Source organism: Elaeis guineensis, chromosome 8 (genome assembly GCF_000442705.2).
Source record: "Elaeis guineensis isolate ETL-2024a chromosome 8, EG11, whole genome shotgun sequence".
Classification (NCBI taxonomy): domain Eukaryota; kingdom Viridiplantae; phylum Streptophyta; class Magnoliopsida; order Arecales; family Arecaceae; genus Elaeis; species Elaeis guineensis.
Genome location: NC_026000.2, coordinates 137,166,216 through 137,231,246, shown reverse-complemented (window position 1 = coordinate 137,231,246; position 65,031 = coordinate 137,166,216). Strand labels below are relative to the sequence as shown.

The following is a 65,031-nucleotide window of genomic DNA, read 5'->3' as shown; positions in this document are numbered from 1 at the left end:
AGTACAGTCAGTGCCCTGGAGACAGCCTGGAGAAGTGCAGTGAACTGAGTAGTAGCTTGCTCACTTGATCCTCTGATCTCCTTCCTCAGTAACTCATAACCGCCCTCAAGAGCTCCTCTGAGTCTGCCGGCCTCTGCAGTGAGATCAGTGACCTCAATCGTAGACTCCTGAGGCTGAGGGTGTGCCAAATCGAAGACCTGCCCCTGTAACTCGAGAACTCTGCCAGTCAATCTCAGAACAGTGTCCTCAAGCTGCTGAATCCTCATGGACTGATCTGCCATCATCTGATATACTGTGGAGATGTGGGGAGTCAAAGTCTGATCAGTAGAAGTAGCCCCTGGTACAAATGAAGTACTGCTCATCTGACTCGACATCAAAGAGACCATACGCTGTGCAATCCGCTCAATCTGATAATCGGACAGTGTGAACTCTGGCGGAGGTGCTCTGCTCTCTGGCTGATGCACAGGTGTGGGTATCCTGGTAAACTCAGAAGGGCCAGCCTCTGGATCCGGAAAGAACTGTATATCTGGTGAAGCTGCCCTGAAGTCATGAACAGGAGATGATGGACCTTCTTCTTCTTCAGCTCTGACTTCTGCTGTATCCTCAGCTCTTTCTTCTGCTCTTTCTTCTGTTCTGTTCTTTCCTCAGCTCCCCTGATCCAACCACCACCACTTTTTGTGAACCCCATTCGATGCAAGGTGTGTAGGTTGAAGGTATCAACATGAGACAGTTTGGTGGGAGCCTCCCCCTCACAACTAACTCCAAACCTCCTGAAAACTCTAGTCAGGGCCATACCATAAGGCAAATGTGCCTTAGATCTGTTCAGAGTCTCTCTCATGGCCTCTATCATAAGTGCTGGGAGGTTTAGGGGGGTTTCTGTGATAATGTGAAACATAATGCATATGTCCCTGCCTGACAGAAGATCGTGCCTACCACTCCTAGGGAAGAAAAGTTTTGTGACCATTTGATGTAAGATTCTCATTTCTATAGGTAAAATCTTGGCCTCTAGTTTATTCAAATTCCCTTGGTAGGTTCCTCCAAGTATAACACTTATACCTTCTTCTTTCACGGGGAGTTCCATGTATGCATAACCTTCACTAGGTAAGTGTAAAATCTCCCCTAAAATGACAGGATCCAGACAGATATCAATCCCTTTCACAGTTGAAGTTACTGACCCATTTCCATAAATAAGATTCTGATAAAACTCCCTAACAAGGTCAACAAAGGTGACTTCTTTGAGTGAACAGTAAAAGCTCCATCCCTGATTTTTGATCTTACTTGCTAAAGAAAATCCCTCACTTTCAAAGAACCGGAAGTCAATGTTTTTCCCGGTTTCTACTTTTCTATCTAAGAGAGGGTTCTTACTGGGGGTTTGAGAAGACTGTGAAGGACCTTGAACTGAAGCTGGAACGGGAGCAAGGAGGACTGTGCCGCTTGCCTTTTCCTTCTGACACTTTCTTCAAGTTCCCGGACTGACTTTCTCCTTTGGGGAAGTTTCATTTTTGGTGTCATAACCTCTTCAATACCAGGCGAGGAGACTTGAGGAGCAAGTGAGAGAGTGAAGGAAGGATACAAGAGAGTGATTTGAGGTTTTGGAGGAGAGAATGAGTGGATTTGAGAGGGACGGTGGAGTGCTAGGGCACGCTCCAACCGTGAAGAACAAGGGAAGAGGTCATAAAGAACCTTTCCCCGAGTGGCGATTTGCGGTGGAGAGAAGGCGGGAGGAGTTCCACTAGCTCAAGCCTTGAAAATGGAGCAAATGAGAGAAGGGAGAATGGATTTCGGAAGGAGGAAGACGAGTGTGAGGGTCGGCTCACGAACAGCAATTCAAAATATAAACCCTTCAGCCCGTTGGAAGTTGCTGGGAATTACAAGTTTGCCATTGAGTCGACTCATGAGTCGACTCATGAAGTTCAGAAAATCAGGGAAAAAATATGAATAAATTCCAGAAAAATTTGAAATTTGGAGAGAAGGAGTTTAGCTCTAAGATGAGTTTTTAGAATGAAAAACTTGAGCTTTTGGGACCAAGAAAGGTATTGGAAATTGAGCTCTTAGGAAATTTTGATAATAAATCATTGGAAATTGAAAAATTAATTCAGGCAAATGGATCAAGAATTCCTAGATTTCTCCTAATTTCACAGAATCTATCCTCACTAAGGGTCTTTGTAAAGATATCAGCTAATTAATTTTCGATGCAAACATATTCAAGAATTATATTTTTGTTTTGAACATGTTCTCTTATAAAGTGATGTCTTATTTCAATATGTTTGGATCTTGAGTGTTGAATAGGATTTTTAGATAGATTTATGGCACTTGTGTTGTCACATCTTATAGGTATTTCATTAAGTTTAATTCCAAAGTCTTCGAGTTGTTGCTTAATCCACAAGATTTGAGCACAACAACTTCCGGCTGCAATGTATTCGGCCTCAGTCGTAGACAGTGCTACCGAATTTTGTTTCTTGCTAACCATGAGATTAGGTTAACTCCAAGAAATTGACAAGTTCCACTTGTGCTTTTTCTATCTAATTTACATCCAGCAAAGTCAGCATCAGAATATCCTAATAGATCAATTTGTGAGTCCTTAGAGTACCATAACCCTAAAGTTTGAGTACCATTTAAGTATCTAAGGATTCTTTTAACAGAATTCAAATGAGATTCTTTAGGATTAGATTGATATCTAGCACATAAACAAACACTAAACATGATATCAGGCCTACTTGCAGTTAGATACAATAATGATCCAATCATGCCTCTATAGTATTTTAAGTCTACACATTTACCTTCATCGTCCTTATCAAGCTTACATGAGGGACTCATTGGTGTGCCAATGGGTTTGGAGTTCTCCATTCCAAATCTTTTGAGTAGTTCCTTGGTGTACTTGCTTTGGGTGATGGAGATTTCCTCTTTTGATTGTTTGATCTGGAGTCCGAGGAAGAAGGTGAGTTCTCCCATCATGCTCATCTCGAACTCCCCTGCATAAGCTTAGCAAAGTCTTGACAAAGGGATTCATTAGTAGATCCAAAAATTATGTCATCAACATAAATTTGTATAACTAACATATCATTTTGATTTCTTTTGATAAAGAGGGTTGTATCTACATTACTCTTGAAAAACTATTATTTAGTAAAAATTTGCTTAGTCTATCATACCATGCTCTAGGTGCTTGTTTTAATCCATATAAAGCCTTATTTAATTTAAAAACATGATTAGGAAGGGCATGATTTTCAAATCCAGGGGGTTGTTCTACATAAACTTCTTCAGCAATAAATCCATTTAAAAATGCACTTTTAACATCCATTTGAAACAATTTGAATTTCATAAAGCAAGCATATGCAAGTAGAAGTCTAATGGCTTCTAATCTAGCTACTGGTGCAAAGGTTTCATCAAAATCAATCCCTTCTTCTTGATTATATCCTTTAGCAACCAATCTTGCTTTATTTCTAATTACATTACCATGCTCATCTAATTTGTTTCTAAAGACCCATTTTGTGCCAATTATTGAACAGTTTTTTAGGTCTTGAAACCAAAGTCCAAACATTATTTCTTTCAAATTGATTAAGTTCCTCTTGCATTGCATTAATCCAATTATGATCTTTTTCAGCTTTTTCAATAGTTTTAGGTTCAAAATGAGATACAAAAGCACAATGATTAAACACATCTCTAAGTGAAGAGCGAGTTTTTACACCATGCAAAGGATCACCAATAATTAACTCCTTAGGGTGGTTGTGAACATACCTCCATTCCTTGGGTAGGTCATTTGTACCTTGAGGTTGTTCTTGAATTTCCTCACCTATCTCATCTTGTTTGTCTTCTTGTTCCTTGTCCTCTGGAGTGGCTGAATCTTTCAGAGTGATCTCCTTCATACCTTCTATTAATGGATCTGCATCATCAACACTCTCATTCTTCCTTGAAGGAAGATCGTTAGATTCATCAAAGACAACATGAATGGACTCCTCAACTACTAAAGTTCTTTTATTAAAAACTCTAAAAGCTTTACTAGTAGAGGAGTAACCCAGAAAGATTGCTTCATCTGATTTTGCATCAAATTTACCAAGTCTTTCCTTACCATTATTTAATACAAAACATCGGCAACCAAAAACATGAAAATATGCAATATTTGGTTTTCTTCCTTTCCAAAGTTCATAGGGGGTTCTCTTTAAAAATTGTCTGATCAAAGCACGATTTAAAATGTAACATGCTGTGTTAATAGCTTCCGCCCAAAAATATCTTGGAAGGTTGCTTTCACAAAGCATGGTACGGGCCATTTCTTCTAAGGTTCTGTTTTTCCTTTCAACTACCCCATTTTGTTGGGGTGTTCTAGGAGCAGAGAAGTTATGGCCGATTTCATTCTCATCACAAAATTTTTCAAAGTCTTGATTTTCAAATTCAGTTCCATGGTCACTTCTAATATTTTGAATTGAAGATCCTTTTTCATTAGTGACTTTTCGATGAAATTTAGTGAAAATATGAAAAGTTTCATCTTTGTGTGCCAAAAAGAAAACCCAAGTAAAACGTGAATAATCATCTATTATTACAAAACCATATCGTTTTTCTCCTAGACTTGTGGTTCTAGTTGGTCCAAATAAATCCATATGCAAAAGCTCTAATGGTCTAGAAGTTGAAACAATGTTTTTGGATTTAAATGAAACTCTAGTTTGCTTACCTAGTTGACATGCATCACAAATCCTATCTTTTTCAAAATTCAGTTTAAGCAAGCCATGAACTAATTCTTTCTTAATTAATTTTGAAAGAGAATGCATGCTAATGTGAGCAAGTCTACGATGCCAAAGCCAACTAGTCTCATTAACTTTAGCATTTAAGGATACTAGGCATTGCATGTCTAATTTGGCTAAATCATTTAGATCTACCATATAAACATTGCCATGTCTATGTCCTATAAATTTGATGCCATCATTAATAGGACTAGTCACAATGCAAACAGATGATTCAAAAACTACTTTATACCCTTTATCACAAAATTGACTAATGCTAAGTAAGTTATGCTTTAAACCTTTAACTAACAAAACATTTTCAATATATTTGGAGGGAGTGATACCAATGTTACCTATCCCGATGATCTTTCCTTTGCCATTATCTCCAAAGGTGACCATCCCTCCATCCTTAGCATCAAGCGTGATGAATTGTGATTCATCACCAGTCATGTGTCTCGAGCATCCACTGTCCAGATACCATTTCCTGTTTTCTCCATGGGATGCTAGACACACCTGCAAACAAATGTCAAGTTTTTGTTTTAGGTACCCAAGCTTTCTTGGATCCTTTTTGGTTAGTCAAGATGGTTCCTTTTGGAACCCATATTTTCTTTACAGTTATGTTTGCACAAGTGTAAGATTTATGTCCTATTCTACCACATTTAAAACAAGTAGTATTGGTAGGCTTGTTACTTGAATAATTTACATAAATATTTTTCAGAAATTTTTGTTTCTTTAAGGGGTTATAGCCAAGTCCGGCCTTATCATATACGGCCTTTTGATTTTCAAGAATCATATTTAGTTTGTTTGAACTTAAGGTGAATTTATCTACTATAGGTTTCAGCTTATTAATATCATTCTTTAGGCTTTGGTTCTCTTGAAGCAAAGTGGATTTTTCAATTGAAAGATTTTCTGCTTGTTTTACTAAAGACTGATTTTTCAGTTTTAGTTCTTTGTTTTTCATTCCTAGTTTCTTCAATTCATCAATTAAATCATTGAAGGCTTCATGCAATTCTTCAAAAGTAAATTCACTAGGGGTTTCAGAAATTACCTCATTATCGTGTGCCATAAGGCACAGGTTGGCTTGTTCTGTTGAGGTCTCCTCATCGGAGCTTGAGTCGTCGCTCGCACTCCATGTGGCCATCATTGCCTTCTTTTTGAACTTTTTGGGACCTTTCTTCAATTGTGGACATTCGGATTTGAAATGCCCCGGCTTCTTGCACTCATAGCATATAAGGGGTTGATCTTTTTCTTTCTCTTTGCTTTGTTCTCCTTTTGTGAAAGGTCTCTTTCTCATCCCCTGTTTCCTCTTTCTTAGGAACTTCTTGAATCTTCGGGTGATGAGTGCCATTTCTTCATCCTGTTCTTCATCTTCTGTGTCGTCAGTTTCTTCATCAGGAGAGACTGTGGATTTGAGGGCAATGGTTCTCTTCTTTTTGACTTCATCCTCTTGATGTTGCTTCATGCTAAGCTCGTGAGTCATCAAGGATCCAAGAAGCTCTTCTAGAGGTAGAGTGTTCAAGTCCTTTGCTTCTTGGATAGCAGTCACCTTGGCTTCCCAGGTTCTTGGCAATGACCTGAGAATCTTCCTTACAAGCTCACTGTTAGTATAAGATTTGCCAAGACTCTTCAAACCATTAATTATATCAGTAAAGCGAGTAAACATAGCAGTTATGGACTCATCATGCTCCATTTTAAATAACTCATATTTATGTACAAGCATGTTAATTTTAGACTCCTTTACTTGATTTGTTCCCTCATGGGTTACTTCTAACCTATCCCATATTTCTTTAGCAGATGCACAGGTAGAAATGCGATTAAATTCATTTGCATCAAGTGAACAATAAAGAACATTCATAGCTTTAGCATTTAACTGTGCCAATTTCTTATCAACCTCATCCCATTCTCTTTCGGGTTTGGTTGACTCCTCACCATCTATTATCTTGGTGGGTGTGTGTGGACCGTTCACTATGATACTCCACATATCATAGTCTAGTGCTTGTATGAAAATCTTCATCCGAGCTTTCCAATAGGTGTAATTAGACCCATTGAAAAGTGGAGGTCGGTTGGTAGATTGCCCCTCGGCTAGAGAAGTGCCGACGTGGGTTGCCATAGATCTTTGGCTCTTTGATTGTTAGATCAAAGAAGGGCTAGAGCACCGGGCTCTGATACCACTTGTTGCCCAGCTATGCAACCCAAGAGGGGGGGGTGAATTGGGTTTTAAAAATTTTAGGCTTAACTAAATACTTGTAAAAAAAGATATATCAAAAGCTTGATGAATGAGGAGAGAGACTTTAGTTTGAGATTAATTACTTAAAACAAGAATGCAAGGATATAATGGAGAATTAAAGAGAAACAATAAAGCATGCCACAAACACAATGATTTATAGTGGTTCGGTGCCAACCTTGCACCTACATCCACTCCCCAAGCTCCTACTTGGGAATTCTAATCCACTATACTTTGTATTCAACCCGAATACAACCGTCGGAAACTCCGACACTAGCTATCCCAAGCTAGTCCACTTATTTCTCGGGTACAAGCCGATCCAATACACTCCGATTTCAGGTTCGGATCAACCTTTCCTTGTTTTGGAAACCCTCCAAAACAAAAATAATTACTCAAAAGATAAAATCAGTTTAGAGCACAAATAAGTACAAGAATAGCTCCTTAAGTGAGCGAATATAACAATAAATACGCTTTACTCAAATGAAGAAGCCCCTCTTGGATTTCCTCAAAGTGGATGAGAGATGAAGTAAATGCTTGAGGAGTTGGTGAGCTTGATTGATGGCTTCTTGAAGGCTTTAAATGAGCTCTTGAATGAGGTTGAGAAGTTGGCTTGAGAAATCCTCTCTTGAATGCACTTGAATGCCCTCTTGAACGCTCTTTCTTTTGTCTTTTCAAATCTCTTGAATGCCTCTTGGATATTTGATGTCTCTCCCTTTTTGTTTTCCACCTTTTGAAACCTTTTATAGCCTTAAGAGACAAGGAAAAACAAACTAGGCAGAAAAAGAGCCGTTATAGCACAAAAAGCAGCATTAAAAAGCAACCAAATCTGACCAAAAACTAGCCGTTACAGGCAAATCCCGTCATATGAGTCGACTCATGAGTCGACTCATGCCTCAGGAGTCGACTCATGAGTCGACCTCTGTTGCAAAGTCCAGAGATTTGGTTTCTGGATTTTCTTGGCCCAAAACAGCAGAAGTCGACTCATGCCTTGTGGGTCGACTCATGAGTCGACTCACAGGTCGTGCCAAGCCAGAAAACCAGCGTGCCATGGCTAATCTTTGCGTGCCAATCAGCTCATAGTTTCATGAGTTGACTCATGAGTCGACTCATGAACTTCAAACCTTCATAACTCCAAAAATATAAGTCCAAAAATCATGAAACTTTCACCAATAGATTACATATCATTTGTTCTACACGATGATGCTATCAAATCAGAGTTTTGATGAAATTATGATTTTGCCCCTGTAGAGCATAAGGTCTTTTTCACATAAAAATTATTTGTATCCCTTCCAACTGTTTTGTAGTCATCAAAATCAATCTAGGAGCAACACTGTCGATTCCGAGCTCCTTCACTACTCTCAAGCCAGCGATGAGCGCTTCATACTCGGCTTGATTATTGGAGGCTTTGAAGTCGAATCGGAGGGCGTACTCAATAACCACTCCCTCCGAGTTGGTGAGCAGGAATCCAGCCCCGCTCTCTCGAGCATTGGAAGCTCCGTCGATGTGCAACACCCAGGTAGACCCGGGGTCAGGTTCGGAGATTGCGGCCTCATTGGAGCTCCCACTTTTCGATCCTTGGTCGGTTGTCGGGCACTTCGCAATAAAGTCAGCCAAGACCTAGGCTTTTAAGGCAGGTCGCGGTCGATACTGAATGTTGAACTCACTCAGCCTCACCGCCCATTTTACCAATCGTCCCGATGTATCGGGGTGACGCAAAATCGCCCTCAGGGGCTGGTCGGTGAGGACCACGATAGCGTGCGTTTGAAAATACGGACGGAGTCATTGTGCAGACACGATCAAGGCGAATATCATTTTCTCCATCTTTGAGTACCGAGCTTTAGCTTCGTGGAGCACTTTGCTGGTGTAGTATATGGGTTGGTGAATTCGGCTCTCGTTCTTCAGGACGAGCACCGAGCTAACTGCCTCTGGGGAGGTTGCCAAGTACAGGTACAGTATTTCTCCAACTTTCGACTTTACAAGCAGTGGCGGGGAGGCCAGATATCTTTTCAGATCCTCGAAGGCCTGCCGGCACTCATCCGGCCAAGAGAAGTCCTTCACCTGCCTCAAGATTTTGAAGAACAGGAGGTATCTCTCAGCCGACCGAGAGATGAATCAACTGAGCACGATGATCCTTCCGTTAAGCTGCTATACCTCCTTTTTGGTGTTCGGATGCCGCATGTCGATGATCGCCTTTATCTTCTCAAGATTAGCCTTAATTCTTCGTTGAGAAACAAGAAACTCGAGAAACTTCTCCGAAGTCACTCCGAAGGCACACTTAGTCGGATTCAACCTCATCCGATATCGTCGAAGAGTGTGAAAAGTTTCTTCAAGATCTTGGACATGATCTGAAATCTGCGCGCTCTTCACCAACATGTCGTCCACGTACACCTCCATGTTGCATTCAATTTGGTCTTTGAAGACCTTATTGACGAGTCGCTGGTAGGTGGCTTCAGTATTTTTCAGTCCGAAGGGCATTACTCTGTAGCAGTAAAGGCCCTTAGCGGTCACGAAGGCTGTGTGCTCCTCGTCTTCGGGTGCTATCCGGATCTGATTGTATCTGGCAAAGGCGTCCATGAAGCTGAGCAGTCGATGGTCGGATGTCGCATCTACCAGCTGGTCGATTTTCGAGAGTGGGAAGCTGTCCTTCGGGCAGGCACGGTTTAGGTCGGTATAGTCGATGCAGATCCTCCACCTCCCGTTGGCATTTTTCACCATGATAACATTGGCGAGCCAATCGGGGTACGTGGTTTCTCTGATGAAGCCCGCCTCGAGTAGCTTATCCACTTCTTCGTCGATGGCCTTCTGTCTTTCAGGAGCAAAAGACCGTTTCTTCTGCCTCACCGGCCTCATTCCAGGGTCGATGTTGAGTCGGTGAGTCATCGTCTTCGGGAGAATGTCGGACATATCCGCTGCCGACCAAGCGAATACGTCGGCATTGGCCCTCAACAGCTCTATTAGCTACCGTTGCTCAGGATCGGATAATTGGGATCCGACCCAGACCACTCGTTCAGGATTCTCCGCTATCAGGACGGAAACCAGCTGTTCGGCCGGTTCGCCCCGTTCTTCCTCTCCCCGCTGGTCCAACTTGTCGGCCGTCTGGGAGTCCTTCGCTTCCTTACTTCGAGCAGAGATTTGGAAGCATCGTCGAGCGAGCTGTTGATCCCCGCGCATCTCTCCGACTCTATTTTTGATCGGAAACCGAACCAGTAGGTGGTAGGTCGAGACTATTGCTCTGAGGGCGTTTAGTCTGGGTCTTCCAAGTATGACGTTGTAGGCCGAAGGCACTTGGACGATCGCAAAGGTCAGGTCGACGGTGCTTTATCGCGGTCCGATTTCAGCTGTTATGGGAAGAGTAATTTCTCCTTCCACTGTGACAGCTTCCCCGGTGAAACCCATCAGGGGCGTGGAGACTCTCTCGAGCCGGTCAGCCGACAGTCGCATTCGGAAGAAAGTCGAGTAGAATAAAATATTTGTCGAACTTCCATTATCAACAAGGATCCTTCTTACATCATAATTTACTATTATTGCTGAGACAACAACAGCGTTGTCATGAGGAGTTTGGATTCTCCGAGCATCTTCATCTATAAAAGTGATTACATCATCTTGGCGCAGCTTCTTCGTTGACTCCCCTCCAGCGGTCATCCCCCTGTCCAGTCGTTTGGAGATCATGTTGATGACTCCGACTGTGGGCTGATTGTTCGCTGCCTCCTCAGTCGGTTGGGGTCGTCGGTCGGGGACGGGTCGAGTTGGCGGGTTCCTTCGAAATTTTTTGAGATACCCTCGACGTATGAGGGCCTTGATTTCATCCTTAAGTTGGATGTACTGCTCGATGTTGTGGCCGTGGCCCCAATGAAATCAGCAGTACTTTCACCGGTCGAGGTCCTTTGCCTTCAAAGATGGAGGCCGTCGCAGATATTCTTCCCCTTCGATCTCCATCAAAATCTGTGCACGAGGAGCAGAGAGAGGGGTATAGGAGTCATACCTACGACGCATCAGCCTCGGACTCCGCCATCGGGGCGATCTCGGGCTCCGTCGCTGGGGTGAGACCTGTTTGTCGGTCGGGGGCTTGCTAGGCTTGGCAGAAGCCCGACCTTTTCTTTGCTTCTCCTTCGAACCCTTGGTCTCAGTCAGGCATCGGTCGGAAGCTCCTTCGTCTGCACGCATGTATTTGTACGCGCGCTCCAGCAGTTCGGCATATGTTCGGAGGAGGATTTTATCTAAGGAGTATGTAAATCGGGACCCCCTTAGCCCCCTCTTCATGGCTGAAATAGCCATGTTTTCGTTGAGGTCCCGAACCTCAAGCGTGGTCGCATTGAATCGCATCACGAAGTGTCGGAGCGTCTCATTTTCTCCCTGCTTGAGGGAGAAAAGACTGTCCAAGATTCGTGACGGCTTTTGGCTGGTGCTGAAATGGGCCACGAAAGCATGCTCGAGCTGCCCGAAGGAGTGGATGCTTTCTGAGCGGAGGTCGGAGTACTAGGCCCTGGTGGCTTTGCGAAGTGTGGTGGGAAAGCCGATGCAAAGGAGGACATTGGTTGCCCCTTGGATCATCATGAGAGCCTTGTAGCTCTTCAGATGGTCAACTGGATCGGTGGAGCCGTCGTAGGGCTCCACATGAGGCATCTTGAACCGACTAGGAATCGGCTCATCGAGGATGAGTCAGGAGAGAGGTTGGGCGGTCTGGAAGTCGATGTCATTCGAAGACTTCTGTCCGTCCACCTGGAGCTAGGCAAGCCGACGGTCGATTTCTTCGAACCTACGTTCGTAGTCGTCGGTCCATCGGTGCTGGGAGACCCCAGGGGTCGAGTCTCCCGACGAATCTGAAAGGGAGGCGGACAGTGTTCGCGGCCGCTTCTCCTTCCTTGCTGGTTCCAGCTGGGAAAGAGAGGGTCGTCGAGATCGGTGGGTATCATGCCGTGGCCGCCTCTCCCCCTCTCGGTGGGAGTGCTGTGACGGCTGCTCCTGAGGAGGAGACGGAGACCGATGCGGGCATCGGCGGCTGCTCCTGGACGGCATCGGGTGCACCGCCGGTTGTCCCGCCGGCGAGTGCGGTAATCGGGTTGGTTGTTGTTGAAAGCTCTTGACTGCATCCATCATCACAGTCATCTGCCGCACGATCACCACGATCTGCGCCTCCGTGGTCATCACAAGATGCGGAGAGCTGGGTTCCACCATGGAGGGTGGAGGAGAGGCCTCTTCCCGATGGAAAGAGTACCTTACCGATCCGGTGGCCCTCGATTGCTGAGCCCTGGTTCTTGTCATCTCGAAAGGATTTTTCAAGCTCTGTGGAGGTCGTGATCCCCCCTACCTGGTGCGCCAAACCTGTTGCGGCCAATCCCCTCGTCGCCTGGTCGTCGGGAACAAGCACCTGCAAGAAAAGTCCACACTGACCGGAGATGCCTCCGGTGGGGATCCTCCGATGGTCAAGTCAGAGAGGAGACTAGGCAACAGTAGAAAAGAATCAGGGAGACTCAGCGGGAGAGAGAGAGAGAGTCCAGGGGTTTCGAAAGAACCTCCTCAGCACTGTTGTCTTCTCCGTTTTATAGTAGAGTGCGGCGTGGTGCCGCCATTAATGGCGCAGACAACTAGGGGAGTTATCAAATCGCCGGAGGCTGTCAGAGTCACCGCGGACTATCAAGTCATCGTGGACTGTCAAATCGCTGGGATTAATCTATGTCCTTGGCAGGACAATGCCTCAGGGCGGTCATGCCGCATGCCCTTATCAGGACAGTAGTCCACAACGGTCGTACGGCGTTTGGGGGAGCCGACCGACCATACGTCGGCATTTGGTTGCGGGACGTCGGGTAAAGACCCGGAGACACCGTCGGCTGGTCTGGCGCATTGCGGGAGTCGGACGTCGGCCACCACCCCCGTCCGACAGTGAGTCGGTAGAGTCGGGCTCCGTCGTTCGGCTAGTCGGAAGCAGAATGGATCTGCCCGACCGACATATCTTCGGTCGGACAGTATCGGCAGTCGTCGGTCGGTGCGATCGGTAGAGTCGGACGTCGGTCGAGCAGGCCCGAGGATGAGTCAGCATAAAAAGGATCGGTCGATATGTCCCAACAGAACCCATGTCTTCGACATGCAAAATAAGATGGAGCTATATGCAAGCCAATGCCAAGCACTTTGACTTTTTATTTTTTAATTAAGATGAAGCATTATATTTATAAGTTTAGATGCAATCAATGTTGATGCAAAGGATTGAAAGTTTCTGTGGAGTTACTAGTGAAATGCAAGCAAGTTACCTACAAAGTGTTGTGCATCCAAATTTTTCAAAAATTTTCACCATAACCGTTGGCAGATAACCCCAGATTTGTTACTACACTTTGATGCAATTATGTAATGAACAATTGTCTACTCTATGTCTATTCAATAATTCCATTATGTAATATACTCTGTCTTTTGGTTTTATTGATTACAGTTGATACATATACCTTTATTTTGACAGACTCTATACTTCTTGCAATTCAATAAATACCAATTCCATTAATAAAGTTTTGGGTGGCTTTTGCTTCCCCTGGTATCAAGAAAAAAAAAATCTTGTTAACATACCACTGTTCTTCGATAAAAATATTACGTAATCTATTCCACAAATATACTATATATGTGCTATTTATTAAATGTTTAATGTGAGAAAATATGGTTTTGTTTATTTGAGAATTATGAATACTTGATGTATTATAGTTTGCATCTTTCTTTCTTTCTCTTTTGTATTTTGAGAATGAGCTGAAGAGTGGGATGCCAACTGGCAAAATTTGATAGCCAATATACATCTTGAAATTGTATGCAGTTATTGTTATCGTGTTCCATGCACCATAGATGAGATAAATCTTAAAATTTATCAACTTTGAAGCAAAAACCTTCAAGAAAACAAATCAAACGAGGAAAGAACATGGGCTTCCTTCATAGAAAAATCAAATTGCCCATCAACAACCACAACAAAGAGGGACAACACCAAAATTACCTAAAACTCTCGGTCCAACATAACCAATATCCAAGTGAAATTCAAAGAAATACCTCAGAGCCCTCTTGAAGCCATACCAGAATCGATCCAATCTACGGCAAAACATTGCCAATAGTGCCATTCAGATTAGAGACGAGATAGCCCAAATCCATGGGCCCAAATCCACAGGCTTTGAGAGGGAAGACCGAAGTAGAGGGATTGGAGTGGAGCAATTTTGATAAAGGTGTTTGTGAAATGGTTAAGAGAGAGGAAATTTAATTATATATGTCATTCAGAATGGTGGCGTCATGATGTTGGAGGCTAACATGGTAAAGGATTACATCAAGCAAATGGAGTAACTTGAGGGATTAAACTAATTTTTTCTTTTAATAGAGGGCATCAAAGTGGAACTTGGACAAAATCAAGGGGACAAAAGTATAGTCATCTCTTATAAATTGGCAAATGACAAGTAAAAGGTTCAGATGTGGCATCTTGCAAAGCATCATTGTCACACAATCATCCTCTATATGTATGTAAAAAATGAAAACCTCAATTATCTAATTTCATATAACCTATATCATCATAAAATTCTAATATTACATACAAACCAAAAACATCACTTTTTGGATAAATCCTTTTACATATACAATTGTGGGAGAAGATCAAAAATAACATTAACAAGTAAAACTCACAAGCTCAATATGTATGAGACAGTACCAACTGTAAGACCAAAATATAACTTGCAAATCTAATATATAATATGACGTTAACATCAGAATCTCTTGCCACAAAATTACCACCCTTTAGCTTTCTAACTTGATTGAGTTTGGAATACTAGGGTGGCTACTATAAAGATCAGAGATATCAACCAAAGGAGAACGTAAAATAACCGGAAGAGACATGTTAGGTGACAGAGTCGGTAGTGGAGCATCAAATTTTAGAACATTAATGGCTTGTCTTATTGATGGCCTTAGCTCATAATCTAGGTGAGTGCACCATAGCCCAACAATCAGCAAGCACTCCATTTGTAGCTCATCAAACTGCATCTTTAAATTTTCATCTGTAGCATTTAGGTGTATTCCTTTTCCATAAAGCTTCCGAACCCAATTTACTAAATCCATTTCACCATGCTTTATTGCAATCGGCTTTCTACCACAAACAATTTCTAATATTACTACTCCAAAGCTATAGACATCGGACTCTTTACAAGCTTTACCTGTAAAATTTTTCATTGATCAGTACAAAAAATAAATTTATATAAATATGAATGCTCATTTTTAATTAAAAAAAAATATAAATATGTCATCACTTTACAATTAAGAAACATTAATCCTTTCTAGATTCCAAACATATAGATACGAGTCTTTCCAAATAAATTCAAGCAAGAATATTTGTTAATTCTGTAACTAATTAATTAGCCATGAAAATTGGATTAATTGTTATGGATATACGGTGATTTAAGATATTTATTTCAAACAAACATATCATAAATATCCAAAGAAACCGGCAAATCTTATACAAAACTAGTTATTGTCTACGTACAAAAGCACAACACTGCTAAAAATTTTAGATGTAGAATAAATTTTGAATGTATTTGATTTATCCTTTGTCTCAATGGTAGATAATTATAATAAATTTATAGATCAACAGTCCCACATACCTCCAACCTGCAGTCCTCGAAAATAGAACAAATTCCCTTTGCAAGCATATGACTTGGATAAAAGTAATTATGATGCCCAACCAACGTACTCGTCCAGCTTCCAATCCATCGCACGAGTGAGTGGGGAACACCACGCACTATGAGTGGAGGACAGCTTCGCACCGTCTAACGTCGACTGAAAAGATTAATTAGTGCGATGGCCGTATCCCCTGCTCATATTCATGCCAAGTTCATCGTGCTGCATGGCTGGTGTAGTTCGCACTTTTTTAAAGCTTTTCTTTTGACCAAGGGAATATATTCACCGTACTCTAAATCACATCATTAATGACGTTGGATAGGAAGCTGGACGAGTACGTCAGTTGGGCAACTTAGCATTATTTATTTATTATTATTATTGGTCATCTCTGATGACCATAGTCAATTATTCTTTTTTTTTATTTATTTGAGGAAAGGCAATAGTCAATGTTAGAAAAGTGGTTCTTTTATTGGTGCTGCCTACAAAATGCTACGATAAGGTCGACGTGTTGCAAGACCTGAATTTTTGGTCCGAGACAGGCTCGGAGCCTGCTCTTCATTGATCTAAGCCTGGGTTGTTTGTATATAGCAAGTACAGAAGTGGCTTAACTTTGATGCATGCATGGTAGACAATGTGATCGTCCAACAGATTATTTGCTGCACATTTTGCTCTCAATGAAGCGGTTGTGCGATGCAAAACAAACCTCCTTCATATGATCCCGTCAAACTTTTATCTCTCTCTACGGGAGGGGAAAAAAAAAAAAAAAAGGGTAAACGATAACCCTAGAAATCTAGCTAAACTAAAATTAAACAATTAAATTAGATTTCTATATATAGTTTTTAAATTCAAATAATATACCTTTATGAAATGCATCATAAAAAATTATATATATTACCTGTCAAGGCATATTCAGGTGCCATGTATCCCCGGGTGCCTGCCAACACTGTCGTTGCAGACTCGCTGTCATGATCCACAAGTTTTGCCAATCCAAAATCGCCGAGTTTAGCGTTGAATTCTGCATCCAGCATCACGTTGCTTGGCTTCACATCTCTGTGGACTACGCACTGCTCCCATTCCTCATGAAGATAGAGCAATGCCGAGGCCAATCCCAAAGCAATCTTATACCTCTCTGGCCATGCAAGCAAATTCTCCTTATGGTATAGATGGTAATCCAGACTTTTGTTGGGCATGTACTCGTAGACAAGCAGCAGGTCATTCTTTTCATGACAATAGCCAACCAGCTGCACAAGATTGCGATGCCTTAGCCGACTTATGATGGTGACTTCTGATATGTATTCTTTGGCCCCTTGCTTGGAGCCTCTAGATATCCTTTTGACGGCCACTTCAAGATTCGAGCCATGCAATACTCCCTTGTAGACCCCCCCGAATCCTCCCTCCCCAAGCTTCCCCTCCTCCGTAAAATTTTTGGTTGCACTCACAAGCACACTGTAAGGAAATCTCCTTGGCCCGCCACTTCTCTGAAATGCATCATCGATTAATGAATCGATAGCCATCTCCACTTGTTCCGTCGCCGTGCTGCCCTTTTTACATCGACGATATCTGAAAGCATATACAAAACCAAACCCACATGCTACGAACCCAGCGCCAATGGCAGACGCCAAGGATTTATTAAAACTCGAATGACTCAAGTTGGTTTGACCCAAATCCGTGGAAGAGAAACTCCACGATGTAATGCGATGGGACTCGGTGTCTATACCTGTTGCAGCTGAGAAGCCAATGACGCCTTTATCAGGAAGGACTTCCCTCAGGTCAACAACATGAGAGACGCTCCAATACCTGGTAGCATCCGAGGTATTACGAAGAGAGACACTCAAATTTTTAGTACTAGCATTGTAGCAAACGCATGCATTAAAGAACTGCTGTCTGAAGCTGGCTTGCAAGTCCACATGCGCAACGGAGAAGATGGTGTGGACGTCAATTCCCACATGATTGTTGCTTGAATCATTGAACTCAACGTTTTTATGGCTATCAAACTCGATAGCCACAAGCGTACTATTTCTGGTTTTGTTGGCACCGAAAGTACTAAACAGACCAAGAGTCCCACCGGATGAATTCTTCGGGATCTCAGAAGGATACGGCGAGAGGAAGAAGGCGAGCCCATCGGCACTTGCACCAGTGCTGCTGAAGTTGCCCATCCTGAATAAGAAACACGTAGAGAAGTCGATGACTGAGGCGTCATCATAGAAGGCCACTGGCTCAGGATATGTTACTCTGCCTACACTCCATTGAAGGGAGGAAGTGGAAGAGTCACCTTGGTTCTTGGTGAGCTGGATTTCTTCGCCATCGAAGAAGGCATCGGCCTGGTAACATAGGTTTGGCTTGTTAAGAGAATTACCAGATAAGTTGAAGGAGAGTGAGCTTGCAAGGGGGATTAGGATGGACGAGAAGTGCAAGAGGAGCACCAAGATTTGGAGAGTGGGAAGAAGGATTCTAGAATCGGAGAGAGCCATGGTGGGAGGAGCATTCGTTCCAAGGCGGTTTGGAGCTTTATGAAGCTACCGATGGTGGTGCGGACCACCATGAGGGCATAAAGTGGTCCACGACATCTCTACTTTGCAGAAAGAGGATTAAGTTCGGAAAGCATCATCGGCGAGACTTCGACGATCTAACCAAGAAGACCACGAAAAGTCATCAAGTCTTTCCGCTGTTAATCCCAATTAGGGAGACTTTAATTTATCTGATTTACCAAAAAAAATAGAAAAAGAAAGAAGTTTCAAGGAAAAACTTATTTGGATATAACGAGAGAAAATAAATTACCTAGTGGTCCTTCCGTTAAACAGACGGTAGTTTCTTTAGTCCCCGGTCTTTAGCGGATGTACATATTTATTCACCAATACATACATGATTAAAAATAATTTTGTATACATAGATATAAATGTGTGCAGAGACAATATAAGTATATAACTATATGCAGAGAGAATTAATATAACTATACGTAAGGACTTGTATAAGTATATCATAAAACTATTAGTGTATATATATCCTATATAATTAGTATCTATATGCAGGACTAAAAACTAAATGATAATGGACAAAGGACTGCATATTAAAGTCTGATCGAAGAAAGGACCGGGCATTAATGAATAAAAATCATATAGAGTAGGGACTAGAGAAAAAAATTATGGGACAGACTTTCTATTTTGTCATATTTCTCTTAGTTCCGATCTTAAAAAAAAAATAAATAAATAAAAGTTAAAGACTCCTGCTAACGGAATTGTTAGTCTTATAATTGAAAATAAAAAAATATAGTATTCTCTTTCTTCTTCGCTGGCATAATATATTTTTTAGTAATATATATTATATGGTCAATTAATACATACTCATCGATTTTTTGATACATACTGTAAATTTCTTTGATGCATACTTAGCGGTGATCCAATACGCACCTTTAGATAATTCAATACATATTTTTCAAAATATGGAGTGCATCAATACATTGTACATGGCCAAATGATACACACTTAGTAAGTTAATCATCTAACAATCCAAGATATCTCCACATAAAGTGATCCACAATTTCAGAATATTATATTCATTAATATATATTGTATGTTATGATAATGTATACTCATCAACTTTCTAATATATATTATAAGTTTTTTTTGATATATATATATCTAGATATGATTCAATATATATTTTCAGATAAATTGATATAGAATTTCTAGAATATATTTTTTACCTAGAGATATATATTGAAATATTGCTAGATATATATTAAAAAACTTATAGTATAGTTAAAAAGTTGATGAGTGTATATCATCTGATCATATAGCATGTAATTTGTGAGCATAATATTTTAAAAATTATGTATCGATCAATTTATTTGGAGGTGTGTATCAGATTGTTAAATGATTAATTTACTAAGTGTGTATTATCTGACCATATTCTGTATATTGATGAACTTCATATTTTGAAATTATGTATCAATTTATTTGAAGGTATGTAGTAACTTCTTGATGATTAATTTATTTAGTATGCATCATATGAGTATGTAGTACACATCGATAAAAAATGTGCTAAATTTTATCAAAAAAAAAGCATGTACTGAAAACAAGAAAAAAAAGATAATGCCATATTTTTTTAATCATAAAATTAATAATTCTATTATCTTTTACTTTTATATTCATTCTTTAAGTTTGCTTTTTAAAAAAATGGGGCAAACTATAAAACCAACCCCATAATTTTTTCTCTTGTCACTGTCCCATATTATTTTTGTTCAGTATTAAGTTCCATAAGAGAAAGTAAATGGATAATTGTTCCATCTATTGATAGCCCAAAATTTACCAAACTCGGCTTACTTTACCCTGCACATCATTTTGTTAACCCTATTTTCTAGGGCGGTGGCCAATCAAGTTAGCATTCTACCTAAATAATTATATTTATAATATAAAAAAGCTTGGCTATAGAGCCGCACATGAGCCAAGTAGTTTAAGAGCAGGTCAGGCTCGACTTTTTTTGGCTACCAATGATATTTGATAATTTGAGAAGAATATTTTGATAATCTAATAGTTTGATAATTTAATAACCATTATCCTATGGATTAGATTTGGATGTGATGGACATCTAAACCAATAATCCAATTGCACAAATATAAATTTTATTCATCATTAATAAAACTTTCATACTCTTTCTTGTGATTAGTAATGTAAAAGATGACTATTCCACCATTCATTCATCAAAAAATGAAGTAAACATCCAAAATAAATTGAAGAAAAAGAAAAATTATATAGAAAAAGGTCCCAATCAACGTCTCAAAAATTTGGGGAGAGATAGGTTCTATGAAAAGGAATCTAAATAATAAGATATTAACGAAGTATCAAAGAGAAAGTGATTCCAAAACTTTGCTCTAGAGAGTAGACTAAGAGGAAACAAAGAATCATATAGACAACCAAGATTAATCAATTGAGTTTAAATATGTTAAGTAGCTTAATTAACTCCAAAAATTTAATATAATATAGAAAGGGTCAACAATGTATATCAAGCATTTTATACCAGTCTCATATATGATACGGACAGTGCATGTGGAGGAACTACAATGATTAAAATAAGTTAAGATAATAGCCAGGTTGATTAAATGAACAATTAGCATAAAAGAGATCACTCCAACGAACCTTTATTTTGATCCTACATATGTTGAGTAGCCAATTGATCTCTGTTTACACCACATCCAAGCCAACTATGATCTAAAGATGGATACATTAAGGGAAGTGCTGGATAAGATACCAAGGATACAAGCTGAATAACTGTGATGGAGATCAAGAGGATAAGAGCTATCAGCTTAGGTGTTTACACCACATCTTTACTCAAGGTAGCATCTAAAAGACAGGTGCTCATTTAGTAGTATGGTGGAGTCGAAATATGATAGATGTAATAGGATTTTAGATGATCTTAATAGAGTTACAAGATCGGAGTGATAGGATACCATAGTGAAAATGGTCAAATTGATCAAAAGACATGATAGCATAAGCTAAACAAGGAAGACAATCAGGATAAACCGCAATGAAAAAGACTAAAAAAAGGCTGGTAACAAGTGGATGTCAATTTAGTGCATTTATCAGCCCGATGGACAGTACGTAGTCTAACCAATTTGATGAACATGGAAAGTGAGAGGACAGTTGGCATTAGTTGCTAGAATTGTTAGAAGTAAGGGCCCAATGGAGGCTTCCATCATTAGAATAGATTGTTACCATGCAATTTATCTTTTAGTTTAAAAAGCAGATAAACTCTAAAGACCTTTTGACATATCAATGGATCTATTTTTTCTTTAATTTACCTTTATGTTTCTTGTTCTTACTTTACTAGTAGGACTCTAATCTACTATCAAAGTACTAGTTGTAGTAGATCATTTCAATAATAGCCCTGCTACATCCTTGTTCTATCCTATCCATGTTTTTTCGAACAACTGTCGTCATCTTTCTTTCAATCCTACCATTCTATGTTTGATTAATCCAATGTCAGTAATACATCCACACATCTACTTTGCTGTAGGCTTGTGATCCCATCCTGATAGTGAAGAGAACAATCCCAAAAGCTTAAGGCAATAGTGAAAGGACCGACAACGTATATAAAGCTCAATAGAGCATGCCTCTTTTCCTTCTCTTTCTTTCTGGTTTTTTTTTTTTTTTCCAAAGGTAAGCATGCCACAGAACTACTAAATTCCACTTTGTCCACACATTTCATAGATTTTTATTATTCAATAATGCAATTTATATATGAATGTTGCATGTTATTAGGTTAACACATCATCTTTAGGATTCAAATAAATATCAATTTAGGGTAATTTGTATGAGGCAAGGCATGCCCAACTATTTGAATTTGACTAGTTTATACAACGGGGTCTCCCTTTTCCTTCAAAAATAAAACTAATAAATAAACAAACCATCAATCTAATGAAAACTAGAATATGTGGTCATGAATAATGCCATAGTAGTTGTTTGCTAGTAGGTGAAACAACTCAGAATTATAGCAAAAAAAATATTATAAATGAAAGATTTTATTATTTGCTAGTAGCCTCTGTTGGTTGGGACAGTAGGCTCTGGTTGCCATGATCCCCGTTTCAGCTCAGCTTTGAGAGCAATGACTTGGTAAATTCAGATTGTCTCCATCTCCCTTGAATGCTTATTTATTGGCTGTGAAAAAATGAAAAAATTTGCAGTCAATTGTGTGTTAAATACATGTGGTGCTATATGTCATTGTTTGACTAGAGATAAATGGACTGAAATTTTTTTAACAAAAGTGTTGGATATGACTTGATTTATAAGCCTCCAAGAGCTAATTAAATAGGGATCTTTCTTCTGCAGTGAAGTGAGAGGGATGCAACGAGTGAAATCAGTTCAGATCTAAATTGACTTATTTTATTATATATATCACTTGTAACCTTAAAAGAAAAATATAATTAAGTGTTCTAGATATTGGATACATTGAGGGATAGAGTTTGAGAGGATGTCTTGCTCTCTAGATGTTTATTTAAAATTTTTGATCAGATGTTTATTTCATCTTCCTGATGGAGGAAAGTCATGCAGATTAGCTCTAGACTGGATTTTGTATCTTTACAACTTAGCTATGGCTAGATTCAAGTACCGATTAAGAGATCGGTGAGGGAAGCAATCTAAATCGTGGACAGAAATTTTATTCAAATGGTAGAGTAAGCAAGTTTGCCATGGTTACTCTATAGATATTAATTCTAAATTATCACATGCTTTGTTTGATTCTGTAAGTCAAAAAGTTAAACGAATGCTTGCAACTTTCCATAAATAATGATCGGATATATTGTGGAATCTTGGAATTGTTGGGGCCTTTCTTTTTTTTTTTTTAGTAAATTAGATTTATTGTATCAATCTTGTGCAAATACATTCATATAAATCAGAAAATAAAAATATATAAGAAATTAGAAAGAACATCTGTCATAGTAGTCCATAATATAGTTATATTTAATTGACCATGTACGACATTATCCAGTCTGCAGTATTATTTCTTCTCTATAAATATGTATCACCTCATATGAGTATAGAGTTGTTCTTATTCTACAACAATCCTGTATCAAAAATAAGACGTGGTATCTACGGAGACCATCCTTTGAATTTGATAATTAATAGAACTATTGCCGGTGAGCCTTCGAGAATAGTTGAAATTGGCAACTTTGCTAAGCCTTAGTCAACTCTGTTGTAGTTTTTAATTGACTAGATATGTCATAAAACGTTTGAACCTTAACTAATTGTTGGCATCCAGTTGGAAGGACATGCAAACTCTAGCTTCGTGAATACCATGATTGACATCACCTGTTGCCAACCCCAGCTTGGTAAAAGAGAGAGTTTAGTACATGAGAGGGTCCACTCATCCACAATCGCAATTTATTTGTCTCATACAATATTTTATTAAATAGTAATATCACTCGATCGGGTCATACAGAAGTAGCGATCCTAGCAAGCACAAGAGAATGGTATGGTCAACGTAATAATTGTCAAATAACGCATTGTTATTTGGCTTCTACTGCAGAATAACTTATGGAATAGTGGTAATTATTTAAAACACAATTACTACGTAACACCCTATAAAAAATGTTACATACAATGACCATTATAGTTTTATAATGCCATTATTTTAGACCCGCATCTAACTTTTCCAATGTAGTTTGATGCGCAGGTTGTTTGACTATGCTATCTGTTGACATAGTAAAAGGCACTACATATTTACCCTCTAAGCATTTTTATATGCTAAGAACATCAAATAAAAAAAAGGTGCCTGACCAAAATTGATGTCGTGTAGAGACTCAGTCGGTACTGCTTTTGCTTGTTGCCATTGTTCTAAAAAATCTAATGCTAAATTTGAATTAGATTAGCATGAAAATGAAATTCTTTATTTTTTCTTCAATTGGTTGTAAAATTTTTAGAGCTTTTAGTAGCAAGGATATTTATTTTTTAAAAAAAAGCAAAAATAAAAATAATGAATGATAGAGGTTTTGTGCCAAATGTTATTTTCAACAACAATTTCCGTTTAGTCAGCATTGCGGGAACAAGAACACAAAAACAATATGAACAAAGACCAAATTGGCCTGTAGCTTTTCTTTTTTAAAAACAATAAGATAGAAAACTTGCTTGAGATTTGACAGTGCCTTTCGGCGCGGTCTCGTTTGCTTTAGGGACCATCGATGACACGAGCGTATGTTTTCAAAAAGATTTAAAAAAAAAAGAAGTAGAAAGAGAGAAAGATGACATGAGTGCAGGTGCATTGCATCTCTAAAAGGCAGTCATAAATGTCTGCAAGGTCGGAACCAGAGAAGAATTTTTTGGGTGCGCTAAAAACAAGGGGAGAGGTGAACAACCAGTTTGCAACTCCAAAAGAGGCAGAGATCCTGCAAGGTGGTCAGAGGCAACAACAAAGAACATTCTAGCTCTCTGTCATTAGTTCTGCACCAAGATGCCTACATGGGCCCTTCTTAGATACGATCTTAGATTATCACAAATAATATTAAAAAAATAATATAAATAATATAAAAATTTAATATAAAATATATTATTTTATATGATTGATCCATATAGTCACTATTTTTCAAAATATATTTAATATCTATAATTTTATTTTTTTATTTAAAAATTTTGAATAACAAAAATATCCATACTTTTTGAAAAAAAATTGTAATATCTTATATCCATATTATGGCATCCTGAATGTAGGAAGTCATAATTTTGATAAAGAATGTGATAATATACCACAGGATATCATAATTTTTTCAAAGAGCAGAAATATTTTCGTCATTCAAAATTTTCAAACGAAAAAATGAAACTGCAGGCATTAAATGAACATTAAAAAGTAGTTGGACAAAAATATCCCTTCTATATTCTGACATCCTGGATCATATCATGACATCCTGCATGCAAGAAGTCATAATTTAATGCAGAATATCATCATATACTATAGGATGTCATAATTTTCTAAACCATATTATGACATCCTGCATGTAGAAAATCGTAATATGTCACAGGATGTCATAATTTTTTTTAAAAGGTAAAGATATTTTCATAATGTAAAATTTTTAAACGAAAAAATGGAACTACAGATATTAAATACGTGTTAGAAAGTGGTAGCTACGTAAACCAATCACATAAAGCGGTGTACTTCACGTTAGATTTTCTACACCACCTATGGTGCACAAAGAATTTCTCAATGATATTATAGTAGCAAATGATATTATAGCAGATTGGGCTCATATTTCATGTGAATTAGGAGGACACTACAATATGAATTTTTTTGAAGCTGATTCAATCACGATATAGTGCTCGTGAATTGAATTGGACTTAGATTCTTAGCCTGACAAAAAATATCAGAACTTAAACCGTATGCAAGCATGTATCTAGTTCTATATTGATCGCATGGAAAGATTTTAGATATTAAATGATGCTAAAAAATTTAAATAATACCTTGTTGCTAACCATCTTTAGATGGGATCCTAAGTTGTTTGAATGGTCCCTACAGCCTACAACATATATATACCACATGGTCTACCTCATGTATAAAATTAGCATAAAAGATCACATTCAGGCTTGAGATAATTCCAAAAGATCTAGGTTGTCAATAATCAAGATGAAGTAATCATGAAAACACCGCATCCCCTCTTCAGATCACACCAACTCCTTTCCATCTAACCAACTAGGTAATGGCAAAATATTTTCTTTGAAAAAAAATAATAAAAATAATTAGACATGCCCAACCTTCATACATGAAACTAACACTTTACATGTCACAGGAACAGATCTTTGTATCACAATTTTGCCATGCAGTGCTTTGTTTGCATCCACATCTTAAGTTGGTGACATCATCCATGTCTATCCAATGAGCTGGGTGGGTCTACATCTGCTGGTCTACACTTGGATGGCAGGAGTTCGGTGGGAAAGGAGGTGGTAACACCTCCTTTTGTTTTCTTTTTTTTCTTTTCCTTAAAAAAGAATAAGAAAAAAAAACTAATCTTATAACAACACAAAATCTCAATCAAATGACTAATTTGAAAGTATTATTTGAAATCATTAGTCCTCTATAAATATTCAAGATCTAATCAATACATAATCGATGTAGAAATAGATACACATCTATATGGGTCTTCATGTACTATCTGTGAAGGCTACTGGGGCTTGATCCACTTGACAAGCTTGACTAGGCTTAGCCCATCTACAACTTGTCCTGCATGTGTTTTGCACATGCCAAACAATAGCAAACTCCCTATGGAATCTACTTTCCATTGCAATCACTAGTGAATCTAAAAAGAAAATGGAGACTTTAGCCATCAGAACCCAGGTCTCCCCTATAAATAACCACCCCCTCATCGCTATGACCCCCACCATTGAACAACAGCCCTCTTTCTCTCTCTTTATCCCTATTTTTTCTAATTTTTTCTTATTTTAGCTGTCAGAGATTAAAGTCGAAGAATGACACTAAAGCCGAGATAAAGCCCTAGCCTTACTCCCCTTTTTCTCTCCCTTATTAATACGGCCTTAAAGCATCATCGTTAGGTTCAGCTTTTCTGAAAATCAAATGAAAATAATCTCCTATTTATCACCCTTGTTTTGCTCCTTCTTTCATTTTTTCGACCCTCAATGCCACTGCCTCTTGACACCCGACATTTGGTTGAGACCCTTGGCCTCTCTACCAATTTTTCTCAACGAAGCCATGACCATTGGAAAGTGGTTAGTGGCCAAACATGAGCAAAAAGCTACATTTTCCTTATTTTTCTAGGCTTTTTCCAATGATTTTTTGTCAATTGATCTTCGCAGCCGACCACTAGCCATGCCTCCAACCCAGACTATAGTGATTTCGACCTCTCTTTTCTCTTCTGGAAGACAAAGACTGTCTCTTTCTCTTTCTTATTTTCTCTCTCTTTTCTCTTTCTCTCTCTAAAGCCAATCTAGGGATCCTGATTCGAAGTCATGTTTTCTTTTGCTTGGGACCCATGTTGACCCCGACAAAGAGACCTTAAACGATCATGGTGCTCAAAAATTTATCAGATTGGTTCCCTCAACCTTGTCAAGTGTCTTTGGAACCTAATATTAATGAATCTTCTCGATTGATCTTGGCCTTGATCAAGTATGTGCTTCGTGATTCATTGACTTGATCACTTAAACTTGACCCATCTGAAACTATCTAGAGCGGCCACCTGGACACCTTCTCCTTTTATTATTATTTTATTCTATTACAGTCATCAAATAGAAATTAATTATATTTTAAATATTTTAAATAAATTTAATAGATTTGCCAGTGAAGTTTGAATGCTCAAAGCTGAAGAGGTAAGTAGACCCTATATTTTTTACTAATTTTTGAACAGTAAGGAACTTTTATGCACTTTACTAGCTTTTGACTTTGTAAATAACCATGATACTCCTTACTAGTTTTTAAATTATTGATTTTTTTGTCACAAAAAGAATGATTCTTCATTTTTTTTTAATTAATGATCGAGCATATGATATTATAAAAATCAAACTTATCACAAAATAATGATTTTATGAATATTTTAATATTAATGGCTGATTTATGAATATGAATTTTATATTTATAAAACGTGTATTTTTGTTATGAAATGATTGATTTTATGATTGCTTTAGTGCTATAAACTTATTTATGGACCACAACTCTAGAAAGGCGTATAGTATTTTCTTCATATATGATTTAAGAAAATATTTATAAAAAAATATGACTTAAGTTGTTTTAAGGAATATGATTCAAAGCTAGCATCTAATAAAAATGGCCTTTTACTAATTAATATAAAGTTGGTATCGAATATGAATTATGATACTTTATTCATTATGATGATGGCCTTGTAATAGGTATAAAATGACCATAATATAGAATGCTTATGAGCAATGTTTGCAATATGAACTAGCTAAATGGCTTATGATTTGAGTCATGTTTATAAAATCTTCATGATTTATGCATATATGATTGAATACTATGAGTTGTTTTAATATATACTATAAAATATTTTATTTTGCAATGATAACTATTCTTTCTAAATAATACATTAATTTATATAAACTTGTATTTAATCCAATAAGATGGTATAAAGTTTATTTACTAAGATGTATAGCTCTTTTTTTTTTTTTATTATCCATTTTCAGAGGAATAAGACCACTGGAGATGAAGAATAGTTTAGGCTTTGGAGTTCATGCTAGCAAGATGATTTTGGAATAGAATTTTAATTCTTTAATTAACTATAAATTTATAGTTGATAACTTTTGAAATTTGGAAATAATAAGTTTTATTATTTAAATTTGGATTTAGTTACTCTAAATCAATATTTATTTATTTAATATAATTGTTGGATTCATATTATTATCGGTAGTACCTCTCGATAGCATAACCATATTATATCCCAGATTGGGATGTGATACCCATCCTTTAAGCTTTAGCATTTTTACTAGATTAAAAATCCAAATCCATTCAAATCTAATGACAAACACAATGATAGGCCAATGGTCAACTCCAATGAACCTGTATCGCAGTATCCTCCAGTTCATGTCAGCAATGGATCCATCTTGACACCATTTATCTCAATCAAAATTTTAAATCCCGTAGAATGTAAGTATGCTAGTATATATCTTGATGGAATGAAACATCCTGCTGTCTTGTCCCATCTTGATCATACATCCTGATAGATATCCACCATCTCTTTTTTTCTCTTTTTTCTTTTCTTTTTTTTCTATCCTTTCTTTTTTCTCTTTCTTTATCTTTTATCTTCTTTTTTTTTTCTTTTTTTTCTTTCTTTTTTAATCTTTTCATTTCTTTCCTTTTTTTTTCTTTCTTTTTGTAACATTTTCCTTTCTTTCTTTTTTTTCTTTTGCTTGTCCTTTCTCTTTTCCTTCTTTCTTTTCCTCTTTTTTTCTCCTTTCTTCATTTTTTTTCTTTTATTTTCTTCTTCTTCTTTCCTTCCGCTACCTCTTTTTTTAATCTTTTTTTTTCTTTCTTTCATCTTTCTTCTTCTTTTTCTGCATGGATAGATTTTCTAATCCTAATCTTATTTTCTCATAGAAACAAAATAGGATAACTGAAATTCACCCATCCCGTCGAGACATAAAATCTTAATCTGAATTAATATCTCATCCAAAAAACTAATTAGAAAATATTATTTGTATTCCTTGCTGTATCTACCCAATATATAATCGATATGGGACAAAACATATGCTCGCATAAGACCTTACAAACCCATTGATTTATTAAATGTAAATCAAGAATCAAAACACGTAGTAGAGTTCGGCTAACACCATATATCTCTACATCACCTAAAATGCAAATTGAAACCACTTTACAGAACATAGATTGAAAAAAAAAAAAAATCCAGAATCATCTCTTCAATATTTCCCATTCTTCGAAAAGCTTTCATGGACAAAATGATGCCGACCTTGTAGCTGGTCTTGACCTTTGGAACTTTCCCAAGCTCTGTTTCACTATAAAAGTTCCCATCCAAGTGAAATGGCAGGGCAGCAAGGTGCACTGAAAAATGTTCTTCAAAGTTGACAATGCTTGTCCAAGTACACGTTTCTTGGTCGAATTAACATGGTCTGAAAGCTGCCACTGCACATAACCAACAATGTCATAACGCTTGATAAACCTGTTATCCATATGGTATTAGCAATAATATTTTGTTGAAAGATGCAAACACACGCAGATGTCTCCAAACAGACATGCTATGAACACATGCATGACATGCATATAGATGTGAAACTTGCCTCATACTAGGCTTCAGTAACACCTGATTTTGTGGTTAGAACTCCCAAGTTGATGTCATTTGTTTGATCTGATAATTAAGTTAAGGAAGGGTTAGATAAAGAAATATTTGGAAGCTATTTTTTGTGCAACAATTCTCTGATCAGTACTTACTTGGTGGGGTTTTGAGGACAAAGAAACATGCACCAATGACAATGTAGCAAAGTAGGAGAACAAATCCTTTCAAGTAGTGCGAAGTCCCATCCTGCAAAACAAGTATAAATTGCCCATGTTATTTCAATGATTAGAGCTTGGTGCGGAGACAAATGCACATATCAAGGCCATAAAAATCAGATGGAGAGCCAATAAAAACAGGAAGTTGATATATATTTGCTTAGGGAGTTTATTCATCATCCATTTAGCAGATGAGTCTAGCCAAATTTAAGAAGTTAGGTACAATATGATATATTCTGATATACATTCTGTAGAAGAGCTTATTTAACTTATTTAACTAAAGAGACTGCAACTTAAAGCGCAACTAACTTATTTAACTTGACATTGGATGAATGATTAAATTACCTGAAGGGTGAAGGCTGTCACCAATATTGCCAGGAGTAATGAGCCTGTCTCCAATAGTTTGAAATCAAGATCCATTTGGATTCCCATAATCCATGCCACAATCACACTTAATGGAACCTAAATCATGTCAAGAAAATTATTAGAGAATCTTCCTTAAACAACAGAGATAAGCTAAGTAGTGCTTTGCAAAATTCTTAAAATCTCACCACAAACATGGAGACCTGGGTTGCTGATCCTAAGGAGACTCCAAGGGTGATGTCCTGCAACATATTCACATGTAGAGGAATTTAGTTTTGCCTCTACAAAATCATGTAAGAATATATCTGAAGGTGAGCTCTTGGTAATTACTGACCAACTTATTCTTAAAAGCAAATATGATGGCACCGGCATGCTCTGCAGCATTTCCGACAATGGGTAGCAAGATGATGCTTATGAAGCTTACGGATATGCCCCAAGATTCTGAAGCAGCCTAGGTAAGGAATAAGCCATCATGGTTATTGGAGTTTATCAAAAAAAAATATGCAAAAGAGATAAATCTAAAGCAAGTGATTTAAAGAAGAATCCAATAATCCATCAAGCGTGAGATAGCTGCATATATTGACATGCTATAACTCATCCGTAAAGAATCTTATATCCAGATCAGGATGAGTTGAAGCTAGTTTACGGTGCAGGAAAAAAAAATGGAGAGGCAAAAAATGTGAAATTAGAATTAAAAGAAAAAAGAAAGAAGACTACATATGCATATGCTCCAAAATCATGGACATATATATGTTTGTTTGGTTAAATCGACTTCATGTCTTCAACTCCATTGCAACCTAGCTATCTATTTCTTCAATTAGCAACAAAATGCTTTGTACCAGTATTGAAAGGCTATCTACTGCAGAGAATGTTTTGCTTGGCAAATCCTTACCATCCTTAGAAAATAAATCCACGGGAATTTTTCCCTGCAATAATGTAGACCTGACTTACATGCAAAGCAATAAGGACGATGACAAATGAATGTACCAACTCCATCCTCTATAGCAATTCTAATAAATTGGCTACTATATCTATAAAGTCCTTCCAACTTCTCATAATGTAAAGCTAAGTTACAGTTCTAGTCATATACAATATTAAAATGAATGATAACATTAACTACAATTATTTTGAAGATTGATAGACCCATATATCCTCATGTCTTGCAAGTTGCAAACAGCATAAATCTTTGTTGGAAAGTCAATTTCAAGAGAATGAATGATCGCTCAAGAATCCATGTAACTTGACATGTGTATGGCTCTTATACTTCAATTACTAAATCACAGCCTTATATTGTTCAGTCACACCATGCAATCTCTGATTGAAGTTTAAAGACTAGATCATTGAAAATGGTATCTAGCTCTCTCTCTTCAGAGAGCCTATGCCATATGTTTCACCGATCATCGGGCATAGATACAACTCTAGAGCATTTCGCTAAAAATAATCAAATGTTCTTGCCTTTTCATCTATCTGTTGTAATTTTCATAAATAAATATGCAACCAGAAACCATCTTGACGCATGTAGAGAGAGAGGTACTGATGTGTGAAAGACCGTTGAGTGCCAAACTTTACCTCAATCGTGCCAACAACATACTCAGATAGTACTGCTATCACAATTGTCATTCCCAGAAGCCAAGCCAGCGCACTTGGGAGTCCAATGACCGGCTCATCTTCAGAGGTCACATCATCATTGTCATCATCTTCCTGCTGGCAACTCAGAGGAATTAGAAGCAGAAGGTAGAAATTCACAAGAATCGGCAAGTTAATTTGGTTCTATTAATCAGCTAGCTGAAACAACATGAGACACTTCTGCTGGTGTTGCTTCGAGCCATTAGGCAGGGGAGCCTTGCATTGCAGTAAACCATGGCAGGAATAACTCACCTCTTGCGACTCAAAGAGTTGGCGATGCGTCTTCAGCTGAAAGAAGAGGTATGCAATATAGGCAAGGAGCATGACAATGCTGCAAGCTCTCGACAGCTCCAACGTTGAAACTGTGGTCACCGTGAGCTCACCAGAGCTTATGGCATGCCTAAACATCAGCGGCAGCATGTGGCACAAGGCACCCAACATCAAAAGGCCAGAGTTCACATCAGCTTGCTTCTGCAATTAAAGCACAAGACAAACAATTAAATCAAGTAGGATATATCGAGCAGATCTACGTACATGTGGCAAGACCTCATTTAGTTCCACCACTTACTCTGTCAAATGACTGCTCTTTGCGGAGGTTGGCAAGGCCACCACACAAGAGGGAGGTGCCAAGGACAAGCAGGAGGTTGGAGAGGATGGAACCCACGAGGGAGCATTTAACCACCTCGATCTTCCCTCCGTACAATGCGAATATAGCTATGATCAACTCTGTGGCATTCCCACATGTGGCATTCAAGAGACCACCCACTGCATGCAGTAGCAATATGTGATCATTAGTGCATAGAGGTCGTTTCATATGTTTCAAGGCACGTTAGAAGCAATCCATATATATCAGGAACATGGAAGTAACGTGAACGAATGGAGGGAGCGTACGTACCAGTGGGACCAGTATAGTACGCGATTTGTCTGGAGAATCAAATTACAGGTGGAGGAGAAAAAGCAAGTTAGAGTTAGTGATGGAGATGTCATGTAATTAAGCTGAAAGATGCAGTGAAATTAGAAAGAAATTGCGTGGATCTTATATACAAATATCATGATTATTGCTTCATAGAAATCAGCTAGCTAAGCAAGAAGTGATCAACTCATTTTGGATGCAACAATTAGATCTCCTAGCTCAGCCATAAAGAGCTACAATGTGGACTTAAGGTTTCTTTCCAAGTTCAACGTAAGTAGCTCAATGTTGCTGCACGCTCGTTTATGGTTTGGGAAGAAGCTTTCAGGTCATCAAATCTTAGTGTAATGCACTAATGTCAAAAGGAGCTTATCTTTTCCAAACAAAGCTTTGTCCATGTAGGTGTCACAAAGATTCAAGGTGAGCGAACTTTTAAAACGGAAGCTAAATGGCATGTCCCTTGGATTATAGTTTTTTTTTTTTTTGGGATGAATTGGAAAGTAGTGGGAACATCCGACTACTCACCGCAAAAATTTATTCAGAGTAATTGCAAGGATTATAGTAATGCTCTCGTAGTGCCAATCTATGTAGCAGTGTGAATGAAGTGCCCTTCAAATATCAGTTCCAAACATGTTTAACTCGGTAGCGGACTAGCGGTCAGCCTCACCCTGTACCGAGCTTCCAAATAGGACTGCAATTTCACTGCAATGGACCCAGCCACTCAAAATCCTCATGAGGATAAAATGATTACGACAGCCATTAGTGGAGTATTTGGAAATAAAATAATGGCTGTCTTTATTTATTATTAATTAAAAACTAAACTATTGTCGAATAAAAAACATACAAAAATTTGAATTTTAAGAATATTATATCTTATTCAGATAAAACAGTGTAAACGTCAAATACGGACTGCTATGACAAAACATCGCGGTGGGTTACAGCAGCTTATTATATCACGGCTTTTATTTCAAAGTTCGGCTGGTCAAAAATTGACGCAAAGGTGGAAATTTAATTTGACCGGTCAGGAATCTACTTTTTGGACCACATGTGGAACCTGCTTTGCTTTGTTTTCACGTGCGAGGACTAACCGGCGTCTCCGAGAACAAAAACCAGGCGTTGGGCGGCGAAACGAGAGAAACTTACTCGGTGAGGAAGCTCACTCGTTCGGCCAGCGGTGTGAGACCCAGCAAACTCAGCGCGAACACCCAAGCCTGTTTCACATATAATTAATTTAAATAAATAAATAAGAAATAAACAAAGAAGAGAAATGGGTGAGGGGGGAGGCGTACGTACGCGACCAAACTTGAAGTAGTGGGCGGCGATGGCGAGGGGAACGGCGGGGAAGAGGACGAAGAGCTTGGTCCCGAGGAAGATCTCCTGGAGATTGGTGAGCAGGCTTCTGAGCAGTCCACAGCGAACCTTGGACACCAGCGTCAGATCCGACTTCTTGCGGAGCGACGACGACGACATGTTGTGCGCGGTGCGGCCGTGGCCGTGGCGCATCTCCTTGCTCAGCGCCCCGCCCTTGAGGTTGCCACCTCCAACGCCTCGTATCCCGCCGAAGCCATGGCCCCCTGCTCGCCTCCTCTCCTTTAGAGCGACCGAGACCTGGATGTTATCAGCTTGGAAGGAATACTGGACAACATACAACCACCTTCACCCACCAACACTGGGTGATGAAGTTTCTCCACAGTTCCCTCGACCCTCCGCACTCCGTACTCTCTTTCTCTCTCTCTCTCTCTCTCTCTGTCATCTCTCTACGCTATGCTCCTTGTAATATAAATACAGAGTTCGCCCGGGACAATCATTGAAGGGAGATAAGATGAAGCCACAAAAAATGTCTCTCTTTTTTTCTCTGTGCAAATTCTTTTTGGTCCCGCAAAAGACAAGAAAGGGGACATCGCCACGTCACTAGAGTAGTAAGAGCGGGGGCTGCCCAAGCTGGCGTTGGAAGGCATAGGAAGAAGAACAGGATGGGAAGGGAACGTTCCCGGAAGTTTCGCATGGCGTCCGATCTGGCAGCCCTGTGATAGTTGGGGAACGTCGCGCCACAAATCCCCTGATTCATGCAATCATGGCCGCCTCATTGATCTTTTGGTGTAACGTCACACAATTTGTTTTTGTGGCTTGTATATCCATTCTTCCATTTGGAATATCTCCTACGGTTCTACCATTCATTACTCACTCTCAATTCATACCTTGCTTTCATTATATATATGTGTAATTTTGTTAAAAGTTTATGCGAAGTAAGTGTTTCTTAATATAAATAGGTAACGAGAGGTAGAATTACTGTCCTCACGGACCCTCTCTTCTCGTTGACAAGATGACATCAAAATCTTGATGGGATGTTGGAAGAGTGAGTACGTAGGAGGACACTAGACGTATGCTCTTCTCCCCACCACGCAATAGATACAGGAGAAGAAATTTCCTGGAACCTTCGTAGGGGAGAGAACGATAATTCCTGAAATTATTGGATGGAGGTAGACGTACCTGCTGGCTGTTTTTGAGCACGCAACGTTTATGCGACGCTGATTGCTTCGTTGCGCGCTTCGACAGGGATGGAGGAAGGTCCGCGGAAGCTTCCGCACTCCCAAATCCGTCCCCGTCTTCTCGCAAATTTGGCCTGCCACAGGGCACATGCATCCCTGTCAGAAAAGGACGTGCCCTGCCAATGGATCTATCCATTAATTTGTTGTTGGCCGAGATGTTATGATGCAGAAGCAATTAATGCTTTCTTACCTCTCCTTCACTTTAATCCCGTACATGAGTATTGGCATGCCGCAAGGATAGCATACATAATTTTTCGAAGTTTCTCGTGTTAGACGTCTCGCTTGAGCTGAGACATCGGGCCTCTTGGATGCCCGGAAGACATGTCCATGAGACAAAACCATTCTTTGGAGTAGGTCCAGTGGACAAGTCGTTCGATTTGGAACGTTAATCATGTCCTCAATTTTATTTTGAGCTTGCAAGATCTGAGATATTTCTAAGAAAAAATTATTAGATGGATCAGATCCGGCGGACAGGTCCAACAGTCATGCACCACATTAAACCCACTTCTCTCTTGGTATTTAAACTATTCGAGATCGAAACAGGGTGGGAATTCACTCTGTTATCCACGCCTCTAGGATTTGATCTAATAGACTGGACCCAGTCTATCTAACGACCTAATGGTTTCGAGAATTGCAAACAGACAAATAACTATTTGGACACTTGCACGTGCAGCTGCATACCGCATTTAAAGCGTTAGAAAAGATGGCAAGTTAATAATTTGACATCTATTGAAGTGATTAGATGAGTTATGAATAAATCCAAAATTGTAGTAGCAGAAGAAGATTTTTTTTCTTAAACGGCTACTGTTGCGGTCAAAGATACTCCTAACTCCAACGATGGCTATCGTATGGTCCTGTAGTTTTATCTTTCAAAAAATATTCGATATAAGACTAAAGATGCCATCTCCAACAATAGCTACCATATTTATTGAAAAATTAATATTATTGATCCAGTTTGGTTTGGATCCTAGAAAGGATTGGGTTGGTTCTGATTTCAATTTGTAAGAACCTGGTTGGATAAATTCTGGTTTGGATTAGAAGATCGGGTAATCGGACTCTATTCATGAGCACCCTTAAACAAAAGTGTCAATTTTTCATTAAATCATTTTACCTCAATTATAGGTGGGACAGATGTGGCACAAAAGAAATAAAACTAGCGAATCTAAAGGTAACATGATGCCAGGCAAGGGCTAGTGAAATGATTAGAGACATCCAACAGAGGTGGAAGTAAAAAAAATTGGAACAGCCATGCTGCACTTGAGAATTGGTAACGAAGCATCAAATCTGAGAACATTAATTAATAGGCCTCAGTTCATATAATCTGGGTGTGCCAACACCTAGCCCAACAAGCATCAAACACACTTGCTCAGTCTGCTCTGCTGCATCCGGACTTTTTCCTTTCCCCTGAAGCGCCCAAACCCACTCAACCAGATCCGCTTTGCCCTGCTTCTCCTGTGCTTTATTTGGCTTTCTTTCGCATGCAATCTACATGAATTACTCACAGAGTATCTGAATCTTTATCAGAAAATCATTTTCCCTACATTCTTTGATTACATGATCTTATGCTTGACAAAAGGAAAAAGATAAATATGTTGTTGGTTGTCTCCTGCAATCCACGCAGAGAGCACAGTTCTCATCGAAGTCAGACACCTTTGGCTCAACTCAGATGAGGATCCAATTGAAGTGTTATACTTCTATCACAACAGCAATATTCCAAACTTTTTTTTTTTTTTTTATAAGATGGAGTATTGATACAACTTTGGTATGAATATAGCTAAAATGATCAAAAAAAAAAATCACAGAATGCCAAAGGAAAGTCCACGATATCAGTCTACATCCCTTCTGTCATGGCCTGGCCCAGCCCATGCAACAATCAGCCAAAGCCCAAAAAAAAAAAAAAAAAAAAAAAACAACAGGGGAGAAGACACCCGAAGGGAGTCTTCTTCCTCCTCTCGCCGGCTCCCAATCGGAGTCGGAGACGAGCTCCCTCCGGCTCTATTTAAGGAGGAGATCCCTCCTCTCTTCCTTCCACCGAAGATTCTAAGCCCGGTCGGCGGCAATCGTCGGAAAAATCCCGTGGAAGACCGTCCCTGTGCCGTCCAATTTTTCACCGGAAAAGCTTCGCCGGCATCGGAGGTAAGCCTCCTCCCCTTCCTCCCTTCTCTCCTTCCTTCCCGTGCCGATGTGCATGCTCGCTGGCGACCGAAGTCGTCGGATTTTGTTGCGGAAGAACCTTCCTTTTTGCTGTTTTTTCGTCGTCGGTGGTCACCGCCGACCATCGGTTTGAACTTCTCTTGCTGCCGGATCACCTCTCCTTCGGCCGCCGACCATCCCCGTGCTAGCTGCGCCGCCGGTCGGCCAACCAATGAGGGGATCAAAGATCCCCCGTTTCGGTCAAAAACAAGCCCACGGGAAGAAGAAAAGAAAAAGAAGAAGAAGGAGGAGGAGGAAAAGAAAAAGAAAAAGAAAAGAAAAAGAAGGAAAAGAAAAAGAAAAAGAAGGAAAAGAAAAGAAAAAGGAAAAGAAAAATAAAAAGAAAGAAAGAAGAAAAATAAAATAATAATAATATAATAATATAATAAATAGGATTTTCTCTTCTCTCTTCTGTGAAGAAAAAGAAAAAAAAAGGAAAGAAAAGAAGAAGGAAAAAAAAATAAAATAAATTAATAAATAATGATATAAATAATAAAATATGAGAAAGAGAGTTTCTCTCTCTTCCCTCTCTCTCTTCAGCCTGAACTAGTATTTTCTCTCTCTAAAATTTGACTTTCTCTCTTTACTTTCTCTCTCTAGAATCCTCTCTCTAGATTATTTCTCTCTCCTAAGATTTTTTAGAATTTTGAGAAGAATGATGATGAATTTAAATGATCCTAGTGATGGATTTTTGATCTGTGATCGTCGGACGGTACACCGACATCTACTTTGATCAGATCAGGTATTTTTAAGATTTTAATTTCTATAATTTTATTAAATTATCCACATGATAATCTTAGCATGATTTGATCTGATCGATTGGATTTGTTGAATCATATTGTCTGAAGAATTCAAGATCAGTTTTCTCTCTCTAAAATATTCTCTCTCTTGATTGATTCTCTCTCTAAAAAGGTTAGTGAATGAAGAAATTTCTTTTAATAGTCCTGATCTGATTCTAATGAAGAACCTTGACCCATGGTTGTCAGACAGCGTACTGGCACCCACCTTGATCAGACCATGAATCTTTAGATTTGATCATCTATGATTTCGATCTAGCCATGACTTGATTTGATCATGTTGATTTCACCAATCGAGATATTGGATCAATCATAATGTTGGATTGTGTCATCTGACCAATTCGAATTGTACCTCATTGATTTCTCTCTCCTCTAATTGTCTCTCTCTACTTGATTTTATGAAATCGATGAAGAAACCTCGGTCCTATCACTTCGAATCCGATTTGATCTGATAGTCAAACTTTGGATAGTTTAGATCCTAATTAGATTTTGATTAGATGAAATTAGATGATCGGAACCAATCTAAACCGTTGAAATTTGGTATTCGTATTCTTTCTAATTATTGAAATTGATTCTGTATAGGATTGTGGATGTTTGATCATGAGATATCGCAATATAATCTACGAACAAAATTTTTGGAAGAAAAATTTATAGAATTATGTGGATTTATTGGAATACGTTCGAGATAAGTAATATATTTTTCTGTCATGATTTGTGAAACGATGCATGAATTGGATGAATGGTATTTTGTTATGAAAATATCTTATTTGAAATGTTATGATGAAGCATGATTGAACATATTGATTTCATGATACATTATATTAATTGATTTCGATACTACATGATTATATGTTTTATTATCGAAATTAGAATATGAAATATGATTTATGAAGAATTATGATATAAGAAACATGATGAATTGACAACCTGACTATGTAAAGGACCCTACCAATGGGGGCATATACGTTGGCAATTGATTGTCCTAAGGTTTATGTCGCCAACGAGATCAGCGACATGTCGCCAGAGAGACCAGCGATAAACCGCCAGAGAGACCAGCGGTTCCAAAGGACATGACTGCCAGATGATTCGCAGCCTACCGCAAGCAGATACGCGGTATTATGACCCTGCTACAGGGAAAATATGGTCATAACTCATGGTTGACGAAAAGAATTGAAGAACGAAAGAAATTGAAATCTCGAAAGAAACTTGAATTTTCGAAAAAGAAATGAATTTGGCATGAATTATATTGCATAATTGAAATTGATTTCGAATTCATGAACTCTATATGCTTATTTTCTATAAATGATTATTTACATAAATGCCTGATGAAATCTATTGAGAAGTGATCATTGCTTACTGGGCTATCTAGCTCATTACCTTCTATTTTACTGTTTTTACAAATGTTGAGGAATTAAGATGATACAAGATATGAATGGAAGAGTGATCAGAAGCAGAATCCTTATACTTTTATTTTAGGTTGAAAGTCTTATTGAATTTGGTGTAAGACCTATGAATCATTGTTGAATTTATTAAGATATTAAAGAAGAAATTTAGATCGTTATATTTTGGATTTAAATTATTGACTAATTATTTCGCTGTTGTTTTAGGATAGTATGATAAGATGCCTTGCATGCTTATGGGAAGAGTTTTCTATGAGTATGCGGCGGTTGCCATGACTCTCGATTCAAAATCTCAGATCGGGGGCGTGACAATTATAGTGGTATCAGAGCATAAGTGGATGAATTATGAAATATAGAATCAGATATAGAATGGGTGTAAGTAGTTAGACACCAGGGACATTATAGTGTAGATCTTTGATGATTGTAGTGGGAAAAATATTTAAAAAAAATTTTGATTAAACATTGAGATTATGTATGAAAGGATCACAAGAGATTATGACATATAGCATTTGAAATATGATAGGTAATCTATTGATCATAATATGATTAGTTAGATCTTGATCGAAAGTAATCACAAAAGGATTGACATAAAATTTTATTATGCATTGTGGTTATTAATTTGATCATTGGTTATTCAAGTGAATCGTAAGTTCAAATTCGATGTGAGAACAATACTATATATTACTTCTAGTTGAGAAGTTGACTATTATTGGCAAGATAAAGATTTGACAATAAAATATTATTCAGGATGGACTAAGAAAAATCTTTTATGATGCCTGATTGAAATATTTATCGAAATTGAATTTGGCATGTGGATCATATATAAAGTGGCATATTAGGATGAATGCATATTTGAGGATATTGCGAAGAAGCTTATTTCTTATTGATGAAATTGATTTTGAGATTGTAGGATATTCATCGTACTAGAATCTTTAATCATCATCCTTAGATCTAGAAAATAGATCTTATTATGTCTCTTGGAGCCTACATGATGTGTATGAAATTCTAATTTAAAGATTTCGTATCTAAGTTGATCAAGAGATTTTTGATATTATTGTTGGGGTTGTTAATGAAAAATTGATATCTTCAAATTAAGATAAAAGATCTGATTTATATTTATTTCAGATTAAGGGATCCATGTGAATTTATAATTTAGAAATTTTGGATTTAAGAATTGATATGGAGTTTCCTTTGCTTTTGTTAACGAGGTCCCTAATTGAATCTACTGTTAAATGGAGATTTGATTTTTTTTTAAGCTTGTATGATTGTTATGAAAGGATATTTGATAGATATTGAAGATCCTGATGATAGAAATTTAAAAAAAAAGTAATGATTTGAAGTTCTTATATCTATTCTGATTATGTCCAAATTTGGTGGAGCATCGAAGGATTTTTTTTTCATTGATTTGACTTATAAGAATTTTTGATTTGAAAATAATCAAATTGAATTGATATGAAAATTAAGATTTGATTCATATTGATTATAGTAAATCTATATGATGGTTTTAAATATGTTATTGGACTCAAGGGTTAATCAAGATTATTGTACACCAGTAAAAGTATGAATGAGAATCGAAAGTTAATCTTTGACTTCAATTGAAATTTGAAATTTTAGATCTTTTCTATTGATAAGGTAAAGAAATAATTTGATCAAATTTTTTTTTGTGAACCTAAGAAATTTTGATTGTTAGATCACAGTGCGCAGCGAAAGCATGGTAATCTGGATTACTTTGAGTAAGTCAGGAATGTTGATTCTTTGAGTCAAAGAATTATGATAAATGATATAGTTTGATACAAGAAATTTATGGATATTAGAAAAAATAATATTTTAAAATTTTAAATTATTTTAGATATCCTAATGTAATTTTTAAAAGTAGTGCTTCCACCTACTATACTACAAAAATATTTAGCATCCTAATTTTAGGATGAGTGGACCCTTGATTTTTGATTTTAGATTTAGAATATTTAGAGATAAATTTTTTCTATCCTAGAATTAAATTTTTACAATTCTCTATTTATTAAGAAGAATTTGAGATTGTTTATCGAATAATAATTTCGATCTTAGAATATTATACTCAAATATTTATCTCCAGGGTATAATAAAATTTGAAGTTTGGACTCTTTTGATCATTATTATTTCTCTGACTGAATGAAAAAGATTGAGGTTATCTATTGATATTGATGATTATTCTACAAAAGATGGATTGAAGTTATTTATAATTTAATTTGATAATGAATCGATTAATTAAGAGTTGTTAATGTTTAGATAAAGAAAATTGATATACTTACTTAGAATAGAGATATTGATTTTGGTTATAAGAAAAATATAGTTTTGATTTAGATCAATTTTTGAGTTATTGATTTTTATTATGGAATGACTTAATGATAAAATTTGCTTCAAGAATTAGAATATTTAAGAGTTTGAGGGTTTGAGTAAGAAAACTTCGATGACTAGAAATAGTGATATTCATTCTAATCAACATTGGTGATATTGATCTTTATAAAATGACTTAATGATGAAGTTGCATCGAGAATTAAATATCAAAAGTTCGAGAATGAGATTGAAATGATAAATCTTCAATCTTTGAAAGTACGAATAAGAGAAAATATTTTTGAATTTTGATTAATTGGGATGTCATCAAATGATTCATAGAAGTATATTTTCCTATCTTATGATGGGTTGAAGTTAAGAGTGATTAATATTTTAAAAAATAAATAAATGAACGATGATGAATGAAGTTCTTATACAAGAATAGAGACATTGACCTTTTTCTATTCACAAGAGATAGATTTAATTTTAATTAGAGTCGTGAGATATAGAACATAATTTTTATAAGAAATGAGATCATAAATTCGAAAACTTGAAACATTGAAAATCTTTGAGATGTTGATTTTGATAAATAAGAAAATGAATAGTTCCGTTTTAGATAGATATTGATGTACCGACTTTTTCTTATGAAATGATTTAAGAATGAATTTATATCAAGAATTAGAATATTGAAATATTTGTGGATGAGATTCAAGTAAGAAACTATGAAGACTCAGGCAAAAAAAATTTCGAGGACGAAATTTCTTTTAGAGGAGAAGAATGTCATGGCCTGGCCCGGCCCATGCAACAATCAGCCAAAGTCCAAAAAAAAAAAACAGAAAATCTTTGGGAGTCTTCTTCCTCCTCTCGCCGGCTCCCAATCGGAGTCAGAGACGAGCTTCCTCCGGCTCTATTTAAGGAGGAGATCCCTCCTCTCTTCCTTCCACCGAAGATTCTAAGCCCGGTCGGCGGCATTCGTCGGAAAAATCCCGCGGAAGACTGTCCCTGTGCCGTCCAATTTCTCATCGGAAAAGCTTCGCCGGCGTCGGAGGTAAGCCTCCTCCCCTTCCTCTCTTCTCCCCTTCTTTCCCGTGCCGATGTGCACGCTCGCCGGCAATCGAAGTTGTCGGATTTTATTACGGAAGAACCTTCCTTTTTGCTGTTTTTCCATCGTCGGTGGTCATCGCCGACCACCGATTTGATCTCCTCTTACCGCCGGATCACCTCTCCTTCAGTCGCCGACCATCCCCGCGCCGGCTGCGCCGCCGGCCGGCCAACCAATGAGGGGATCAAAGATTCCCTGTTTCGGTCAAAAACAAGCCCACGGGAAGAAGAAAAGAAAAAGAAGTAGAAGAAGGAAAAGAAAAAGAAAAAAAAAAAAAAGAAAAAGAAGGAAAAGAAAAAGAAAAAAAAAGAAAAAGAAGAAAAAGAAAAGAAAAAGGAAAAGGAAAAGGAAAAAAAAAAAAAAAGAAGAAAAATAAAATAATAATAATATAATAATATAATAAATAGAATTTTCTCTCCTCTCTCTTCCGTGAAGAAAAAGAAAAAAAAAGAAAGAAAAGAAGAAGAAAAAAAATAATAAAATAAATTTATAAATAATAAAATGTGAGAAAGAGAGTTTCTCTCTCTTCCCTCTCTCTTCAGCCTGAACTAGTTTTTTCTCTCTCTAAAATTGACTTTCTCTCTCTACTTTCTCTCTCTAAATCTTCTCTCTAATTATTTCTCTCTCCTAAGATTTTCTAGAATTTTGAGAAGAATGATGATGAATTTAAATGATCCTAGTGATGGATTTTTGATCTGTGATCGTCGGACGGTACACCGATATCCACTTTGATCAGATCAGGTATTTTTAAGATTTTAATTTCTATAATTTTATTAAATTGTCCACATGATAATCTTAGTATGATTTGATCTGATCGATCGATTTATTGAATCATATTGTCTGAAGAATTCAAGATCAGTTTTCTCTCTCTAGAATTTTCTCTCTCTAAAATATTCTCTCTCTTGATTGATTCTCTCTCTAAAAAGGTTAGTAATGAAGAAATTTCTTTTAATAGTCCTGATCTGATTCTAATGAAGAACCCTGACCCATGTTGTCAGACAGCGTACTGGCACCCACCTTGATCAGACCATGAATCTTTAGATTTGATCATCCATGATTTCGATCTAGCCATGATTTGATTGATCATGTTGATTTCACCAATCGAGATATTGGACCAATCATAATGTTGGATTGTGTCATCTGATCAATTCGAATTATACCTCGTTGATTTCTCTCTTCTCTAATTGTCTCTCTCTACTTGATTTTATGAAATCGATGAAGAAATCTCGGTCCTATCACTTCGAATCCGATTTGATCTGATAGTCAAACTTTGGATCATTTAGGTCCTAATTAGATTTTGATTAGATGAAATTAGATGATCGGATCCAATCTAAACCGTTGAAATTTGGTATTCGTATTCTTTCTAATTATTGAAATTGATTCTGTATAGGATTGTGGATGTTTGATCATGGGATATCGCAATATGATCTACGAACAAAATTTTTGAAAAAAAATTTATAGAATTATGTGGATTTATTGGAATGCGTTCGAGGTAAGTAATATATTTTTCTGACATGATTTGTGAAACGATGCATAAATTAGATGAATGGTATTTTGTTATGAAAATATCTTATTTGAAATGCTATGATGAAGCATGATTGAACATATTGATTTCATGATGCATTATATTAATTGATTTCGATACTACATGATTATATGTTTTATTATCAAAATTAGAATATGAAATATGATTTATAAAGAATTATGATATAAGAAACATGATGAATTGACAACCTGACTATGTAAAGGACCCTGCCAATGGAGGCATATACGTTGGCAATTGATTGTCCTGGGTTTATGTCGCCAGCGAGACCAGCGACATGTCGCCAGAGAGACCAGCGACAAACCGTCAGAGAGACCAGCGGTTCCAAAGGACATGGCTGCCAGATGATTCGCAGCCTACCGCAAGCAGATACGCGGTATTATGACCCTGCCACAGGAAAAATGTGGTCATAGCTCATGGTTGACGAAAAGAATTGAAGAACGAAAGAAATTGAAATCTCGAAAGAAACTTGAATTTTCGAAAAAGAAATGAATTTGGCATGAATTATATTGCATAATTGAAATTGATTTCGAATTGATGAAGTCTATATGCTGATTTTCTATAAATGATTATTTACTTAAATGCCTGATGAAATCTGTTGCGAAGTGATCATTGCTTACTGGGCTGTCTAGCTCATTACCTTCTATTTTACTGTTTTTACAGATGTTGAGGAATTAAGATGATACAAAATATGAATGGAAGAGTGATCAAAAGCAGAATCCTTATACTTTTATTTTAGGTTGAAAGTCTTATTGAATTTGGTGTAAGACCTATGAATCATTGTTGAATTTATTAAGATATTAAAGAAGAAATTTAGATCGTTATATTTTGGATTTAAATTATTGACTAATTATTCCGCTGTTGTTTTAGATAGTATGATAAGATGCCTTGCATGCTTATGGGAAGAGTTTTCTATGAGTATGCGGCGGTTGCCATGACCTTCGATTCAAAATCTCGGATCGAGGGCGTGACACCTCCACTATATTCTGTCACATAAGAGATCATCTAATCTGCAGTACTATTGGCCTCACAGTAAATATAATGGATATCAATGAAAGAGCAGCTCCTTATCCAATGCCATATGTCATGAAGGATTAGGTGTACCCCCACCATCTTCAATTGCTCCCACAACAAAGCAATCATCATGGCCAAGTCTCCCTTGATCACCAATTTCTCCACTAGTCTTAACCTATGAAGGTAATGCCTGAAGTCGGGACTACGAATCATGCAATTGGTTTTTATTGCAGCTGAATTCTAAGATCAGACTAAGGTCGGTGGGCCGAAGGGAACTAAGGTTGATGAACTTATTGAGGTTTCAGAGTTAGAATGCTGAACCTGCAAAGAAATCATTTTACCGAAGTTCTTCCAATAAAGTCGGGACCTTCGATGTTCAAGTCAGTCGAGAATCAGAGAATAGCTAAACAGAAAATGGAGAGTAGAAAAATAGGTGTAAGAGTACTCTCGAGAGGCTTATGTGAGGGTCCCCTACCTTCTTCTATTTATAGAAGGAGATCGATGTCCATTTTCGTGATGACCGACGGTTGTTTTCACAATGATTGTGTACGTATTAATTATGCACCATGGTTAACATATGGTTGGAAGAAATTGTAATAATAACCACATCGTCCAACGATTTTAGGCATCTTATCTGTATGATAACAACCGACAAATAATCTTGAGCACAACTGTTGCCAGGTATTACGGGCCGACACAATCACAATTTCAAGTCATCCATGGCCAAGGTGGTGAGGCGGATCATGCTGAGATGGATCCTTGTAAGTACTCGTGCAAGCATGTCTTTAGACTCATATTGATTGTGCTGGAAAGATCTTAGATAATATAGAGCCAAGGAATCGAAATAATACCTTCCGACTAGTCTATTTGGGTGTGGTCCTGCATTGTTACAAATAGTATCAGAGTCGATCCAATCCATAGGTTATGTGAATTAAGGGATACTGCAGTATCGCTTCATTGAAACTGATACGGACCGATCGTGGTGTTTATGAATGGATGCATAGATTTGGAACTTTAGTTTGATAAGGATGTTAAAGTTTAAATGGAGGGAGTATATAAGGATCCATATGAGCATATATTTAGCCCCATATCAATTATTCGCTGAAAAAATTTTTGGTACTTATACAGACTAAAAAATTCAAATAATATCTTAAAGCTAATTTTTTTGGATGAGGCCTTGGGTCGTTACAATACTCCTCGGTAAAAACCGAGGTCAACCAAGACATCCTCTATATTAGTTCCTAATAGATCCTTGCTGATTTAGCCTCATCTTCTTTTGGCAAATTTCAACCAAATCGGAGCATCTCCCTTGTGTCTATCTTCAAAAGATTCCACATAAATGAACAATCAACTGGTGCTGGTTTGTCGATCACATGGTTTAGCTACATGGAATTTTACCTGGATCTAGGCATTGGTCTCTGCCTGTTGAACGAGGTGCCTACCTGTTATTAGGTCCTGACTGCTAGAAATACTGATTCTGGTGGACTTCGCTGGTCACAGTTCACAAATATGATCTATATGAGATCAACTCTGGTTAGTCCTTGTGCACACCGTATGTAGTCTTAACAGAAATCAGTTCTGTGGATTCCCATGAACATAGCAGTACTGCTCGACATGTTATATGCTAGAACACTACGCGACTTGTTTGACTTCAATATCCATTTAGTCATTGAGGACATGTTTCTTTTAATTATTATAACATTATTTTTCAGTTAATTTAGTTTAAGGAATGCAAGTGCTCCTGAATTATGTCTATCAGGGTGGATGTATATAAGTTGAGAGATGGCGAGCATACATCTGAAAATCTACTTTTTTTCACTAACAATCATACTTCAGTACAACATGACTTGTTCTAGTTTCTTCCACCCTCAGCCATTACTGGTGGTTCTTGGCATTTAGTATCTAACCAATTTCGTATCAGAGAAACTTATAATTCACCATGATGTGAAGTCACCAATCATTCTGCTGACAAAAATCTACAAGTTATCTGACTTTGGATTTGCAACAACTGGTCCAATGGAAGCAGGTTAGACTCGTGTCAAGACCAAAGTGAAGGGAGCAGCTGGATATGTATGTTGAACAAGAATACATTAGGAGTTAGGACCCATCAGCTCACAACCAAGAGTGCTGTTGTGAAGAATGCTCTCCAAAGTAGGGCACTACTCCACATGTAAAGCCAAATATTGAAATCACGAAGACTGTGTGAAAAATGCTCTTCAGGTAAAGAATGAAATTTAGTTATGCTCAAAGATAAAAAATGAAATACTTCTATGCAACTACTGATGCATATTTCAATGTGGATAAACTGAACTGTTGAAAAATGTGGGTTTTTCTTTAGTTTTAATCACTGCTATCAGCAAACCTAAACAAAATTTCTGCCCATGTTTTGAAAAAATATTAGGTGTCTAACACATGCATAAATACTATTTACCTATGACAGATCGGTACTTAAGATTGCATTCACTAATATCTAATTCTGAGAAGAACAATTAGTCACTGGCTCATCATGGAAAATCTACTTACTGATTCCCTCTTTAGAACATAATGACAACCCCAAGACAAATAAAGAACAGAAGAAGAAGGCATATATCTGGAAGTGAGCTGATGTAATACCATGAAGATACTGACTCAAGGACAAACAGAACACCACCAACCGGCACACGTAAAGCAGCAGCAATCCCAGCACCAGCCCCACAAGTTATCAGATCCCACCGAACTCTGTCATTCTTGAAATCTCGCAGCCATTTACATGTCAACTGGTATTTACAGGACCCTCCCTGCCCAAGTATAGATGCTATGCATGTCCTTGTATGCACCATGGAGCTTAACTTGCCCACATGGAGAGATGATGACACTGCACCAATGCTACCTATTGCGGTCAAGGGTCAAGGGTCAAGGGGTCGGATGGCTCAAATGGCTGGATTGACTCTACGTCTGCAAATGTGAGGTATTGTCCGCTTTGCCTCTGACCATCTTTGGGCTTCAGTGAGCATATGGCCATTTGGAGTCTCGTGATTTTGTCCTTTAAAAGGTACCTCACATGGGAGAGAAGGTTTAAATCCATATAAGCCATACTCCTTTTGACTCATAATTGATGTGGACTAAAAATGCCCTTTCTACCTCTACCACAATATAACCACAACACTATCCACTACCTGTGGATGCCAGAATTCAAATAAAATATTTTGCTCACTTAAAGTGTAAAGTTCTCTCTAATTCACTGTTTGTGGCAAGCATGCAACATATATCCTCTTTAATGAATTAACGTTTGTCTCAGAAAACGCCTACATTTAGACTTCTTGTTGCAATTATTGATGGAAATGAACAGTTCAGGTACAGCGATTCCGTAAACTCCTGCTGTCTTGAAACATTGTCTCCGCCTTTTGTTTGTTTCGAAAGTTAGGTGAATAAAGCCACGTAATGATAAAGAATCAAAGCATTCATCCACAAAAGCATAAAAGAAACAGAGTGATGAAAATGACCAAGCACAACAATGAAAGCTTACAAATATTTAACGACAGAGTTCACAAAAGCCAACAAAGTTTTTGCCACTGACTCAAATCAAGGCTTTTAAACCTCAAAGATAGAAAAGCTCCAAGAGAATTCAATCATGGTTTGTTATGAAAATTTGTTCGTTTGATTAAGCCAATTAAGAAAAGAAAACGACCCCTCAAAAGGAAGAACAAAAAGCAATTCAGAGATCCAAAAATGTCACCTTTACAACCAGAGTTCTCAGCGAGAATATATCCGGTGCATCGACGCCATTCAAATAGTTCTCCACTTCCGGTATGCCCGATCCGGCGGCCGCCGGCGCAATGCAAGCCGTCAGGACCGGCGCGACAATCGTGAGCACGACATTCGACGCAGCAAACACTCCAAACGCCCACGCATACCTAAGAAACCCAGGTCACCAATCAAGGGAAAATCCAATTTTTATGATTAAAAACAAAGAAAAATCCGATTTTTACAATCCAAAACGAAGAAAGACACGATTTTGATCGATCTACGAGGTCTTGGGGATAGGGGAAGGCGATGATTGCCTACTTCTTGGCAAGCATCAAGTTGGAGGTGACGACGAACCGGACGCCGGCGATATCCTCGACGGCGAGGTTGTTGAAGAAGACAACGGTGCCGGCGAGGGCGCCGATGAGGAAGCAGGGGAACCACGTAGCGGATGATGTGGGCGCGGTCGCGGCTCCGCCAGTCCTGCTTGAAGAAGTCATTCTCGAACAGCTCGTAGTCGAGGCTCTCGATCGGACACACATGGGAGCGGACGATGGCCACCTGGGAGGTGGCGTTCGACCCCGACCGCAGGAGGTTGACGTGGTGATGCTTGTCGAGCAGCGCCTACTCTTCCTCCACCAAAGCCGACGACGCCGCCGCCGTCGCCAGACTCCTTGGATCTGAGTTGTTCTTCGTTTTCTCTTCTCTCTTCCCTTGGTTTTTTTAAAGGAGGCTTCGTCTAATCGTCCCCGAGCGGGTACCCGGAGTACTGGGAGAGTGGAGAAGTAGGACGGGAGAACGCAGCGGACCCGGGACAAGTACTGGGATTAGGGTACCGATTAGGATACGGACGAGTGAGTCTCTAGCAGACAGCACAGTACGCAGAGAATCCCTTCCGATCATCTGAGTTATTAAATTATTTAAATATTAAATAATAAAAATAAATATTTTTATATTTTAAATTATTTAATTTTTTATCGTTTAATATTTATGTTTCACCTAAAAATAACTTTCATAAATGATCAAATTATGCCTACAGATATAAATAACATAAAATAATACTGAGATATTAAAAAATAATACTATCTTATTATAATGTAATACTATCTTATTATAAAACAGTACTATCTTATTATGATATAAAGATATTACAACATAATATTTTTTTATTATAATACAGTAATATCTTATTATAAAATAATACTATCTTATTGTAATATAATATTATTATAAAATAGTACTATCTTATTATAAAACAGTACTACCGTATTATAAAACAACACTACGATATTTAAAAATAATATTATTTTATTATAAATCAATACTACGTTACGTATTATAAAACAATATCAAGATATTAAAAAATAGTACTATCTTATTATAAATCAGTATCGTATTATTGTAAAATAATTCTGTCATATTGTATAACCATATAAGGGTATAAGGATATAACGATCATTTCAACTAGAAATGGAGAGTTGCTTTTAATTTATGTCTGAAATGAAGAGCTATTTTTAATTTAAACTCAAGTGAAGAGCTGCTTTTAATTTGAAATATAAAATAAAAATTTTTATCTAATTTATCATTTAATGTATAGATAAGGGATGTTTAAATCTTGATGCGTTAAAACTATAGGAATAATATATCATATTTAATAGTTGGAACCATACTTAAGGCTTTTATCATTTAATGAAGTTCTCATTGTATTCAAGCAAAGATCTTTAATATATATATAGAGAGAGAGAGACTTGATCATATTAGAGTGAATCTTTATTTAAATTCAGTTAAATTGAAAATACTATATTGATGATCTGATATAATTTATTATATTTAAACTATTCATATAGTAAAAATTATATAACTTGAGAATCTCTGTCCTATTTTGATCACTTGATAAATAAGTTAGAGATTTTTAAATTATCATTTTTTTTATATAAATAATTTAAAAATAATAGATTACATCTACGTGCTCAAACCGTTGATGTAAGACCTCTATTGTTTGATATAAATTTGAATGTAACTTGAATGCAGCTAAATCTAGCTCATTATATTAAATATATGAATAAGAGATTCTTTACCAAAAAATATATTAATAAGAGACTATAAAATATATATTTGGTAGGCATTCTATTTTCGTTGTGGATGTCATTGAGAAAATTAAAAATGAAGATGGAGAAGAGGATCGAGAATCTAGATTACATATAAATTTTTTGTTCATATTTTTTACATATAAATTTTTTATTCATATTTTTTTTTTTCACGATTGTCTTCATTGGTGGTTCTTATTTTTATTTTTGTTTCATTTGATGATTGTTTGAATCTATGTATCTAAAAATTAGGGATGTCAATAGATTTCCTATCTGATGGATTCCCCCCATATCCGACAGATAGCGTCGGATTTTTTTTGTTAAAAAACTCACCACGGATCGGTTTAGGATCTTGATTTTGAAAATCCGTAGCGAATAAGATTGAATTGTGGATGTACCCCTAAACTTTATCCTACCTGATCCATTATGTATATGTATATACTAACATACCTTCCTCCATAATAGCATATTTACAAATATATCTACATATATATGCTAAATCTATCAGAGACTTAGGATCTTTTTTGCTATAGTATGTATCTGTCTGTATTATACAGATTAATGGTTGAAACAGATTTTAAAACTTGTTTGATTTAAAATAGATGTGAAACTTGATAAATTTGAAATATATTTGATTTGATGGTGTTTGTATTGTGTATTTATTTTGATGGGTTATGGGTAAGGTATAGTACTACCCACCATCAGTATGGATAGGGTAAGAATTTAAAATCCCTATCCGTCATGGTGGGTAGGGTCGGATGATGGGTAAGAGGGGTAGGGGGATGGGTAGGATATGGATTTAGCAAAATCCATATCCTATCCCATCCATTGACATCCCCACTGGAATTAAATATTGCATCTCTGTGATTGGAAATAGGCTCAGGCTAGTCCAAGACTCTTTGAACCAGTTAGATTCAGGTTGGACCTTGTGCCAAGCCCAAGATTATCTGGATCAGGGTTAAGCCCACAAATAGGACAACATAAATTTTTGACTGGGCTTGGGCTGATACTCGGCCTAGCCTGGGCCAAGCTCGAAATCCAAGCCCGATTTTAATTGGCTGTTTACATCCTCTGGTATTTAAAGTGGAACAGCAGTAAATGAGTGGTAGTCCATGATGATTCCCAGCATGATGCACAATCCCCGAAGTCAGGACAGAGTAGAATTAGAGGACAAGATATCTGAAGAACATCACATAGGAAATTTCAAAAGAAAATAACAGTGAAACCTGATATGAATTGACACAAGTGGATATGATAAAAGAATCTCCCATTGAAGGTTGCAAGAAGCCAGATGATGCATGGTTTGGAAATTAATTTATCATAGAAAATTTGACCCTAAGAGGCCCGCTCTTACTAAATTAATCATAAACAACTTAGAGCCTGCAAGCTATGCAAATGCCATTAACAAAAGGAGAAGCGTCTCTTCAGCACTAAAGTCCAATGTTGCACCATTAGAAACCTCTTCAATTAATATTTCTTCTAGTGAAAAAGTTTAAGCTACGAGCATGACTGATAGAGAAGATTCAGACAAATTAACTACAAGCAAAGCCTGTTTGGAAAAGCTGGGCACCAAGTAAATAATGCTAGCTATTGCTCGGAAGCTCAAAATCCTGCAATAGAGTCAAGCCAACAGCTAGATCCACTTATCATCATGGAGGAAGCTTCTACTGCAGTTCTTTCAGAAGGAAGAATAGCAAAGAGCAAGTTGCTGATGAAAGTAAGAAAGGGGGTCATGGTAAGGGAAACGACAACACCCAAAAATCAAAGAAGACTTGCACACCTGCAAGACAAATTCTACAAACTTCATTATTAAGTAAGTTGGAGTTGGTTAATTTGGACCCCTCAATGGAAGCTTGGTCTATTAAAAAACCAATAAAACTAAGGGCAGAGTGAATAATAGACATTGTGACAGTGGAACCTATGATCCTAGAGTATGGCTGAAAACACAAAAAAGAAAGTATTTAACAAAAAAGGATACAAAAGGATTTACAGTAGATCAAAGAAAAAGAGAAGAAAACAGCATACAACAATGTAGTAAATGGTTTGTAACCTCAGTGGCAATTTGCATCTCAGCTGAAATGTGAAGATGAAAGAAAGGCATGTTAGAGAACACAATGAGACCTCTTGTTACCTGTTGTGCTAGATATAAACACTTTTTGCTATGACAATCTCTAAGACTCTCTGAGAGTTTCTTTGTAAAAAGGAGCCTGTCAGTAGCAGCCTTCACGTCATACAGCAATCTCTTCAAATAGCTTGGAAAATCCTGGATAATATATAATTGGCAAGAGAAGAGAATTGTAAAAAATTTATTTAAAAATATTTTTTCATGGATCTTATGCAGAAGATTAGAATACAAAAAAAATCTTCGAAGAAATCAAAAATAGAATCTAATCAATAAATCATACCTTAAAATCCTTGAATGGTTATTAACGATCGTTGTACTAGTATCCTGTAGTAGAAAATATCAACAATTGCAGGATAGATCTTTCTCTTCGTTTCTATCGTATGCCCATCTTCTTAATAGGATAGGTCCACCCTAGGAATGTAGAGATCTTGATGCCCTAGCGTTTCTCTATAAGTGGATATATATAGAAGTGGAGTAGAGACCTAGCTTAATTAGTAATGTTAATGGGTCTACCCATTATAGAGCCCATTAGATGAGTCAGACCTATATCAATATCTGCTACATCACACGACTAAGACAATAGAACCCAAAATAATATGATCACCGATAATCATGAGCTCTTTAACCATTCATTCAGACAATAATTTAGCCTATATTTTCATAATAAATCAGAATGAGAAATCGGTTTATAATCAATAGAAGCCCATCTTATGAGAATTTTCAACATTCTTCTACTTGGGCAACATTGATTAAGACCCCCTTTTTTATTATTCAAGAAACTATATTTATTATATATAGTTTAAAAATAATTTTTGTGCTAAGTGCACCTGATCATGTAGCTACATGTATAAATATCCTGAATAAATAATATCTTTAGTCAAAAATCGATCCGCTAAAAGTATTAACATTGAATCACAGCAGTCTTTATACCATTTATTGATATTAGATTTCTCTATGGTAACAAATATTAGTAATCTTATTGATATAGATTCCAGTAATATAGTGCATGTAGTGTAAACTTTGTACCTATATGATCAAAACATACAAAACTCATCATCAATCCACTTTATGGTTTCAAATGAAATATCTTTATGCTTTCTAATGGAAGTTACAATAATTTTAAGCTTATGCCATAATTTTATCATATGTCTCAAGATGAGTCCTTTATGTCTCAAGGTGAATCATGATATCAATAATATCAATTATAATATAAGTAATATTTTCATGCTTAAGTTACATCTTTATGCTTAAGATTTTGATTTAAATAATATCTTTATGCTTAAATTATATTTTTATAATTAAGACTTTCATTTAAACAGGATTTACAATCAACCATATATGCACTAATGTAAATGCAATATTTCATATGAAAATAATGAAAAATAAAAATTTTGTGACATTCATATGATGTTCATCAAAAAGAATGCTCTAATTAACCAAGCATATCTAAAGATTTTAATAAATCCATATTTTTTATATGTTTATTAAATATGGTGAATCTAAGTCCTTTGATCAATGGGTCAGTCAATATTGTATCAATCTCTATGTATTCAATTACAATGTCTCTATTTTAATCAAATCTCTGTCTACCAAAAATTTTATCTTTATATTGATAGAGGCACTGGATATTTTTATTGTTTCTTAAAAAGAACATACCTGCATTGTTATCACAATAAATCTAAAATAGTTTTGAGATGAAATCAACAATCATAAGCCTTATAATAAAATCTCTTAAGCAAATTGTATGAGTTACAGCTCCTAACATATCACAAACTCTGTCAGCATAGCACAAGATGCCACAAGAGTCTGTTTTTGAATCTTTTTTTAAAAAAATAGCTCCTCTAGCTATTATCAAATTATAATAAAATTGGATTTCTTATTATTCATATAACCAGCAATATTTAGAACCACAATATCCAATCATCTCAAGATGTACAGACTATCTAAAGTCAGCATACATTTAGTTATGGTTTTCTATAAATATCTTTCTAACTTTTTAGCTATGTTCCAAATGCTCCATGTTCAGATTTGTTATGTATATCCATAAAATACACTCACATATACGCTATATCTTCGATCTGGGGCAAATCTTTGTATATATGAAACTACACACAGTAGTTGAATAAGGCACATTATTTATGGATTCTTTTCTACATTATTCCTAGGACACAGGCTTCTTCTGAATTTATTTTCCTTGACCACATGTACGTCTTTAGGTTTATAATTATGTATATCAAATCCATTCAGTATACAATCAATATGAGCTCTCTGGGATAGCCCTAACATATCATAGACTATTCCTATAAATCTTAAAGCTAAGTATAAATAAATCTTCTCTAAGATCCTTCATATCAAAGATCTTATAGTAAAGTTTGGTCTCATGTGACAATAGAGTCACTACTAGCAAATAAAACAACATCATAAATAAGACAAAGAAGAGAAATTTCTCCTACTGACCTTAAGATGCATATATTGATCCATTTTATTATCTATAGATCTCAAAGAATTAATAATGTCATTAAATTTAAGATATCATTTCCTCGACGACTACTGAAGAACATAAATATACCCCTTAGGTCTGTATACCATATATTCTTTTCAACTCTCAATAAAATCTTATAGTTGATCTATATAAAATTCTTTCTATGAAGCTTTATGTCAAAAATGGGTTATCAGTGCTATGATTATACTTAAAGAATCCTTACAAGAGATCTAAAAAAAAAAAAAATTATAATTTGTGCCCCTTTCTATGTATCCTTTTGCAATCAATCTTACTCTTGAAGTATTAAATATTATCTTTAGAGTTTTTTTAAAATTTTAAATGCCCACTTATACCATATAGGCTCAGACTCATCATTCCATTAAATCCTACACTTTATCTTCAACCATAGGTTGCATCGCATCATATATAACTTCAAACTATTTAACTAATCAAAAACATGCAATAGTCTAATCATATAAGACTGAATTAACCATATGGCTAATGCCATAGCTATTCTCATCTAAATAAATAAAATAGTCATTAGGAATGATAAGTTTTTTTTTTCTTTTATGTAATTTCTTTACTAGTACTTCATTAACTAGCTATTCTGATGCTATAATCAATTTATATTTAATGTTGCTCTCCCATTATCTTTCCAGAATGAAATATGATATTCCCTTGGGCAATTGGAATAATAATAATGATATTTTTTTATGTCATATCTTCACTAAGAGAGTATCTGTAATAATCCATATAAGACTTCAGAAATCTAACATGATTAGACTCAACAATCTTTATACCTCTATTAGGACAGTAGAATCTATATCCTTTAATTATTTGGATAGTCAATTAAATAATAAGAAATAATTCTAGTCCCAACTTTCATTATCGGATTATATAGTTTAACCTTTATAGGATAGCTCCAGACTAGTACTAGACTTCCTACTAACCGACAGCTCAAAAGGTGTCTTGTAAACTATCTTATTAATTAAGAAGTCTATTCAAAATATAGATGGTGGTCTTTAGGGCCTCAAACTAGAGATATCATGATAAATTGCATCCATTCATCATGCTTCTAATCATATTTTTTTATTTATGAGTGTAATTATATTTTTCAGTCACACCATTTTGCTCAAAAATTTTAAGAATAGTGTATTGAGCAATTATCCTATATATTTAGCAAGTGATCCCATTTATTACCCAAATTTACCAGATTGACCATAATATTCATCTCCATGATTTGATCTCAAATTATTAAGCTTAGATGTAATACTCTTTAGTTTTATAATGTAAGTCCTAACACCATCATATATATCATCATACCTCATATTGGTTAATTTATCCATTAGCTATCTAGTCTTTATTTTACCGAATTCTACATACCTCTTGCTAGGTTAAAGAATTACTTATAGTCACAATTCTTAAGTATAACATTCAAAATGATATCAGAAATGGATTTTCATGATTCTCAGGCTAGCTAAGATGATTCACTCTTTACCATTTTTTGAAGGCAGTTTGTATTCTGTAGTACTCTCATTAATGACCTGAGATGGAGGATAATCACTCAATGTAATATCCAAATTCCATCAAATACAGTGCTAGCTCAATTTCATATTTTCATATTTTATAGTTTATTTTAATCAGAGTCTTAATAGGAGCATTAATATTACTCAATGCAGGGTGCTAACTACTAAACAATCTTTATGCAGTTAATCAATAAATAAATATGAGAAATATATATATTTAAAAAATTTTATAAATATTATTTCAATCAGAGCTTTTGGTGCAATATCACAAACTCACTACAAGAAAAGAATATTTTTACAACAGAATTATTTATGATAAAAATTATTTTCACCGACAATAATAGTATTTATGATGAAAAATTAACTTCATTGTCAATAATAAAATATTTATGATGAAAACTATTTTTCATCATAAATACTTTTCTATCAGTAATGAAAAAAAAATTCATCATAAATATACATTATTTACGATGAATATTTTTATCATAAATAATACATCATTTATTTTAAGTTTAAGTTTTTAAATATTTATGATAAAAATATTTTCATCCTAAATAATTTAAGTATTTATGATAAAAAATATTTTTTCATCGACAATAAACTTATTCCCAATAAAAATATTTCATCATCAATATTTGAAAAAATAAGAAATTTAAAAAATTTAAAAATTATAGATTATTTATAATAAAAATATTATATCATAAATAATTTGATATTTACGATGAAAAGTTCTTTCCATCATAAATACTTGATTATTTATGATAAAAATTTTATCATCAATATTTTTAAAAAAATAAAAATTTAAAAATTATAAATTATTTGTAATAAAAATATTACATCATAAATAATCAAGTATTTATGATGAAAAGTAATTTTTATAATAAATATTTGATTATTTATGATAAAATTATTTTCATCACCAATATTTTAAAAAAATAAAAAATTTAAAAATTATCGATTATTTATGATAAAAATATTTTATTATAAATAATTGAGTATTTATGATGAAAATTATTTTTCATCATAAATACTTGATTATTTATGATGAAAAATTTTTATCATCAATATTTCAAAAAAATTAAAAAAATTTAAAAATTATGGATTATTTGTGATAAAAATATTTTTCCATAAATAATCAAGTATTTATGATAAAAATAATTTTTATTATAAATATATGATTATTTATGATAAAATTATTTTCATCATCAATATTTTAAAAATAATAAAAAATTTAAAAATTATAGATTATTTATGATAAAAATATTTATCATAAATACTCAATTATTTATGATAAAAAATAATTTCTATCATAATAGTTAAAAATATTAAAAATTTTAAAAAATATCAAAAATTACTCACTATTTATGATAAAAATTTTTCATCATAAATAACCATTATTTAAGATAAAACCTTTATTTTCATCATAAATCCTCGATTATTTACAATGAATACATTTTCATCACTAATAATTAAAAAAATTAAAAATTAAAAAAAAATTAAAAGTTGATAATTATTTGTGATGAAATTTTTTTGTCATAAATAAGCAATTTTTATGATAAAAATAAAATTTTTATCATAAATAATAATTATTTTTGATGAAAAATTTACATCATCAATAGTTAAAAAAATTAAAAAAATTAAAAATTGATTATTATTTATGAATTAGAATGAATAAATTTTTTTGAATGAAATGAGCTATACGTTGCGATGTAAAATTCATCTGTTCATCATTGTTACTGTTACTAGTGATATCAATGAATCTTTCTGATGGAGTGTTTGCCTTAAGCTGCATGAAAAGAACTTTTTTTTATACAGAAATCATATATAGTTAAGCAACGTATTCTAGCATGACTTTCATGATTTTAAAAGGTATCGTGCTTTCTGCATCGATCGATGCTCAAATATATCTCTATAGGAGTTCTAATCATGAGAAGACATACAATACAAGTACTAATCTTTCTAACAATACAAAATATAAATATAAACTTGTGCTTTATAACATAACTTGCACTACTCGCAGATCTATTTTGATTCTGATTAATTGCTAGATCTTTGATACTCACATAATTCTACGATATTCTCGTACTCCGACTTTTGAAATGAAGACTCCAAGAAGAAGACGAGCTCCTTGGAGATCGAAGACCTCAAAGCTATCAATCTCCTATAGTATCCATTCCATTATGAAAGTCGAAGAGCAGTTCTTATAACAATTATTAACGACGTAAATTAAATTTTTCATCAAAATTATATTTTTTATGTACGTAATTTTTTTGAAAAAATTTTTTTTTGAAGAAAATATAAAAAATTAACTATTTATATAAATTTTTTTATTAATAAAAAATTAATTTTTTTGATGAAATTATTTTGAAAAATTTTTTAAATAAAAAATTTTTAGATTAAAAAAATTAATTTTATTTTTCATTTGAATATTTTTTTAATATCATTTTTTGTTGTTAAATTTTTTGAATGGAAATCTTTCTTAGTGAGAAAATTTTAAAATTATTTTTTATGAAATTATTATTAGAAATATATTTAATTATTAGTGACATAAAATAAATTTTCATCATAAATAATCTTTAAATTTTTTTAGAGAAAATTTTTTTTTAATAGAATTTTTTTTTGATGAAAATTATAGGTGATGAAAATTAAATTTACATTGCTAATAAATTTATTAACCATTAAATTTTTTGTTTTTATTACCAATAATTTCTTTTATAAAATTTTTTTAGAGGAAAAATTTTTTTAGTGAGAAATTTTTTTTTGACAAAAATTATTGATGACAAAAATAAAATTTCCATTGCTAATAAATTTATTAACGATGAAATATTTTTATCATCAATAATTTTTTTAGGTAAAATTTTTTTAGAGAAAATTTTTTTAGTAAATTCTTTTTATAAAAATTATTGGCAATGAATATCAAAATTTTGTTGCTAATAAATTTATTAATGATGAAATTTTTTTCATCATCAATAATTTTTTTTAGATAATTTTTTTTAGAGAAAAAATATTTTTAGTGAAAATTTTTTTTGACGAGAATTATTGACGACGAAAATTAAATTTTTGTTGCTAATAAACTTATTAATGATGAAATTTTTTTCGTTGCCAATAATTTTTTTTGGGTGAAATTTTTTTGGAGAAATTTTTTTTAGCGAAAAATTTTTTTTGGCAAAAATTATTAACAATAAAAATTATTTTTCATCGCTAATAATGGTATTAGTGACGAAAATTTTCGTCGCTAATAGTTCTGCATTCAATGCACGTCAACTCGACATCCCTTCGTGCAAAATTCTCTTCCCCCCTCCTCTCTTCTCCTCTCTTCTCTCCTTGAGCTCTCCTCCATCACTCTCCCCTCTCCCTCTCTATGCTTTCCCCCGTCTCTTCCCACCGACGAGCCTGTCTCCACTGTCGCTGCTGTCGTCCATCGTCCGCATGTTGCTGTGCCGCCGTTGCCATCCGTCGGAGGTAAGTCCCCCTCTCTTCCAATCCTTTTTTTTTTTTGGATTGATCGGGCCACCAGGGGCGGAGGGGGTTGCGGGGGGGGGGTTGTGGGCGACCGACGACACCACAGGGCTGAGGAGAAGGTTGATCGACAGAGGGGGTTGCAGAGTGGGGGTGGGCGGTCAGGGCAACACGACTGCGCTGCGGGGTCGGGGGCAACATGGTGGTGCCGTAGGGCTGGGGAGGGGGTCGGCCGGTGGAGGGGGTCGGTCAGGGAGGGGGTTGCAGGGTGGGGGTGGGCGGTCGGAGGCGACATGGGGTGGGGATGGGGTCGGGGGCGATGGGCGGTGACACGAGGCCAGGGAGGGGGTCGGCCGATGGAGGGGGTCGGTTGGGGAGGGAGTTACAGGGTGGGGGTGAGCAGCCGGGGGCGACACGAGGTGGGGATGGTACTCAGCAGTTATCTGTCCACTGTTCTACGGATATATAGTGGATAGGGTGCGTAGGCACTATATTCACGTTGTATACTTGAAGAACTATAGAAAAATATTGTCAAAATTTTTACAATAATAAAATAAAATATCGACTAATAACAATAATAAGATTATTACTTTTTTGAAAGGGATAGGACCACATCTGTTAGTAATAATTTGAAATGGATAGGATCATGTATTTTTGCTTCATTAAATTAATGAAAGGAGATTTTCTGTGTTACTGTTTAGTCTGTGTTTTTTAATGTATACTGTTTCGTATAAAATGATCCGTGTCCGGATCCAAATCGAAATTTGATCGAAAATCTAGGTCGAGAATCGATCCGAAATCTGGATCGAAATCTGATTCAGATGAGTACTACTGAAATTTTTTTTATTGTTAATGATTTTTGTATTTATTGTTAGATGGATATCAACGAAAGTTGGATGAATACTAGAGATATTTTTTTGTCTGAATATCGAAAAGGTGTTCGAGATTTTATTGACTTTACACGGCATAAGACTGATAATGCTAGTCGGTAAAGTGTCCATGTAAGAGATGTGTCAATATGGTATATCGTCATATAACACTTGTAGAGAAGCATCTGCTATATTATGATATGGATAAGAAGTATACTTGTTAGATATGGCATGGGAAGGGTGATCCCAATGAAGTTGTGCGCAATGATGACAATACTGAAGATGATAGTGATGTTGCTGAACCTGTCGAACATGGTGGTATAGAAGAATATTGGATAATTTATATTAGGATATTTATTCAAATATACGCATGAGTACTAGTGCATCTGAAGATAATTCTGATCATGAACACAATATCCAGCTTGAGGTAGAAGGGACTTCTGAATAGTTTGCAAAGCTTATAAAGGATGCATGAGAGCTACTCTATCCAAATTGTGCAAAGTTCTCTAAGTTAGAATTTTTGATAAAATTGCTTCATATTAAAATCGTGAATTGATGGAGTCAGAAGTTATTTGATCAAAATTTGATATTGATTAAAGCAACTCTTCCAGATGGAGAGAAACTTTCGAAATCATATTCTGAAAAAAAAATATACATGCAGAAATTGGGACTTAGCTATATTCCTACACATGCCTGTAAAAATGACTGTATATTATTTTATAAGAATAACGAACAGACAACTGAATATCCAAAATACAGTGAGCTTAGGTATAAAATCGATAACAGGAAAGGAAAGAAGATACCTCAAAAGATTTTGAGATATTTTCCATTGATTCCAAGACTTCAAAGGCTGTATATGTCCATAAAAATAACAGAAAAAATAAGATGACATCATGAGCAGCGAATTTCGGAGGAGAACATACTTATCCATCCGACCAACTCCGTGGTGTGGAAAGACTTCGATACAAAGCATCCGTAATTTGCGAGTAACTCTCACAATCTCCGTCTTGGTCTAGCGACAGATAGATTTAATCCCTTTGGTAATTTGAGTACTTCCTATAGCATGTGACTTGTGATACTAGTTGTATATAATGTGTCACCTTTGAAGTGCATGAAAGAACTATTTATTTTTATGTCACTATTGATTCTGGGTCCGAAAGTACCAGGTAATGAAATTGATGTATATCTACGATCGTTAATCGATGATCTGAAGGAGATATGAAAAAACAGAGTATAGACATATGATTCTATGAGTCGAAAAAATTTTAAGTTGCATGCTTTGATTTTATGGACCATAAATAATTTTTCTGCATATAAAAACTTATCTGGGTGGAGCATCAAAGGATATCTAACATGTCCAATATGCAACAAGGATGCATCCTCCTTACATTTAAAGTATGGATGAAAAATATGCTTCATGGGTCATCAACGATTTCTATCTGGTAATCATTTTTGGAGGATCCATTACAATTAATACTTTGATAGTAAGTCCGACCGACGTCTGCCACCTAAGAAGTTAAGTGGAGCAGAAGTTTTAGAATAACTTGAAGTCATTGAAAACATCCAATTTGAAAAAATATCGGATACTCGCAAGCGAAAGCGTACTGAAGTTGAGCTGAATTAGATGAAGCAAAGTATTTTTTTGAACTACCGTATTGGAAGCAGCTACTACTTCGTCATAATCTGGATGTAATGCACATTGAGAAGAATATTTATGATAATATCATCGGTACTATATTGAACATCCTAAGAAAAATAAAAAATAGTACAAAAGTTCGTCTTGTTTTACAGAAAATAAAAATCTAGCTGGAGTTGCATTTAGTTCATCGAGGTGATAGATTTTTTATGTCATTTGCATGTTATTTGTTGTTTGACAAGGAAAAGAAGAGTTTCTGTGGATGGTTCAAAATCGTAAAATTTTTTGACGCATATGCTTCAAATATATCGCGGTGTGTTGGGAACAACGACGGCAATATCTCTGACATGAAAAGTCATGATTCTCATGTGATGATACAACACTTGCTTCCTGTAGTCATGCGTGGCTATTTGGCTGGTGATGTTCAAACTGCATTGATTGAGTTGGGAGTGTTCTTCCGAAATCCGTATTGTCAAAAATTGAAGATTAACTTACTTGAGAAGTTTGAGGAGGATATCGTACTTATTCTTTGTAAGTTAGAAAAAAAAATTTTACTATCATTTTTTTTATCTTATGGTGTATTTAGCTATTCATCTTTTAAAGAAAGTTCTTTTGACCGAACCGGTATATTATCGGTAGATATATCCTATTAAAAGGTAAAGAAATTATACACACTTGGTCATATCAGTTATAAGATGTAAATATATTTCTAAAATTTAAATTTATTTTTATTTATAGATTTTTCTGTATCCTAAAAAAGTATGTGCACAATAAAATACAGTCTGAAGGATTTATAGCAGAAATATACGTAGCTATGGAGTGTGTCACATTCTGCTCGATGTACCTTGACGATATCAAAATAAGATTCAATCGTACAGATTGTAATGCAGATCATGAATAGGGTGACAATGAATCGATGCTGTTTATATTTAAGCAAACAGTTTGATCCATTGATGGAAGGAGATATAAATTTATAGACGTGAATGAGCTATCCAAATATATTTCTATATTCTAAATAATTATAAAGAAATTAAAGATTTTATTGAGTAAGTACCATCTTAGTATACTATTTAATATTCTAAGTAATTTTTTCATGTCGATATAAAATTAAAAATCATGATTTGTTGCAGTGAGCACAAGAGTATACTATGCAGAGAGAATAATATGGATGCTGATGATCGATATAGAAAAAAATTTACAAAATAGTTTGATGATCTTATAAGTTGCACTAGTAATATGTTATTTTTAATAATTATAGCAATAATTATTTGAACCAACATAATTTTTTATGTTATGGTGTAGATGAAATATAAATAT

At 35.9% G+C, this 65,031-nt stretch overlaps 2 protein-coding genes and 1 pseudogene across 4 annotated transcripts; all 3 read right to left on the bottom strand.

The window, feature by feature from the left end:
- Positions 1–14,682: 14,682 nt before the first annotated feature.
- Positions 14,683–25,511, bottom strand: LOC140851247 (L-type lectin-domain containing receptor kinase IX.1-like). The gene is made up of 3 exons (XM_073242808.1): positions 25,497–25,511; positions 16,451–18,071; positions 14,683–15,095 (listed from the first exon to the last, which is right to left on the bottom strand). The coding sequence occupies exons 1-3, from the start codon at positions 25,509–25,511 to the stop codon at positions 14,683–14,685; spliced, it is 2,049 nt and encodes a 682-aa protein (XP_073098909.1).
- Positions 25,512–29,242: 3,731 nt separating this feature from the next.
- LOC140851292 (vacuolar cation/proton exchanger 1a-like) lies at positions 29,243–34,644 on the bottom strand. 3 transcript variants are annotated; one of them, XM_073242929.1, is made up of 12 exons: positions 34,193–34,644; positions 34,043–34,110; positions 32,885–32,913; positions 32,558–32,754; positions 32,242–32,460; positions 31,933–32,064; positions 30,698–30,814; positions 30,552–30,605; positions 30,346–30,462; positions 29,941–30,031; positions 29,790–29,857; positions 29,243–29,634 (listed from the first exon to the last, which is right to left on the bottom strand). In XM_073242929.1, the coding sequence occupies exons 1-11, from the start codon at positions 34,400–34,402 to the stop codon at positions 29,796–29,798; spliced, it is 1,296 nt and encodes a 431-aa protein (XP_073099030.1). In that variant the 5' UTR covers positions 34,403–34,644; the 3' UTR covers positions 29,243–29,634; positions 29,790–29,795. The 3 variants fall into 3 exon arrangements, with proteins under 3 accessions (XP_073099030.1, XP_073099028.1, XP_073099029.1); XM_073242927.1 differs by having other exon boundaries at positions 29,258–29,634; positions 29,813–29,857; positions 31,933–32,067; XM_073242928.1 differs by having other exon boundaries at positions 29,258–29,634; positions 29,813–29,857.
- Positions 34,645–47,939: 13,295 nt separating this feature from the next.
- Positions 47,940–55,404, bottom strand: LOC105049486 (putative chloride channel-like protein CLC-g; annotated as a pseudogene).
- Positions 55,405–65,031: the final 9,627 nt, after the last annotated feature.

Coding starts and splice junctions, on each gene's coding strand:
- LOC140851247 (XM_073242808.1), bottom strand. Junction 15,096..16,450: donor ACCTGAATATGCCTTGACAG/GTAATATATATA, acceptor AAAATTTTACAG/GTAAAGCTTGTAAAGAGTCC.
- LOC140851292 (XM_073242927.1), bottom strand. CDS start 34,402: ATGCGCCACGGCCACGGCCGCACCGCGCACAACATGTCGTCGTCGTCG. Junction 34,111..34,192: donor ACTACTTCAAGTTTGGTCGC/GTACGTACGCCT, acceptor TATGTGAAACAG/GCTTGGGTGTTCGCGCTGAG. Junction 30,606..30,697: donor TTGCTTTTAAGAATAAGTTG/GTCAGTAATTAC, acceptor AATATGTTGCAG/GACATCACCCTTGGAGTCTC.